The sequence below is a fragment of the Myodes glareolus genome, chromosome 20 (assembly GCF_982192425.1).
Source record: "Myodes glareolus chromosome 20, mMyoGla1.1, whole genome shotgun sequence".
NCBI classification, from domain to species: domain Eukaryota; kingdom Metazoa; phylum Chordata; class Mammalia; order Rodentia; family Cricetidae; genus Myodes; species Myodes glareolus.
In genome coordinates this window covers 17,894,886-17,966,974 of record NC_142045.1, presented here as the reverse complement: position 1 = coordinate 17,966,974, position 72,089 = coordinate 17,894,886, and the positions used below count along the sequence as shown (strand labels likewise).

The 72,089-nt window shown below is 44.1% G+C and overlaps 1 protein-coding gene and 1 long non-coding RNA gene across 4 annotated transcripts; both read right to left on the bottom strand.

Moving 5' to 3' along the window:
• Positions 1–10,744: 10,744 nt before the first annotated feature.
• Positions 10,745–23,147, bottom strand: LOC146890089 (uncharacterized). Its single transcript, XR_014999368.2, has 3 exons — positions 22,919–23,147; positions 14,189–14,274; positions 10,745–11,085 (listed from the first exon to the last, which is right to left on the bottom strand). It is a non-coding gene; the product is annotated as an uncharacterized LOC146890089 (long non-coding RNA).
• A 17,885-nt stretch (positions 23,148–41,032) lies between these two features.
• Positions 41,033–71,510, bottom strand: Sptssb (serine palmitoyltransferase small subunit B). Of its 3 annotated transcripts, none has more exons than XM_048424847.3 (3): positions 69,806–71,442; positions 55,823–55,920; positions 41,033–41,751 (listed from the first exon to the last, which is right to left on the bottom strand). In XM_048424847.3, the coding sequence occupies exon 3, from the start codon at positions 41,720–41,722 to the stop codon at positions 41,492–41,494; it is 231 nt and encodes a 76-aa protein (XP_048280804.1). In that variant the 5' UTR covers positions 41,723–41,751; positions 55,823–55,920; positions 69,806–71,442; the 3' UTR covers positions 41,033–41,491. The 3 variants fall into 3 exon arrangements, 2 of the variants coding, with proteins under 2 accessions (XP_048280804.1, XP_048280805.1); XR_015735752.1 differs by lacking the exon at positions 41,033–41,751 and adding an exon at positions 45,895–46,296 and having other exon boundaries at positions 69,806–71,510; XM_048424848.3 differs by lacking the exon at positions 55,823–55,920 and having other exon boundaries at positions 69,806–71,444.
• Between the last annotated feature and the right edge of the window lie 579 nt (positions 71,511–72,089).

Sequence of the window (72,089 nt, the reverse complement as noted above, 5' to 3'; positions counted from 1 at the left end):
AGGCCTGGTTTGGACCAAGCTTTTTATGGATCTCAAAGAGAGCTGCAGAGTTCCTTCATTTTCTAGGTCTTCAAAAAGTCTCCCACTGGAGCAGGAGGGATTTGCTGGGCAGTCAGGCTTCTGCAGCCATTTCCTGGGACCCAGTGAGCTGAATTCATGTGGCTGCAAGCTCTGCCAGAATCAGAGTATTTCTTCTTCCCTTCTAGTTTGGGAAGAATTGGGGGAAATGAACGGAAGTTGGAAATTGTGTTCTGCTGACAATAAAGAATTGCCTCGAGTAGGAGCACAGCAAACCATCTGAAGTTAACTGTCTCCATCCTGGTTCTCCTGCATTTACCTTAGGGGCTCCGACTCAGAAGAGACAAATAAAAGAAAAACTAAAGGCCAGATATAAATAAACCCTGCACACAGGCAATCCAGGCCAGAGTTTGCTGTAGCAAGCGACTTCTAGCTTTTCCTTTATTCTGAGTTCCTTTATTGGCAAGGTTCGACTGTGTGACTAATGAAGTTTCACCCTTTGTGGACACTAATTGACACTTGAGGAGAAGGTTCACATAGCCCTTAAGTATCTGCGTGGAAACGATCCCCTGACCGAGCCAGCTATGAGAGGGCTGATTCTATTACAGATGAAAAGGGACCCTGGAGATTGTTTATGCCGTGGCCTCGTTTCACACGTGAGGAAACTGAGCCCGGGAGAAAGTGCTCCTTTCCGGGAAACAAGTGGGTTCCATGGTGTTCATTTATTCATCTGGTGGTTGTCTGTCTGGTCCTTCAGCCGGGAGCCAGATGTTGTTCTGAGTGCTGGAAATGCACGCGTCTGCTGCTGTCACGGATGTTACCTAAGTACACACGTGTAGGTGGCACTGGGTAGTAGAAAGACAACAGATGGACCACTGTTTCATCAGATAAATGAAGGAAAGACTAGGGAAGGCAATCAGCTGGGAGGGAAGGGGGTTTATGGAAAGGAAACAACTATGTAAGATGTGGGTGAAGGCCGTCTCAAGCAGGACGACTGTCAGAGCCGTGGTCAGGAAGGCAGAAGGCAGGCAGGTCTCACATGTAGCGAAAGAGTGTTATTTAGTTGACCTGATTATTCTCATAGTAGCGGAGACAGAAGAAACCCATCTTTAAATTTGCCAATTAATTATAGACCTCCCATAATTCCAACTTTTTTTGTAACCAGGGTTTCCTTTATCTACCTAGAATATCCTTTATACCTCTTTTTTATTATCTTAATGGTATTTTGAGACAGGTTCTTACAGTGCAGCTCAAAGCCATGGCAACCCTGCTGCGTTATCTTCCCCAGTACAGGGATTAGAGTGTGCAGCACCATGCCCGGCTCAGAGACTATCTTAAATGCCAACTCTGATCAAGGCATTTACTACTTTATTAAATTGGCTTCACGCCTGTATTTTTCCTAGTCTCAAGGTCATTTATTTCTCTGATGAATATTTTCTTTTTTGCCTGCTCAACCTTCTGTAGATTTTCGTGGTTGGAGACTTTCCTGGTTAGAATATGTTCTACCTCATTTTTTAGGTTCCCCTCCTTTGTTTTGTGTTCCTTAGAGAATATTCTGATTTATTTCTCTTCTCCTCCTCCCTGCAAGCATACTGGGGAGCTCACCTGACCTCAGGGTGACAGGAAGAACAGACACTCAACTGTCTCCGACTGCTTCCTAGCTCCATGGTGATGCTCCCCAGTCCAGCAGCCTTTGGGCCATTCTCCCTCTGGGTCACATTCGGCCTGTTCTCTGGGTTCACCTGATCTGGAGATACCTCCTAGAGACTCAGCCTCTCTCCATTTCCTGTGTTGTCATTGTTCTTTCTTCCTGAGTCTGGGAGTTTCTGATACCTTCATCTTCAGGTTCTTCAGGATGACCTCACCAACGCTATATGACTTTTATTTGTTTGTTTTCCCCGGAAAAACACTAGCTCTTCATATATTTCATGACGCAGGCCAGACCTGCTACATCCCTTCTGTGCCTCCCAATAATCAGGCACAGTGGTAGGTAGCGAGGCCCTCTGACTACCCACCTCTCTGTGCTGTCCACTTCCAGTTTCCTGTGGTCATGCCTTAGTCACACCAAAGTCATAGGCCTGCAGCCAGTTTGATATTAACTGCCATCTTAGCTACCAGGTGACCTGATATCCATTGCAGATCCGAAAGATAAATAAAGTGGTTAAGATGGTTAGCAGAGCCTGTCTTGCTGGTCACTGATGTCCAGCTGTGTCTTAGTGATGTTTGATATATTAATAGTCTTTGTGTGTGTGTGTGTGTGTGTGTGTGTGTGTGTGTGTGTGTGTGTGCACGTGCATGTCACAGTTCACATGTGGAAGTCAGAGGAGGAGTCAGTTCTCTCTTGCTACTTTCTCAGGAATTAAACTCAGGTCAGAAGTTCTGGAATGTCTTTCCATGCTGAACTCTCTCATCTGACAATATTAAACCGTTTAAAAAAAATACTTCATTCTTTTTATTTGTGTGTGTGTGAGCGTTTGAGTGTGTGTGTATTTGCATTAACACAGGGACCACATTTATGGGTGTCTGAGGAGACCAGAGAGAGTGTTCGATTCCTTGCTACTGGAGTTACAGGCAGGTTTAAGCTATCTGATGTGGGTGCTGGGAGCCGAACTTGGTCCTCCGGAAGAGCAGCCAGTTCTACTAACTTTGGAGCTCTCTCACCCGCCTGTATTAACATTTGGGGGAGAGCCCAGCTACGCTCTAGTTAGCTTAGCATCCCTTCCTGCTGCCACTGGGTGTGGGATCTGCTTGTCCTGTCGTCCAACCTTCCGTCTGGAGGCTAGTATTAAATTGTGCTTGGTTCAGTTTCGGATCTGTCTCTCCCCTTGGCCTGTTGACACCCTCTGTCTTTGGCACCCAGTTCTTATATAGAAGGTTTTTATGAAATATCATCCTAAGTTATGACATTTTCCCACATGGGACAACAGCTTCTTGCCTTTTGAAGCCTGCCGTATCTGCTGCCAACCCCTGAGATCTTACTGACCCGGGGAGGTTTGGTGGTAATCGATCGCACATTTCATCCGAAAATTCTCTTTCCTTTCTCCTCTTCTTTTTCCTTGAGCTTCACCTTCAGGGTGGTTTTCAGATAAGTCTGTAAATTCTGTTGCTCTTTCCATTTCCCCTGACCATCAGCAAACCTCTGTGGTTCCTCTGTGGAAGCTCTCCGGTGCAGGGATGCTGTGTGAGGAAAGCTGGGCCGGGAAAGGCTGCACCGCCTCTATGGCTTTTAGAAAGGTGCCACATTTCAAGAACCTTCTTCATGGCAGGCAAACCAGAGTGTAGGTCACACTGCTGCTGTGTCTGGGTGTCACAAGGAGTGAGGAATCCGGTGGTCAGTCTCGCTCCCGGTGTCTCCAGAGGCTGCAGTCAGGCAGCGGCCAAAGTCGCCCTTGTTCTGGAAGTTTCGTTGTTTGTGTTTGCCTCTTTGACTAAGCACCCTTGAGCAGCTCACAACACACGCAACTGGGAAAGCTGCAGGGAAATTGCGTTTGCTATAAAAAAGGTAGTTGAAATATTTTCCACTCCAACCTTATCGCTTTGGTGTGAAATAATTTTTTTCTTTTTAAAAAATTATTTATTTTTATTTTATGTGCGATGGTGTTTTGCCTGCATGTAAGTCTGTGTGAGGATGTCAGATCCCCTAGAACTGGAGTTATAGACAGCTGTGAGCTGCCATGTGGGTGCTGGGAATTGAACCAGGGTCCTCTGGAAGAGCAGCCAGTGCCCTAAACTGTTGAGCCCTCTTTAACCGCTGAGCGCTCCCTCCAACTAGTGTGAAGTTTTAAAAAGGCACTGTGGGCTAGGGAGGTAGCTCCATTGGCAGAATGCTTGCCTCACATGCATGAAGCCCTAGTTTCAATCCGTCATGCTATGTAAAAGTGAGTACTGTGGTACATGTGTGTGATCCCAGCACTGGGGAGGAAGAGGAAAGGAGATGAGAAATTTAAGAGCATCATTGACTACATAGGGAGTTTGTAGACCAGCACGGGATACATGACAAAACAAACATCAAAAACAAAACAAAACAAAGCTAATCTGTTTTTTTTTCTTCTTCTTCTTCAAGAGAGAGATGTCTTTGGGGGAGGAGTCTAGAAAGTGGATACAGTCAAAGGTCACTGACTCCTCCAAGGGAAAACAGTAACCAGACCTTGGTTTTGAGAGTAAATATTAACACTTTACCCAGGGCTTTCCCTTCAACATTGTATCATGCTATGCCATGTGAGTGATGTAATATTGGGACCTGAGGAATATTTAGACAGAGGGATGGGCATCTTTGCTAGCAGGAGCTCCCCATCTTCCTCCCTGGGTAGCACAGGGTAGGGAAGATGACAATCTAATCTCGGTCATGACTGAGCAAACTAAGGACAAGAAAATTTGTCTCACTTAAATAGAATGTTGAGCCAATTTCCATAAACATTTGGACCAAGTGATGGGCTCCAGTGTTGCTGTCCTGGAAGCCCTGTTGATCCTGTGTTCAGATGTTACGGCTCCTTTTAGGGAGGTGAAGGCTGAGGAGGGTCCTCCTGGAGGTGGAGGAGCTGTTGTAACTGGATGAGGGCAAATGGTCCCTCCCACGTGTGTCTTTGGCTAAGAAACTCTGAAGGCTTTAGCTAATGAATAGGAAGGGAGCCGCCAATTGCTGGGAGGGAACGGGGAGGTGGAGAGTGCCGGGTTTGTAGACCTGATCTGGTCGGAAGCACTTCCAAGACCTGCTTGCTCCACTGTGTTCAGAAAGTGGGTGCGGCGTGTCCGGATGTGGATTGGGCTTCAGAACAACAGCAGAGCCCTAATCAAAGCAGGCAAATGTCTCACGGGTAGGAACAATAACAGCAGAGTCCTTATGAAAGCAGGCAAATGTCTCATGGATAGGACCCCATGGACAGGACATGAGCATCCTTTCCAAGAGAGTCAGGAGAAAACTCTGGCTAACATGGCCACTATGATGACAGGGTCATTAGTCACAGGTTAATTAGAGTCAGCTGACGTGCGAGCAGAGGCGAGCCTGCCTTTCATATTATGATGGAGAAAAAAATCTTCCTAACTTTAAACAAGTATCACACTTCTTTATGCTAACCTAGAAACTTAAAATTCTAGTAATGAGGTGAATGAAGCTCAAGGCGGGATGGGATAATGTCTTGAGATTTTTGCATGTAGTGTGTGTGTGTGTGTGTGTGTGCACGCACGCGTGTGTGCCAGAGGTTGACATGGGTCTTCCTCAGTTACTCTCCCCCTCATGTTTGAGGCAGGGGTCTCTTATTCACTGGCTACTCTGGCGGATCAGTGAGATGCCGGAATTCTCCTGTCTTTGTCTCCCCAGGGCTAGGATTATACATAGGCTGATCTACACTTTACACTTCATCCAAGTCCAAGCCTTTGTAATTGTTCTCCTCAGCCTGTATTTTGAGATTCCCCCCGCAGACGTTTGCTTTTCTTCTGTATTTCCTCCCTTCTGTCCATTCAAGCAGATAAAGTCATTTGCTTGTTTGTTTGTTTGTCTTACGTGAAGCCATTTGGTTGGCAGAAATGGGCTGCACGTCTTCCTGGCTTTGGGAGCATTGACGATGGGACGTGGGCCAGAAAGCACACCAATAACATGTTAGCCAGAAACCCGAAGAGAAAAGACTCTTTTGCAATCAGAGACAGTGCCCAGAGCCAGAAGGAGGGGACATAAGAACAGAGCTCCAAGTCTCAGGACAGAGAGAAAACACTCCCTGACTCTTTCAACACCCAGGCTTTGAGCGCCGTGAACAAAGAGACAAAAATCCTCCCTTCATGGAGGGTTTAGCGACAAGCAACATGAAACTGTCGCATTCAGACACCATTTTAAATACCATGTGTATTTCTTCACACCAGCCCCTTGAATTATATGCTCTATTTCTAGCTCTCAACTGAAGAAAGTAAGTCATAAGCAGGCCACAGAGTTTTCTGATCTCACAAGTAGAGCTAGAATTCAGACCAAACAGACTGCCTCCGTGTCTCCTAACTGCTGTGCTATGCTGTACTACATTTCTAGGTAGGGCTTTCGCAAAGTGGCAGACACCAGATTGAAAGGATGCTGGGCTAGGTGGACAGAAACAGCCACATCGCTTACATGAGCAGGGGACAGTCCCTCAAGTTCTAGGGACCTCTACCTCAGCTGATGGGTGTCTTGGAAGCTACCTAGCCATGACACCTTCCTCTGCCTGAGATTATAACACCACAGACTCGATGAAAGGGCAAAGCCCTTGTTTTTGTTTTTGTTTTTGTTTTTTATTTGTCCAGTAGCACGGACTCTGTAAATAGAAATTAAGTTAAAATGAAGGAATAGAGACCACAAGCCAGGGCGATGGCTTAATTAGTAATACGCTTGCAGGCTCATGCATGAGGATCAAACCCAGATCCCCAGTACTCTTAGACACAGCCAACCTTGATAATATTCTCTATCTGTGTCTTCATTCCTTTTTGATTGCTGAGACGAAGCACCATGACCAAGGCAGCTTACAAAAGAATTTATTGGAGACTTCCAGCTCCTGAGGGTGAATCCATGACCATGCTGGCAGAGTACAATAGCAGGCAGGCAGGCGTGGTGCTGGGGCAGTGGCTGAGAGCATCCACCCTTATCCACAAGCAGGAGGCCGAGCAAGAGGGGAACACGGGTAATGGCGCAGGCTTTTGAAACCTCAAAGCCCTCCCCTCGTGACGTGATTCCTCCAACAAGGTCACAGTGCCCAATCCTCCCCTCACAGATCTACCTATTAGGGACCAGGTATTCAAATATCGGAGCCTCTGGGGCCGTTCTCATCCACACCACCGCAGTATGTAATTCCAGGGCTAGAGAGATGGACACTGATGGATCCCTAGGGCTTGTGGGCCAACCCATCTTGCCAAATTGGCAAGCTCCAGGTTCAGAGATACCTTATCTTGAAAAATTATATGGAGAGTAAGTGAGTCATCTAGCTTGGTTTCTGTTGCTGCGGTAACACATTCTGACCACAAGCGACTTGGGGAGGAATGACTGTCTTTGACTTACAGGTTACGGTGGGTGCATCGTCAAGGGAAATCAAGGCAGGAACTGAAGGAAGGTCGCTTACTGGCTCACTATCCCTGGTTCCCTCAGATAGCTTTCTTATACAAGCCAGGCCTATTTGCCCAGGGGTGGCGCCACCCACAGTGGGCGGGGTTCTCCCACATCAGTCATTAACCAAGCAGACTCTTGACAGACTTGCCACAGGCCCATCTGATGGATACAATTGAGGGCTGAGGCGCCCTCTTCCCAGGTACGTCTAGGTTTGCGTCAAGTGAACAAAAACACCGAGGAAGACACATGAATGTGTACACACACACACATACACACACACACAAGACTGTAACGTAAGAATATTAAAAATCATACAGAGATGAACTATTTGATACAGCTGAGCTGTGGACTGAGCTCTAGCTGGATACTCAGGGAAGTGTGGCTAAAAAGAACTCTATGTGGCTGGTGGTCAAGGTGAAAGCCCCAGTTGTCACCTTACATTTCTGCCCCTAGTTTTAGAGTACTGTAAAAGAAGAACCTCAGAGGTTAAGGCTATTAAGCATGGAGCCTTGGACAGATCAAAATGCTCTTTCATTTTTGTAGAGAAGCAAGCTGCTGTAACTCTGTGTAAATATGAATAGATGCATGGTTGCAATGCATCATTTTAGAAATTAACAAATGGTATGAAAATATAATTACTCTCTGATTAATGCAAACATACCAGAAAACTCTGTCCCCTCACTTAAACATAGTGGTATCTACAATAGAGTGTAAATTCTGTAAAGCGAAATTTGAACTGCTGGAAGACTTTTCAGATCTCTCAGTTATGATCGAGAGACTTGCTACTTAGTGGTTGCAAACGCAGACACAAGAGGGTGTTGTGATGCACACGGCAAACCTCAGTGTCGAGGTGGAGTCAGGAGGACTGCTTTAAGCCGAGACTGAGCTACAGAGAGATACTCTGTCCCGCGAACACTAAACTATATGTCCACTGCAAGATGTTGCTACTAATCAATGGCTTTTAAAGTCAACTTTGCTCTTTTGAGCTTTTTTTTATTAAAAAATTTCATACAAGCTGTGAATATATATTTGTATGTCCGTCCTTCTCTTCCCTCAGAGACCTTTGTTCCTCTTGGAAATTTCGTACTGCTTCCCTCAGACATAACCATACTTTATTCTGTGTGGCGAGGTAAAATCTAGGAACTACAAACGAGAGAAAATATGTGGACTTTGTCCTTGTGTGTGTGTGTGTGTGTGTGTGTGTGTGTGTGTGATGACTTTGTGTGCATGTAGGCCAGAGGACAGCTTTTGCTGCCATTTTGTAGGCATTGTCTACTTTTACTTGAGAAAGGCTCTCTCGCTAGCCTGGACCTGGGTTTACCAGTCAGCACATGCCAGGGAACGCACCTATGTCTGCCTCCCAGGGACCGGGATTGCAAGGGAACACCACCCTTCCTGTGCTTTCACATGGGTTCTGAGGAAAAAAAAACAAAACGCACGTCCTTGTGCATATAAGACAAGTATTTTCTGACTGAGCTATCTCCAAAGAGTGGCATTTGTCGTTCTGAGACATCATAAAACCATTTTTTCCCTTAAGATATGAGTATGGAGTCTGTGAATCAGTTTTGGTATTTCATCCAGGCTCTATAAATTTTTTGATTAAGTTGGATTACCACAGATAATACATTCTGGATTAGCTTGCTTAGCTCTTATATAAGGGGCTCTCTGTGGGCTGTGATGAAATAGTACAGCCGCCTCTTTCCTTGGGGTTTGAGGAGCATCTCTGAGCCTGCTGGTCTAGGAAAGCATCCTGCTGTTCTGACTCTCCCATCCGAGGGGAATCCAATTGCTTTCTTCCCTCTAGAATTAAGGGCGGACTCGTGATTTGCTCTGGAAACAAGCAGGGCGAGTTTGTGGTCGACACTCAGGTGCTGTCTGATGCCTTCTCTAGTAGAGAAAGAAGCCCTGGTAATGAGGCTCTCGTCTGCTCTGAGCGCTGGTGCTGCTCAGGGGACCAGCACCCTTCAGCCTAAATTCCTGGCTCAGCTCTTCTCACAGGTGCGGGAGAGCTGTTTTGTTCCCAGGCAGAAACCCGTACCCACTGGCTTGCCAGGTGGTATACGCTCTTCACTGTGGCTGTAACAAATCTCCACAGACACAGCAGCTTAAAACAATACGAATTTATCTTATGGTCAAAATCTCAAGGGGGATTCTTGGAGCTTAAAGTCAGGAGCTAAAGCACTGGCTTTCCCTGGGGTCCCTGGGGAGGGACTTCATATTCTGTCTTCTGGTCCCTCTGTCATCTTTAAAGCAAAGCACTTCACTCTCTGACCTTCTGCTCTCTCTTCACCTTTGTGTTCTCTGTGTCCCTCTTACTGAGCTCTCGGTAAGATCATATTGTACATCCCTGGATAATCTAGAATTATCCCGTATTTCAACATCCATGATTTATGGGAAGATTAGGTACCTTATTCCCAGGGATTAGAAACTGAAGAGTGAGTTAGTAAACTACAGATTCCTTTGACTCTCAGCACATTCAAAACTATTATCTCGGGTAGTTCGCCTTGTTACAACAGGATACCTTGAAATGGACGATCTATACACAATCTATACACAACAGAAATGTATTGCTGACAATTTTGGAGGCCGGAGATTTAAGATCGTTATGCCAACAGGTTTGGTATCTTTCTACTGTGACCTTATGTGGTAGAAGAGGCCACCAGGAACCTTTTAATTGTCTCTATTAATCATGGATTTCACCCTTGTCAGCAGACCCCTTATGTAATCATGTTCATGGGCCCTGACCTCTTAACCAACACTTTAATGATTAGACTTCAATGCGTGGATTTTGGAGGGAGAAATATTCAGAACACTATGGCCAGGACTGTTTGAAAGACTTTCCTTGAAGAGAGTACCAGTCAGTGTCCAGGAATGCTCAGTAGTTTCTGGCCACCATAGAGCAACAAACACACACTTGGCTATCTTGGTTCCCCTTGAAAATTTGTGGCTGTCAATAGTGGCCCACACCAGCAATCCCAGTACCCAGAAGGTTGAGGCGGGATTGCTGAGAATTAAAGGCCAGCCTGAGCTATTGAGCAAGACCCTGTTTCAAAACTCAGCGATAGGACCGGAGAGATGGCTCAGGGTTCAAGAGCCTCCACTGCTCCGGCAAAGGACCCAAGTTTGGTTTCCAGCTCTGGATTGGGTGGCTTTTAACCACCTCTAACTCCAGCCCCAGAGGATGGACGGGACGTACCTCTTCTGACCTCTGTGGGAAACTGCCCTCTTGTGCATTTTACTTCTACACAGACAGACAGACTTAAAAACATAAATGAAGCTTTTAAAAACTTCATCAAAACAAAACAAAACAAATATCCCTGCCCAAAGGGACCCAAACAAAAACAAAATCCCAAACAGGATTGGGCAAAGCGCTTCCTGCTACATTTTCTGTGTGGGTTAACAGTTACCCTTCTCAAGGGGGAGGCTGGCATTGACTTGTACTGTCTAAGGGGCTCCTTCCTAGGCTTGCTGAGTTCTCCTGGTTAACGTCCCCCACATGTGAGATGAACACAAACATCAAGCCGTGATGCAGTTTGAAAACCACAGTTCTCGTGAACTGCGCAGCAGCAGAGTAGGGCCACCGAAGTGGTCATGCTTCTTGCAGCAGTGACAAGACACCTGACAAGCAGCAGAAGAAAGGAAGGAAGGAAGGGAGGGAGGGAGGGAGGGAGGGAGGGAGGGAGGGAGGAAGAAGGGAGGGAGGGAGGGAGGAAGGAAGGAAAGAAGGAAGGAAGGGCTTCTTTAGGTTGGAAGTTCGAGGACGCAGTCCATCACGGTGGGGCAGGCATGTCAGCAGGAGCATGAGTGGCTGGCCACATTGTATTCACAGTCAGGGAGCACAGAGGAATGCTGAGTGGGACCCAGCTTGCTTTCTGCTTTTTACTCCATCTGGGATTCCAGTGCATGAAATGGTACTGGTCACATTTAGGGTGTGCGCTCCAACCTCAGTTCAAGCCACGAAGAAACTCCCAGAGAGACACCAGAGGATTGCCTCCTGAGTGATGCTAAACCTGCCAAGGTGACAACAAGAGTTATCTATCCCATTTATGATATTTTAGAAATATTCTTTAGTTTTTATTATGTCTATATGTGTTTGGGGCGCGTATGTGTTTGGGGCGCGTGCACACAGTGAAGAGCCAGTCGAGAACAGAAGAGAGGATTGGGTCCCCTAGAGCTGGAATTACAGGTGACTGTGAGCTGCCTAAGATGGATGCGAGAAGAACAGCAAGCGATCATTACTGCTGAGTCATCTCTCTGGCTCCGCATCCGAAAGATGTGACATCACCTAGAATATATTTTTATGCTAGGTATATGTCATCTGTTTTGAGCTCATTGGATTCTAGCACATGGTATCTTCCAAATAGAATGTTACTTCCCAAATTGGAAATAATTATCATTTTATACACACAGAAGTTGTTTGTTTAGTTCTGATAGACACCCAAATCCGCAAGTATCCCGGATGTGTGGTGTGTTCTCGCTGGAGCATCTGGTGCGTGGGGACCTCATGTGTGAGTTCAGCCTGCACAACTATCCCTTCTAGAGAGGTCCCTGCTCCTCCTGACTCCCGTCAGGGTTCCCAGAGGGCACTGAGCAGATTGCAATTGTCAAACAAAATGTAGGTAATAGTCATCGCTTTAAAAATGCTTTATTAGTTATTTGCGTCTAATGCCTTTAAAAATACTGAGATATTTTATTAGCATATATACATTCTACAGAGTAATAGGTTTCGTTATGACTTTTCATATGTGTGAATAATGTAGTTTGAGCGTATTCACCCACTGTTCTCTTCTTCCTTCTCCCCCACCCCAGCCCTGATGTCCTTCCTCTTCATGGCCACTGCCGAAGTACCTTCCTGTTTTGCTGGTCTCTCTCCATTTCAGGTCATTTTCATAGCTGCTGCCTTTGTGTCTTAATCTGTACACGGGTGTGTTTCTGAGGCATTGTGAATCCTTCACAGTTAAGTAGATTCAATTGCTCATTTGCTGAAAGGGAAACTCAGATTTTTTTTTTCTTGTACAAACACATCATAAGAGCTTTGTCCTGTTCTTCACCCCCATCCAGCATGTCAGAAGACAACAGAGCCGAATATGATGCTCTGTAGCTGTTACTGCCTGATTCCATCCTAAGTATCGTTTCTGTTTTATTTCTCTTTGAATTAACCTGAATTTGTATTCTCACAGTAAATGATCTCAAATGCTTTTTGGAAGTACCATGGGATAAACTACAAATACAATTGGCAACATTTAGCTTATCTCTGATTCATGTAGAAGAAAGACCCAGTTGGTGCCTTTCACCGTGGTGAACCTGAGAACCTCAGGATAAGAAAACTAAGGTACAATAGCCTTAGAAGAAGCAGTATGTATGTGGTTGCCGTGGCAGAAGGCACTGGTTTGAGTGTGGCGATCATGACTGTGGGGAGTTGCAGTGACACAGACCTCGGGAACACTGTTCTACAGAGCCAGGCTTTCTTTACCAAATTATGTATTGATGTAGAAAGAGACTGCTCATTCATTTCCCAGCCATCCAGACCCAAATAATCACACAGAAACTATTTTAATTACAACGCTGCTTGGCCAATGACTCGGGCGTATTCCTATAGCTCTTACATCTTGAATACACCCATTTCTATTAATCTGTGCATCACCGCAAGGCTATGGCCTACTGGTAAAGTTCCGGCATCTGCCTCCTTAGGCAGTTACATGGCTTCTCTCTGACTCCATCTACTCTCTCTCAATAAATCTCTGTTTAGATTTCCCACCTGGCTTTATTCTGCCCCTCCACAGGCAGAAACAACTTCTTTATTAACCAATGGTAATAAAGTATATTCACAGCATACAGAGGGAAACCCCACATCCTATTGACTTTGCCCTGGATTTGCCAAAAGGCCAAAAGCTAGAGAGAAATGAGAAAGGGGGAGGCAAGAGAAGAGAAAACAAGAATCCAATGCTTGGCAGCAGCACGGAGCACTATGTGTTGAGGTTTTACTTTGGGGCAATGAGAAAGTAACAAGTTCAGCTTGTTGAGCTGAAAAGAGCATGTGAAGCAAGCCATCCTTGCCAGAGGAAAGCACACAATGCAAGGGTGTATAAAGAAATGAGTGTGCCTGAACTCAGCCCTGACGGAAACCGGCAGTGCCTGCTTCTGTTTATTCCCATCTCAATGGCATATGCTTTAGTGATGAAACATTATTTAACCCTTAGGTGGGAAAAAAAAAAGATTGGAAAGAAACTCCAAACAGAAGCTTGCGCTTTCAATGAATGTCAGCTTTAGAATGAAAAATGTCTTCATTTCAAGCTTTCTTAAAAATTCTTTTGTTTGCTAAGGTTGGTAGGAATATACAGGATTTTAGAAATTAGGACAGGGACACGGGGTGAAAGGCGCTGTGATCTGCACAGGGGACATTGCTTGGTTTGTGGTGAAAGCTTTTAGACTTGATAGGGACAGTCAGACAGAAAGGAACTCAGACACTCTGGCCCTTAGATTGAGGGCAGAGAACATTGTGTGCCTAGGTCCGCGTCTGCTCCTTCTACCGCAGATATGAGTACTGCGCTCAGCTCATCCGGCAATTCACATTATCCTTCCTTCTTCAACACTCTGACAGTCACAAACCAACTATGGACATCTAGTGATGAGGTGTCACAAAAGAGATCCTTATTTCTGGTATTTCTTGACAAATCTGTTGGCATTCCACCACAGCAAGTCGTAGCAGGAACTAAATAGAAGCTTCTCGTTCTTGACAAAGCTAATTTAGTGCTGACCCTGCCCTCAACTCGTGGTCCTATTTTCTTCAGACAGATGCGGGGTGACAAAGTGTATTATAGTCTTCAAAGACATTGGAAGATTTCTTATTCCCGTTTTATGTATGTCAACAATCTAGCAAAGAGAGTGGAAGATGCTGTGTTGTGAGCAGGGGCGTTGGCTCAGAGCTTAGGAGCGCTTGCTCTTGCAGAGGACTTGCTGCAATTCCCAGCTCATGATGGCTTGCAAATATCTGTAACTCCAGTTCCAGGGGATCCAAAGCCTTCAGATCTTGACCAGCGCCAGGACTGATCTCAGGCACACACCAGACATACATGCAGTCAAAACATCCATACATGTAAGATAATAAAATACCTTTTAGAGCAGATGCTTCCTCATCCAGGAACAATGGAGGAAGGTGTATTTCTCCATGGGAGCCAAGAGTATTTAGATCTTTATACCTATATCAAACATATTGGTACAGAATTCACCTGCCTGTTTTATTTATTTATTCCTTGCAGGCTTTGGACTTTAGAGCTCTACTTTATGTAGATGGAGACTGCTTGTTCGTTCCTGGCCACCCAGACCCGAAATAATCACACAGACTCTATTAACTAAAACACTGCTTGGCCTATTAGCTTAGGCATATTCCTAGCTAACTCTTATATCTTAAAGTAACCCATTTCTATTACTTTATATTTTACCATGAGGTTCGTGGTTTACATTACCAGCACGTGGGTGTCTTTCTCCTCCAATGACTTACAATGGCTTCCCATTGCCTCTACCTACTTTCTCCTCCTCTATCTGCTTGGAACTCCCACCTTGCCTTACTCTGTGCTGCAATAGACCCAAAGCAGCTTCTTTATTAACCAATGCTATCCACAACATACAGAGGGCAATCCCACATCGAGTCTATCTTTTACTTAAGACCTCATCTTTAGACAAAGATCACCCCTGAGGCTGAGATAATTTGTACCCTAAAATACAGTCCCCTCAGTGAAGATTCCTATTGTTAGAAGGTGCCCAGAGCCAGGCTATGCCAACATTTCTCAACTTCCCTCATTTCTGGTCAGATAACCCAATGAGATGCTGGCAGAACATATAGATGACTCGAGGAATTTTTAATGTCTAATTGTTTTGACCCTTAGTTGTTCTACCTGTATTCAGTCCTTGAAGTCAACAAGCTACCCGGAAGTGCAAAAGTCTTTTGGTGCCACCAAGAGTCAGCCACAAGGGCGAGAGTCAACTTGTATAATTCACCCAACAGAAACACATTAAAAGACTGGACCCTATGTGTGGTTGGGAGCCTAAACCAGTTGCTGAAAATGACTAGGTTTGTGTGTGAGAGAAAGAAAACATTTATTGTATTAATATAAGCCACGGCTGCTCAGCTTTTCTGTCGCTTGAGGCTAAAAGCAACTCTGAGACATTTCCCGTCCCGAAATGCCACTCACAGGAGAGCAATGATTCCCTCTATTTCTGGATTCACATCTGCCGAATTATGCCATGAATCTAATTCAGTTCGTGTTGGGCAACATTTGCAAGCATTTTTGCTAACATTGCACTGGGAATCCCACAAAGATGAATAAGACACATTTTAGAAATCTTTAAGTTTCTGACTGGGCGATGGTGGTACACTCTTTTAATCTTAGCACTTAGGAGACCGTGGCAGTCTGATCTCTTTGTGTTAGAGGCCAGCCTGGTCTACAGAGCTAGTTTCAGAACAAGCTAAGGCCACACACAAAAACCCTGCCTTGAAAAATGAAACAAAAATAACACTGAAAAATCTTTAAGCTCTTGTTATTGATGGGAGGATTAGCTATGTGTGGGGATAATCGCAATACAAAGTAGAATAAAGGTAACATCACACAAGAAGTGAGGTTACTCGGGGAGCTTTGTATGGGCATGAAGTTAGAGTAAACACTCTTGTGCCTAACTCCTGGCTGGAGTCCACAAAAGGGTTTCCTTATGAGAACGCCAACTTGAGATGAGGTTTGAAGGTTTACCTTCTAAGAAGAGGGTCTGGTGGGAAGAAAGACACAGGGCCAGAAATGAGTAGAACACTTTGGAAAGCATAGATTCTTTGGCTCCCTGTTTCCATGCTCCAAACCTCTTCCTTCAGTGAGCCAAGCCCATCCCAGTCCCAAGCAGCCTCCTACCAGTACCTTCAGGGCAGTGTGGCTCTCCCCCTCACAGTCAGTTGGCCAGGCACCCTGAAAGTATTGTTTCCTTAGAGAGGATGCGTCTGAGCATCCAGTTCAAGCCTGTTTTGCCTGCGATTGTCTTGCTCCTACTAGATTCATTGTCTTTATAAAGCCTGCGTTTGTGTTACATTCAGTAACTGTGAAAACCTACTAAATATTTCTCATACTCTAGGCAATGGATTGGCATGAGGAGCTGTCTGGGCGAGTAAAAAAAAAAATGTGAAGTTGCCAAAGATCAAATGTAATACAATTTATGCTTTTTGAGATTTTATTTTATTTTTTAAAGTATATGTGTGCTTATGTGTGGATTTGTGTACAGGAGTGGTACAGTGCCTATGGAGGCCAGGAAGTGTCCGTTCCCTTGGAGTTAGGGTTACATGTGGTTGTGAGTGGTCTGACCTGCCATCTGGAAACTGAACCCCACTCTCTTGCAAGAGCAGTATGTGTGTTAAACACCCCAAAGTCACCTCTCCAGCCCCTAAATAAGAATTACAATAGAAGCGGTCAAGTCGCCTGCTCGTAAAGGACAGAAAATCATCAAGTACGGTTGTTTCCTATTGTGTCGAGTCCTCGAAAGGACATAAGCACTGCTGTGCAGAGACCAGGAGGACGAGCAGGAGAGAAGGGAGACACTTCCAATAGTGCCTCCCTTGGGAGGTGTTGTGAAGACCACATACGTGGAGAGCTATGTGAGGTGAGTGACATATGTTTGACACTCAAAATTGCTGAACTTCAAGATTTAGAATTAGGAGAACCTGTAGTTTCCACATAAGCTTTTACCTTAAATAGGAAAAGACACAAATAAAAAGTGTATGGCTGGAGAGACGGGTTAGAGGTTAAGAGCACTTACTGCTCTTGCAGAGGACTCAGGTTCAGTTCCCAGCAGTCACACTGCAGCTCACAATTGCCTGATGCTCAGGTTCCAGCGGCCCTCATGCCTTCTTTTGACCTCCCAAGGCAAACCATTCATATATATAAAATAAATTTTAAAAAATATAAAAGTATGGCTTGATTGTGTGTATGTGCATGCGTGCGTGCGTGTGTGCGTGCATGTGTGTATGTGTGTGTGTGTGTGTGTGTGTGTGTGTGTGTGTGTGTGTGTGATCAAGCCTGGGATCTACACTTCCAAGGTTAATGCTCTACCACATCCCCTAATGCGTTTTGACAAATGACACACTTCCATGCAACTGGCACCCAGTTCAACAACAGAGCATCACTAAGACCCTTAAAGACTTCATGTTTTCTCCTCACCATTTTCCACAAAAATTTTGCTCATTTGTGGAACTAGAGAGTGAAACCAAGAGTGTACTGTGGGCCTCTTTGTACTTGAGATTTTTTTTTCTTTTTGAAAAAACCAATATACTTAAGGGAGCATTTTTGTAAAGGTGTGCAGGTTCAAAGAAACAGTTTGGGAAGTGTTCTAAATATTTAGATTTTATCTATTAAACTCAGAACAGAGTCAGGAGAGATGACTCGGTGGGTTAAGATGCCTGCCACCAAGCCTAACCACCTGACTTCACTCTCTGATGCCCATGTAGTGGGAGGAGAGAGCAGACCCCCATGGCGTGATGTGCTGATTAGTTTTTGATCAACTCAGCACAAGTTAATGTCATCAGGGAAATGAAGACCTCAGTTGAGAAAATGCCATCATTGGATTGGTCTGTAGGCAAGTCTGTGGGGACATCTTCTTGATCTGTTTAAAAGGATCCAGCCCTTGGTGGGTGGTGTTAGTCCTTGGTGTGTAGACTTGGATGGCATAAGAAATCAGGCTAAGGGGCTAGGAAGATGGCTCAGTGGTTAAAAGCACTGGTTGTTCTTAACCAGAGGACCCAGGTTCAGCTCCCAGCATCCCTATGATGGCTCACAACCATCCATACCTGTAGTTCCTGGGAATCCAATGCCCTCTTCTGATCTCCATGTAGTGCACACATGTGATGCACCAACACACATTCAGACAAAGCCTCCATACTCATGAAATAAAATTAGACCTTTAAAAGAAAAAATTAAAAAGAAAGCAGTCTGAGCAATCCATGGAGAGCAAGCCAGTAAGCAACATTCCTCCACAGTCTTTACTGCTTATACAACAGTGGGAAAAGAAAAGCCTACGGTTTCCTCAGTTTCAGGGATATCCTGAGACTTCTGAGCTGTTGACATCCTGAGTCTTCACAGCTTGGGTTCTAAAGAGCTTCTCTCCAGGGTTTGTGTTTCATCTCGGGGGAAATTGCTACCCAAGGCTGGGAAATGAGAACCTCTAGTGAGCAGTTAGCAAGAATCAGTCAGACAGAGAGATGTTAGAGTGGAGTCCGGTGTCTCCACTTTAGTTGTGTCACCTGGGTATGAGTCATCTAATTCTCTGATCAATAGCTAATCAATATTTGCAAATGTCTTAGACCAGCACACAGTCAGCTCTCCAGAAGCACTTATTAAGTACAGTGGATATCATGATAGGATTTTCAACGGGAAAATGGTATTTGGTGGAGAGACTGGAGTGAGGGCAGGGCTGGTGGCTAGTCTGGCAGCAAGGTGCTCCCTGAGCCAAGCCAGGTGCTGCCTTGACAGCAGCTGTACGGCCCTCAGAAACACCTGTGACAAACGGACACCTTTGGAGACGACACAGGCCTGAATGGCCTCTTTGGAATTATTCCCTGCCATTAGGAAACTTTTATCTTTAAAACTGTGGGCGAATCAGTCATAGCTGTATCAGGCCAGCAGGAGAAAGCCTTTTTGTCCTATGTCCCTCAAAGGACACAACCTTACGTTCTCACCATGTTGCCAAACCATGAGGTGGGTCTGTTGAGTTCTGCAGGAGTTTCCTGCATTGAGTTGTCTCTGTAGAGCTGGTCTTCACTGGATTGGTACTAGTGAGCAGCGGGTGCCAGTTGTGGGGAGCAGTGGAGGGGGTGAAGGGATGTGCGAGGAAGACAGAGGAGAGCACCACTTGGGGGAGTCAAAAGAGTTTAGGAAAGGAATATTCCCGAGGGAGGAAAAATTAGTGGCAGTGTAGAACCTACAAACTAACTCTGGAGACCCTGCGCCTGAAAGGGCAACGGGAGGAAGGGCTTCCAGAGCCCGGACTGGACCAGGACCCAGGCTATGATTTTTATACCAGGATCAGCCGAGCAATGGCTTGCTGGTGAGGAGGGAGCTATGAGGCTGCATACCAACCTTTCCTTTACTCCACCCCTCTTCTCCTTCCTACTATCTCACTGACTCATGGGCAAGAGCAATCTCAATTCCAGGAGACCTAGAAACCATTGATACAGGTCATTAATGCCCCATGCCCAAGGCAGAGATATAGAGGAGGCTTGGACCTAAGGGACACAACAGGTTATGTTATGAAAAGTCACATGGTGGTGAACGGTTGCAATCCCAAGACTTCAGAGATCAAGGCCAGACTGGGCTGCATAGCAAGGTCTTTTTTCAAAAAGTAAAACAAAACAAAATTAGAAACAGAAACAGTAGGTTTCTGCACCAGCTAATATCATGACTGTCTTTTGTTTGAAAACCTGTTGTGTGAGAATGTGATGTTTCCATGGTTCCATAGCTCCTAAGATTAGAGTCTAGTATCAAGTTTCCACAAGCCAAAGCCAAAGTGTCATATTCAACACTTGAGCAATCTACTGATTTTCTTTCTCTCCTTCCTCCCTTTTCCTTCCTTCCTTCCTTCCTTCCTTCCTTCCTTCCTTCCTTCCTTCCTTCCTTCCTTCCTTCCTTCTTTCCTTCCTTCCTTCCTTCTTTCCTTCCTTCCGCTTTATCTCTCTGTCTTTCTTTTTGTAGTCCTGGGGATTGAACCTAGGACTCGAGCCCCAGAAGACTGCTCTACAACTGAGTCACACATACAGCCCCACCTCCACGATCTTTTTATTTACACAAGCTTCTTCATATTTTACTTTATTAGGTGTTTTATTTGCGTAAAGAGTCATGTTATGGAGTGTAAGTCCCATTCAGTCCTTTCTTCCTTTGTCTCCCAACACTTCCTTCCTCAGGGCCTGGCTGTGAAATCATCTGGCAGCCTAGCTTGAGTGGAGGACTCGGCACTCTACAGTGACATGAGCCTTCCAGCCTGCGCTCCTCTCTGCATCTGCAGACTTAGAATGTAGAGATGTCCACAGCTCCATCCCCTTATAGAGGAGTAAATCCAAGGCTCTCAGAAGTCAAATGATTCATGGGGTCTGTTTCACCTGGGCATTCGTTGACAATAGGGTCATTTAGTTTATGATTTTTCTTTAACTTCCTTTTCCTTGTACTTTTTCTTTCACTCTGAACCTCTACTTTTATAAAAGTTTGCATCATTTTATGATACACCGGTTTGAGCACCTGTAGACATGTATAATATTTCCTCATTCCTTCAATGGAATACAACCCTAAAGCCAAAGTAAGTTATGGGCCATAAAGTATCAGAATAAAAACTTAAACTGCTGGTCCTAATGAAATACAGTTAAATGTTAGTGAAATAAATTATCGAACATTTCGTTTAGTGATAAAACATTTTATTTTCCACTTGTTGATTTGATCATTTTAAGTTGGATCATAACAAACCCTCTTTAAAAGAGTATCATTTTTTCTTTAATGATCTGCTCTTTTGTATATGCTTTATTGCATAAGGTCAACTAATGTAGTATGACATCATATGACTAAATCATACTGAAAAACCCCCAAGCCCCCAAAACAATAAAAAACCCCACCTTGTTTCCATATACTTTTATAATTATGGTAATATTCTAGTAATGAATTTTTACAGGATGATGAGTGTAAGGTGGATACACACCGCACGTCCACAGTTTTCTGGACGGTACTATTGTATCATCATATCTGAATTACCATATAGTATAATGACTCATGTCTCTCAGTCATTTCCTGTTCCCAGCTACTGTTAAACTTTTGTTTGAATAGTACAGGATACATGAATTTGTCCTTCCGGTGACTTTGCTGCCTACTTGCTGTCCGAAGCCTGCCCCAATCTTTTCTTCTCCCCCTGTTTGAGTTAGAGTGTATTATCACATGCTGGCAACATCGTGCTTCCATTTCTAAATTTCTCAGCTCATTCAACAAATTAAGACACCACACATTTAGTCCATGAAAATGCTTTTCAATCCTATTGCTGCAAATTGTGATGTTTAGCATCACTGCTGGCTAAAATAAAACACTGAAACACAGTAGCACACCCGAAGAGCTGTCTGTCATTTGGATTAGTAAATAGCTCAAGCAGATTTAGTTAGGGCTCATTAACATGCGGACACTAAATACCATTCCTCCAAACATTTCAATGAATTACTAGCAACACTGAAAAAATGCAGACACCAGAATGAACAACTATTGGGACTGGAGAGATGGCTCAGAGGTTAAAAGCCCTAACTGTTCTTCTGGAGGACCCGGGTTCAAAAACCAGCACCCACATGGTAGTTCAGAACTGTCTATAACTCCACAATCTGATACCCTCACATAGACATACATGCAGACAAAATGCAAATGCACATGAAATTTAGATAAAAATAAATTTTAAAAGAATTAGTGGCTATTTGCCAATTTTAGGTGGTTGTACAGATTGACTAAGAACATGTCTTCTATTTCTTTAAAAATATTAGTCACGCTTAAATTGTTTATTAAAATAAATAGTTAAAATTCATTTATTAAAATACTTAAAATAACTTCTCAGTGCTCTCAGGCTCTTCATGACATCAGCCCCCTCATCCACATCCATACCCACCAGACATCCATACCCATGGGGCATCCATACCCACTGGACATCCAGACCCGTTGGACATCCATACCCACCAGACATCCATACCCACCAGACATTTCTGTCCACCAGACAAAACTCTGGGTTCTAGCATTTCCAAATATGAAGATCTGAGAGCACTGTTCCTGCTCAGGATTGGGAGCAGGGAGGAGTGGCCGCTGCCGCCAAGCATGGGCTACTGTGCTCTGTACATGCTTTTAATCTCCTTAAGCCCAAGTCGGGAAAAGAGTTTTCCTTTGTCAGACAGGATTACACTAAATTATTCCTGTGTTTATCCAGGCCCTGTCATATTGATGCCAACCTTCCAGACTAGTCTTTCCCTTGTGTGTATGAGGCCCCTTTTCCTGTTGGGAGATGTGCTCCCGGAAAATGTGAGGTGCTCACAATGACGATTGAATATCCTTCTTCTCAGTCAGCAGACTACAGAGTTCCTTCTGGTAGATTGAGCCTCTGTGCAAGTCACTGCCCACTGTCCAAACCTGGGAGTGAACACAGGCTCACTACAGACTGTCACTTCTCAGTCTAGTCCTGGTACCCCTCAAGGACATCTCAGCCCTCGCTATTCCTTGTACCCACAGATGGATCTCACTCATAAGGCCACACACAATGCAGCTACTTGGCCACTCTTGTTGACACCTTTTCAGGGTTGCTGGGACCCTTTCCTAAGGATAGAAAGCCATCAGTCCCTTGCTTCTCTCCAAAGTGATAATGGTCCAGCTTTTGTCTCTCAAATAATTCAAGTCTCGGAAGTTACCTTTAAATTCTACTCTGCCTGTTTTAAGTCTCTAGAAAGGAACAACAACAGCAGCAACAAAAAACCTGTTCTACTGTAAAACAGAGAGCTATCCTTTGAGTTTTGGCAAGGCTGGTCCAAACTCGTGCCTGTAAGAAGCCCTTCCTGGATAGTTTTGTATCATGCTCTTTTGAAATAATGTGTGATAGACTGGCTCTCCTCCATTCTGTATCCCCAGTGAAGCCCCATCTTTGGGAAATTATCTTCCCTTTTTAGAGCTTTCTAGAAACCTGGAGAGAGAGTGTGCCAGTCAGCAAATTCCACTAATGTTCCCATACCTAGCTTAGATCTCTGCGCTTCTCCATTGGGTCGCCATCCTGAAACAGGTCAGAGAGTCTATAAATGGGATGTGTTTTGTCAGAACTCACCAAGGCAAAGTATCTTCTCCCTCAGGTTCTCCTTGCTTTTGATGTCGTGTGACAGGAAACTTTTGCTCTCACCCTCTCTTGTCCTGAAATAGCCCTCCTTCCCTAAATGAGAAGCTCCAGGACACAGGTGTAGCTCAGTGGTAGCGCATAGGCTACTCAGGCCCTAGGCCCTGTTTCTAGGCCACTGTTTATCTTAGAACACTTCTACCTGACTTGATAATGAGCTGTCTGTTTCTTGTGTTATCTTGTGCAGTAAATAAATGCAGGGTAGGGCCCGCTGTGTAGCCGGAACCACATAAATCTTAGTTATGCTCTGGCAGGCGGCCTGGTGGAGGAAGGAGGATTCAAGTTGAGGGTGATGAGGTAGTGTGGCTGGGTGGGTGGAGACAAGCTGAGAGTAGACACAGGAGGTGTTTTCCGTGGCTGTGATGAGAATCTGGAGCCCAGAGAAGGAAGTGACTGTGTCCCAGGACACACAGGACAGGTTGGTCACTCCGCTTTCTGGTTCTTTTTTTGTTTGATGTCTCTGTAGTTTTGGAGCTTGTCCTGGAACTCCCTCTGTAGGCCAGGCTGGCCTCGAACTCAGATATCTGCTTGTTTCTGCCTCCCAAGTGCTGAAATTAAAGGTGTACGGCACCACCACCCACCTCCTTTTTTTTTCACTCTCTGGTTTTTATCTTTTCCATCAGACATGTTACTTGTCTGTCTATTAAAATGTGTTTGTCACAAATTGCATTGGTACATCCCAACTTGGTTAAAATGAATAATATAAGCCTCTGTACTATAGTATACTATACTAATATGTGTCCATATGTATCATGTGAAAGATATCTTTGGATATAAAAGCAGAAAGGAAGCAAGAGGAAGTCATCCATCCCCAAGGTGCCTATGACAGCTTCTCAAACTGCGTGTCAGGACTTCATTGGGAGTCATGTAACTGGATGTGGGGTTCATGAAAAATTTGGCAAGAGTAACGTATAACAGCCAAAATTTATTTCAGAATCAAACTCATATTGAGCCTCAGGTGTTTTAGGTATGCAGCCCAAGGTGCATCTTCTGACCTCACCGAGGCCTTGGTTCTGAGTCAGCAGTGGGGAGAGTTTGCAGTGCGCATGCTGGCTCCCTCACAGCTCCACCGAGAGCCCTGCCTGAAATACCCCGGCTCAGACTTGGGACGACCACATCGTGAACTGCACAGCTTCTCACTTTCTCCACACACAGAGTTTCTACTCTTACTGAAACATAACGGTCTAATAATGAAGACAAAGTCTTTTAATGACTTTATGGTCTGTCTTTAGTGTATGAGTATCAAATTGATATATTTTTGGATTCTATTGTGGTAGAATGCTTACTTTCAAAAACTGCTTTTTCAGAAACTAACTTGAATTTCATTAAAAAAAAAAAAAACCCGTCAAACGAATTTTAGTTTGGGATTAGGATAGAATTTTCAGTGATTTCTGAAGTGGCCCCAAACATTCTTTGGTCATTTTGTGCTACATTTTTATGTGGAATGGCACTGTTGGCATTAAAAGTTGCAGAGTCAAGATACCCATCAATGCTGAAAAGTGTTGGACATGCTGTATGCCCTGCAGCAGTGAATGCTGAACCAGCATTTAATTCTTTGTATAAAATAAATAATATCTATCTCACTGGCATGCAAACTTGTTTTCCCCTTTAATAAAAGACTGTATAAACACTCAAGAATTGTTTTAAAAGACCTTTCTTTATGATTTATGGTCAGTAGATATTTGGTTTGCAGCCCTATTTTATATTTGAGGTAGAGCAGAGATTAATTGGCCGCAGGTGGAAAAGGTTCAAGAACCCAAGCCCTTGCTGTGAGAGGCACAGCATCCCTCATTCTCGCAGCCCTAATGGCTCCATATATCTACTTAACTCAATTATTGTGTCATGATCATGTACTCACATTGCGAGTGAAAAGCCCCATGGAGCTCAGCAGGAGCGGGCTGGGTGTGTGCTACCGCCTCAGGCCTGTAAGCAGAAGTGTGATGTTTTAATATTATCAATGACCTGCGATGAAATGGTCGAAGATATCGTTACGCAGAACATAAATAATCCAGTACGAGTGTGATGCCAACAATGCAGGGCTGCAGTGTCTAGGGGAGCGTTAAGAGCACCCGACCAACAACAGCTGGCACCAGGCTTTTCATTTGGCAGCTCAAGGTTATGAGGGAAGCTTCATTCCCAGTGCAGAGTAACTCCAATTAAAATTTTAAGTAAACATTATACACACACACACACACACACACACACGGCTTATAGTCGGTTTCCGTATGGCTTTCAAACATCCTTAGTGTTAGTTTTTCCTTCCCCTGTTTCTTCACTTTCAAAAGAAAAAAAACATTATTTTAAAATACAAAGCATAGAATCTCAAATGAATCTCCAATTAGTAGGCTTTCAGGCAAAATATTAGTGTCAAAAAAGCAAAGATCAAGTTGTTGGTACATATTGGGGTATGGTGAAATATTTCTAGGTTGTTCATATTGAGTGCATATTTATCTCTGATATATATGCCATTTCTGCTCTCCTCCAGTTTTAGATGAGTATGTGACCTCAGAAGGCAAAGAGTAGATAAACGCTTGGGCCTGATTCCACAGCCTGTTACCTACTGAAAATGCAATACCTGTCTTTCCCTCCACTCCCATTCTCCCACTCCCACTCTTTCAGAAATGAGTGGTGTCTTCCTTTCCTCTGACAATATATGCATTTTCCTTATTTCCTACTCTTATAAAAGGAACTAGATCAACTATAAAGACCAGATCAGCAGTAAAAACCAGGTTTACTGGCATATCTTGAGAACCACAGTGGCACCATAAGGATAAATTGCCCACTGATCTGCATCTTACGCAAGGCCACGGCTTCTTACAAAGTACCATATTTATGACCAGTGGGAAATTACCGTTCCCTGTTCTACCCAGCAATCCCCCATACAACTTCCTCTTCCATACACATTTACAACTGTATGATATGTGTGTGTCTCAGTAGGGGTGGACTATTGTTGTGAAGAGCCACCATGACCATGGCACCTCTTAGAAAGAAAACATTTAATTGAGGTGACTTGCTTACAGTTTCAGGGATTCAGTCCATTATCGTGATGGGGAGTGGGGCAGTGTGCAAGCAGATGTGGTGGTGGACCCGAGAGTGCTACATCTTGCAGACGACAGGAAGTCGACTGACTGTCACACTGAGGGAAGCTTGAGAAAAAGTGACCTCTACACATACACAGGCACAGTGACACACTTCCTCCAACGAGGTCACATCTAATAGTGCCACTCCTTTTGGGGCTATTTTCTTTCAAACCACCACAGTGTGGTACCCCAGCAATCTCAGTGTAGCTTCAACTTCCATACACACTTATATCTGTCTGTCTGTCTGTCTGTCTGTCTGTCTGTCTATCTATTGTCTATTTCTTTCTATATATCTGTCTGTATGTAGATATATAGTTAAAGATAGAAATAGATAGGTAGGTAGGTAGATAGAGATGGACAGGTATGTGTAGGTGCCCATAAAGTCAAAAAGAGGGTATCTGAGACCCAGTGAACTGACTGGCCTGGGTGCTGGGAACAAAACTTGGGTGTAGATGGAGGCTGCTATCTAGTTTCCAAACTGATCCAGACCTGAATAAGCACACAGAAACTGTATTAATTGCAACACTGCTTGGCCAATAGCTTAGACATATTCCTGGCTAACTTTTATCTTAAATTAACCCATCTCTATTAATCTGTATAGCCATGAGGCTGTGGCCTTCTGGCATATCCTTCTCCTTCAGCAGCTACATGGCATCTCTCTGACTCTGCTTACTCTCTCTCTAGAACTCTGGTCAAACTTCCCGCCTGACTTTACTCTGCTAAGCCATTGGCCAAAACAGCTTCTTTATTAACCAATGATAATAAAACATATTCACAGCATACAGAGGGGAATCCCACATCATCTCCCATTTTATGTCTAAATAAAAAAGAAGGTTTTAACCTTCACATAGTAAAATTGCATATACAAAAGTTATCAAGCAAGAATTATAGTTACAATATTAAGTCCATTTATATTGGTAAATTAAGGAAAATATTCTTTCATCTATTCTATCTTTGTGAATCTAAAGTTTTACATTTATTTTTTATCATAACTATGGAAAACCTTTAACTATTTGTCTTCAAATCTTCAAAAACTCCAGAAGGATATATTATTACCTAAGTAAACAGGAAGTGCATTGTAAGCAACTTCCAAAACTTTAGAATTGACAGAGACATCTCACTGCCTGGACAGTCACCCAAAGTTCTTCTGTACCACTGGGGCATCCAGTCTTCAGCCTACAGGCCCATAGTATCTGGAAGACTTTTTCATGAAGCAGGAAATTTGAAAGGCTGTTTCACCTATCTTGTCAGTCACTTTATTCTGTATCTGCAGAATGTCTGGCAGTTTCTTCTGTGAAACAGGAACCTTTAAGAACCATTCCATCTTTTGCAGTGTTTGCAGTCACTTTTCTGTGGGTTCTGCATGTCCAGTTCATACAGCATACCATAAAGCAGTCCATGCAAGAACAGTTTCTTGCTCAAATGGCTAGCCTTGTCACACTGAAGGCAAATTCCATAACGAGTTTCTTCAATGCCCATAAACCTCTCTGAAGTAATTGGTGCTGCCAGAAGCAGATGTGTCTCACTGTCAAGAAAAGACTAAGTTCGTAAAACATTTTAAATACCATATTCTGTAAGTCTTTGAAGAATTTGAAGAATCCCTATCCATCTGAAATATAACTCTGCATATCTAGAAAACCTAACATGACTACAAGTTTGATTATTATAAATGACTATTAATCTGTATTTCTTAATTACGCATTATATTTTTAAATGAGCTGTCTAAACATATTACCTTAAACAAGAACAGAAATATATATAACAAACTTGACCCTAAATTTGTATCAATAGACCAAGAACCATACCATTGCAAAGTATTCATTTCTATATCATATCTCTCCCCCATCTTTCTTCTAAAGAAAGAGATTGACTGTGACCCTTTAACCATTTATAATCAACCCTGTTTAAGTGAAAATAAACATTTAAATAAACAATCATTTTAGGGATTTGGGCGTTATTTTCTCCAAACTGTTTCCTGCTGTTTGGTGGGTGAAGTATTTTTAGGGTTCACAGAGACTTTTCAGGGGGTCTTGTTCCATCAAGCCATATTTGCTTGGAAGGAATCCACAGGTTCTCATCCTCTGTGGAAACAAAAGCAGAACCTCTTTTCCAAAGTAACATATCCTTAAAAGTAAAAAATCCCAAATTTTGAAGTCAAGATACCTTTAAAATATGTATATTGGTTTAACTTGGCAGCCCCCAGAATCAAGTGTCTCTCTGCAGTCAAAAAATACAAAAAACCACATTAATACACATATTATAGACTCTGTATATTTTCCATCTTTGTGTCTTATTTTTTCTTTACTCCTTTAACCTATGACTGTCTATACTCTTTTGTATTTCTTTTACTGTTTCTTTAAAGACTTTATTTTTTAAAACTATTCACTTCTTTTTATAACTGTCTATACTCCTTTTCCTCTCTCTCCCAAGCCTAGGTACATTTATCCAACACTGTTGTCCATTCAGAGCTCTTTTTCATCTGAATCTGTCTTTATTATGTACCTGTAATTATTTTCTTAAAATGCTAAGTGGTGTGGCTAGGACTAAGGCTGCTTTGCCTTTTGGCTCTGCCCAGTCCAACATGGCAGAAGGGCATTCATTGCCAGTTCTGTGGGCCATGCTCATCACTCAGCTCCAGGGTTGCAGTGGCTCTATGTTGTCATTAGACCACTTGTAGCACTCTGCCCACAAACCCTATTTAAGGACGCCATAGCTGGACCTCCTGAAAGAGTCAGAGCAGTTCTTGCTGCCAGCATGAACCAGTAAGCTGGATCTTAAAGAAACCATCCAAAGAGGCCGTCTCTTAAAGGAGCCATGCCTCTGCTCGTCTATCTGAAAAAAAGTGGCTACCAAGAAGCTGTGCTTAACTCTGTTCTTTGGTGTATAGATTTCTTTCCCAAGTTCTCTTAGTTTTTATGTGGATGTAGTTGCCCCCATGTTGGCATGCCATTTGTAGACAGAGGCTGCTCTCTCATTTCCCAACTGCTCCGGACCCAAATAATCACACAGAAACTATATTAATTACAATACTGCTTGGCTAATAGTTTAGGCATATTCCTGGCTAACTCTAATATCTTAAATTAACCCATGTCTACTAATCTGTATCACCACGGGGCTGTGGCTTACTGGGTAAGGTTCTGGCATGTCCTTCTCCTTCAGCAGCTACATGTCACCTCTCTGACTCCGCCTACTCTCTCTCTAGATCTCTGTTCAGATTTCCTGCTTGCCTGGCTATACTCTGTTAAGTCATTGGCCAAAACAGCTTCTTTATTACCAATGGCAATAAAGCATACTTACAGAATACAGAGGGGAATTCCACATCACTTGGGTCCTCTGCAAGAGTACTATGTACTCTTAACCACTGAGCCATCAGCTCCTCAGCTCCTCTCTTTCTCCTTTTGTTCCAGGTCTGCCTAATAGCTATCAGTGTAGTGATCCTGCTGCTGCCCGCCCCCAGGAAAAGCTCCTCCCCATTCAAGTTCTCCTGTCTGCTCAGACTCCTTGGCTTGGTTTCATTTCTCTTGTCATTATCAGAACTTCTGCGTGTTCAGCATCACCTTTAACATTTTTTAAAAAATAATATTCATGGTTTGGGAGATTTAATTTTCATCCCCCAAGTAAAGAGAAGAGTTTGAGGTGGGGACTCTTATATCAGTGAGAAAAAGGGTAGACCGGAATCCACCAGTACGGACAAGAAGCCTGTTTAAAACTTAGTACAGGACTGCTCCCAAGAATATGTGATACGTTGGGCCAGCGAGATGACTTAGTGGGCAAAGGCACTGATTACACAAGTCTGACAACCTGAGTGTGATCCCCAAAAGCCACATAAAGATGGAAGGAGAGAAAGGACTCTAAGGAGTTCTCCTCTGACCTCCTTGCCCTCTGGACACTCGCATGCCCCCAAACCATTATGCATATTCAATTTAAAAGGTGTCATACTTGAGTTCAATCACTACTGAGAGCAGAGAATGCACCCCAGAAACCCCAGAGACCCCTGAGTTGCTGCTTCAGGCCCTAGTCACCAGGGGCACAACCATGAGCAGTGAGGTCCAGATCCAGGCTTTGAAGCTGCCCACCCCTCCCCAGCCCCTTGCTGTTGCTGTCCTCAGCTTCCATGTCACCAAGCCTGGCTCCCACTCCGAGGCAGCAGCAAGGCCGCCGGCTACCCCGGCAGCCTCACAGATGCAGTAACCCAGCCCCACCCCACTGCAGAGACAAGAAGGTCATAGCAAAGAAGAAGTGGGGAACAATACAATGGTTCAATGTAAGGGATGCCACAGAGTCAGCTTCATCAACAGCAATGGCAAGGAAGACAGATTCGTACATCAGGACGTATCTTGGGGGTGTAGTGGTTAGAAAGACCAAGATGGGGTTTGATGTCAAAGGAGAAGAGGGTGCGGAGGCAGCAGACGCTACAGGCTCTGGTGGAGTTCCAGTAACAGTAACATACACGGCAGACCGCAACGATCGCTACCAAAGCAGTAGGGGGTCCTCCAAGCAATTGCCAGTAAATCACTAGAGTGGTAAGAGTGGAGGAAAGAAGGAGGTATCAGAGAGTGTGTCTGAAGGCAGTCCTAGCAACGGAGCTGGCCCACCGCAGACGAAGAAACCCTTACTATGGAGACCCTAAGGGCATTAACCATAGTATTTAACCCACCTATGCAAGGGATGAAGGGTGCTGACAACCAGGGTGCAGAAGAGTAAGGCAGGCCAGAGAGACAACGTATACAGGGTTACAGTCAATGACTCAGCAGGGGATCCTCCTCCAAGAGAGGACTGCAATGAAGAGAACAAGGAAAGTCAAAAAAAAAAAAATGAGACCCCCATGTCAGCATCTTCCTCAACACATCTGTATTGCCCCAACTTCAATTACCAGTGCAGATGCTCAGAGAACCCAAAGCCATAAGATGGCAAAGAGACAAATGCAGCTGATCCACCAGTTGAGAACAAACTATCACTGAGTCAATGCCGACTCATCCATCTCTACCACCATCCTGTCTGGTCATCCAACAAGACGACATACGGAGTTCCAGTCATAAGAAATGAGCAAAGATTGAAGCTGAAGACCTTGTCTTTTGCCTACTGACCTGATACAGTAGAACTAGCTGCACTGTCTACACAGCATGGGGATTTTTATGATTTTGTTATTTTTACCTAAAGATGCCTCTTTGGGTAATGACAAACTTTGTCATAAAGTTAAAAAAAAACTTGAAACATTTTTAAATTGTGTCAAATTGAGATTCAAGAACTTCATTTTGAATTTGAGATAAACATTTACAACTTGATATTTTCAAAAATGCCAACAAACCACAAGCACCTATTAATCAAGTATTAAATCTAAAAAAAAAGGGGGTGTCATATGTTATGTGGTGGTTTGAGTAAGAATGGCCTTCATAGGCTCTAAGTTGAATATATTTGAGTAGTAGGCCCCCAGTTGGCAGGGCATTTGGGAAGGATTGCTGGAGGTGTGTCACTGGGGATGATGGGCTTTGAGGTTTCAGAAGCACAAGTCATTTTCAGTTAGCTCCTTCTGCCTCGGGGTGGTTTCTCGGGGTAATGGGAGCTCTCAGCCTCGTGCCTTCTTGCTGCCACGCTCCCTGCCCGTGATAGCTATGGACTCGCCCTCCGAAAACGTAAGCCCCAAATAAACACTTTTCTTTAGAAATTGACTTGGTCATGGTATCTTATCGTAGCAATAGAAAAGGAACTAATATGTTATAAAAATATACAATAGTCTGGTTATGGGGTTATATGCCAGAGCTTTAGAGGCTGCCCCAGTTACAGAGGAGCTGTAGTAACCAAGGTTACACAGTGTGAGATCCTGTCTCATATCCACCACCTTCAAAAACCTCCAAACAAACAAACAAAGAGTAGACCCTTATAAGAAAACAGAACAGATCAAAGTGGGGCAAATGCTTTTTAGTGAACAGAGTGCAATAAAGCAGTGGCGACTGGCAAGACACTAATTATGTTTCGTGAGTTTTGATTTTTTTCCTTCCTGATCTCTTAGGTTCTTTGCAGATTCTCTAACCACTCCACTGTCCTGGTGAGGAGTTGTTTAGGTCCTGCTCCTGCATAAATTCCTTCTGAACTGAAGCATCCTGAGAGAGGGAGCTTACATCCTGTTTTAGTTAGGGTTCCTGTTGCTCTGATGAAACACTGTGGCCAAAGCAACTTAGGGAGGAGGCAAGAGCTGATTTCGCTTTCACTTCATCATCTTAATCATCAGAGGGTGTGGGTACAGGAACTCAAGCAGGGTAGGAGCCTGGAGGCAGGAGGTGGTGCTGTCGGTGCCCATGGAGGGCTGCTGCTTATTGGCTTGCTCCTCGGGGCTTGGTTAGCCTGCTTATAGCATCCAGGACCACCAGCTCAGGGGTTGGGCCCTCTCACATCCATCACGGATTAAGAAAATGCCCCAAAGGCTTGCCTACAGTCCGATCTTATGGAGAGGCATTTTCTCAACCGAGGCTCTCTCTTCAGATGGCTGTAGCTTGCGTCAAGTTGACGTAAAACTAGCCAACACACTTTCTTTAGTTTGAGAGCATTGAGCATTTTCACAGGTGAGTTAGAAGGGTCATCTGATACGAGGTATGTCCTCTTCAAAACCAGCTCTAACAAAGGTCCTGTCTCTCCCAGTTCAGTTGTAGCATTCTGTGAGCAGAGCTCTTCCCCAGCAGCTTAGAGTTTAGAAAGGAAGCATTCCCACTCAGTGCAGTGGAGAGAGGCCAGATGCTAATCCAGTCCGCTAGACCTGTGCTACTGTGAAGACATCAACAAGAAGAATTTTTAGTCTTTTTTCTACTCTTCTGTGACATCCAAATCACCTCTAGTAAGTACTTAACAAAGGGTTTTTTCCCCCTAGGGCATTTACCATTCTTACTACCTTTTAGAGATGCGAGTTTCTCAATAGTCAGTTCAGCCGTATCCAACACATAGTAGTCACAAACAGCTTCTTATTATGAAAGCCTAACATGAATAAAGAAGAATTTGATTTCTTTGAAAAGCACTGTGGTGGCACCTGATCCTCGAATGCTCTTGTAGTATTTTCTTTGGAATCCATGCACGGACTTTTCTGGGTGCTCTCGTGTCCCTTGTCTTTGCAGCCCTACTTAGGAAACAGGACATTGTTAATGCTTTAATCTTTAGTTCCCTCTTCTCGATTTCTTGGCACTTGCTGTTTGAGGCTTTAGGACTTGATCCACAGAGTCTATTGATACCGAAGCCCCAGGTGAATGCATGGGAGCCATGTTCTTAATAGCCAAGCACATTCTTTTTAAAACTTTGACAACACATGCAAACACGCGCACACACACACACACACACACACACACATACACACACACACACACACACACACATCTTGAGCCTATCTATCCCCATTCTGCCCATGTAATCCACCAGCACACCCCTTTCTCACCTTCATTCTCTCTCTCTCTCTCTCTCTCTCTCTCTCTCTTTCTCTCTCTCCCACACACTGAATCCAGCTGGTGCTGCCTATTGGAATGCTGGCCGATCTTGTCTTGATTACGAGCAGGTAGCCACAACTACAGTGCGCTCACTACTGCAACGGCCATGGTGGTCTGAAGACAACATTTCACAACATTCTTCCCCACCCTCCAGCTCTCACAGGAAGGGGTTGATAAAAAAAAAAAGGCCTCTGCAGGTGTACCACTCAGGAGTTCCTTATTCTCAGCACTTAGGCCAGTTATAAGCCTCTGCGTTAAGTTACTCACTGCGGAGACGCACTCGGGGAGCAACAAGATTGGCTCACTCCAGATACCACTCCCAGCTGCCGTCCGTTTTCTCTCCCCTGACTACTCTATTAGGACTGGAATCTTGTGTATTTATCTGTTGTCATCTGTGACCATTCCTCATCCCCTTCCCCAGAACAGTAGGGTCATGAGATGCTCTAGCACTTCTGGGAAAGGCCAGTGTCCTGCCGACAACTAGGAAAACTGACTGCAGAAAACTACAAGTTAAGAATCACTGTAATTTAAAATAATATAGATTTTTTAAACTGGAAGAGTATCTGAAATGAGATACTCCCCAAACAGACCCCTTTTTGTGCCTGAGGGTGCTGAGTTGTTGAGCCTCTAGAAGACAGAGTGAGGTGGGGGAAACTTACTAGAAGCCTCTGGGGAGTGGAGGCATCAGCTATCTGCTTATTCAGATTTATTGGAGTTTTTTGGGAATGTGAATTATTTTAACAAAAGGCATTGAGGCATTATTACGAACAAGGAAGTAAGACATTCAGTTATGGCTTCTGTTAGGGAGAAATCCATGTGGTCAAGGGAGCTCTTGGGGAGATGCGATCAGAGAGCTACAGTCTGCTTAGGTTTAATAAGTTCGTGGGAAGTTACTGTTTTGGGCCGAGCTCCCTTTGAAGATACCCTGCAGACCGACCAAACCAGTATGGAATTTCTTCTGCTAGGTGCCATTAATCAATAGGAACTTTAAAACGGGCCACTTTAGGTAAGAGTGAAAAACCAAACCCATAATTCACAGCGACCTATTGGAATGGGTCCAGCTTGCCTGACCTGGCCGAGCAGAGACGTCTTTTCTGTGTTGCCCTTTAAGGAAAATTACCTTCAGACAGTCACGCTGCTTTCTGTCTTAGTTCTGCTTTTCTTTTCTTCAGTCCTTTTCTGCTCATAAAGCTGACTCCCTCTTTTCAATTCAGGGTTACAGAGTGAGGAGGTGCACCATTCTGGATTCCCTAACAAATAGCAGTTAGAACTCTCAGCTGAATCTCTTGGGATGTTTGTCTTTTGAAACTCACTAGACCTTTCCATTTTGGACGCAGAGATGAAAAAGAATGGGTTCCTTTTCCTTTTCTTCATTCTTCTTTTTTTGCGTTTCCCCACCTCCTCCTCTTGCCTGCTCCTCTTCCTACCTTCCCCATTCCTCTCCGGCCCCAGGCCCTTTACTCAGAGTTTAAACAATTCAAGTATGAATGCATGGGATCTATGAGCTCTTTCCAACGGTTACATTCCTAACCATCAGGATCTCGGGCTCTGGGAAATCTACCTGCCTCAGCTGCGGTTGGGAGTTCCAGACTGAGTGCGCGCCTGCGCACATGCGCGCTTGGGAGGTGGGCGGGCCAGGTGGTGGGGAACATAAGTCTGGTCCTATTTCTTTTTAGTCTACGCTGATGCTCCTTCAGACTCCTGGGACAAAGTATCACCTCGGTCAGCACTTTTCACTAGCAAGACGCAGAAAAGTAGTGTTGAAACAAGCAATTTGAATTTTGAATTCCCATCAAAGGAATTAGAAGGGTGACTGTCGTCAACGGGAGACATCTGGATTGCATCCAAAGGCTCGCAAGAAAGCTCTGGAAATAAGTTCTGTCATTGCAACAAGGTGAGAGGCTGCTTTCTGTTTTCTTGTTATTTCTGAGCAATGATTAGATATAGAGAGTGGGCGGCCCTGCTTGCCTGTGAGCTGTCCCACAGATGAGGCTTCTGCTCTCTGCCCAATAAAGCAGGAAGCAGTCTAAGGGAGGCCCAGTCCTGAAATTCTATCTCCCTGCCTGTTAAACTCTCCACAGAGTGCTAACATAATTAAAAATATTCTTCTTACATTCTCTTGCTCGTGTGCACATACACCCACCTGTGCAGCGGCTAGGGCCAATCTGTGGGGGCTGGTTGTCTTCTGCGCTGTCGTCCGCAGGACGAACCGCTAGTCGCCGGGCCTGGTGGCCAAGTGCCATTACCTATTGAACTGTCTTATGGGCTCTAGGGCCAGAATTCTTTAAGTCCAGGAGAGACCATGCTATTGATATGTTAGTCAGTTTAATAATGCAAAGTGTCTAGATAAGGATTCCATTTCATGCTGGGAAATCGGCATTTCCTCTTCTGACCAGACAAAGTTTAAAAACTAAAAAAGTAGGGAAGAAAAGTCCGATTTCCCCCTCCCCCTTCAGTCGTTAGAACAGATTGTATCCTCTTTTCATAGCCAGGTTTAGAAAGTAACATCCCAGAACGAAGAAGAACTTGCCTTTGGATTGGCTAGAAGTTTTACATTTCGTTTGTGTCTTAGAATATTTTATAATTAAAGACAAAAACCATAGAGTTTTATTTACATTTTGTAATAAGGGTCTTGCTTTGCATCCTCAGTTGTCCTCAGACCCTCAACCTTTCTTCTTCCTTCTCTTTAAATTTTTTTAAAATTATTCTATGTGTATGGAGCTTTTCCCTGCATGAATGTCTATCATATATACCTGCTGAGCTGTCTCCAGTCAGGGCTGGGGTCACAGGCCTGTGTGAGCTATCTGTGTGTCTATAAATATACATGTGTGTATATCACACACACACACACACACACACACACACACAGTCACACGGTGGATTAGTCAGGATTTTAATTGTCATGAGGAGACACCATGACCATGACAACATTTATAAGAAAAACATTTAGTTGGGGTGGCTGGCTTACAGTTTCAGAGGTCCAGTCCATTGTCATCATGATGGGGAGCATGGCGGTATGCAGGCAGATGTGGTGCTGGAGCTGAGAGTCCTACATCTTGCAGGCAACAGGAGGTCAACTGACTGTCACCCTGAGGGAAGCTTGAACAAAAGAGACCTCAAAGCTCGTCCCTACAATGACACACTTTCTCCCACAAGTCCACACCTCCTAATAGTGCTGTTCCTCTGGGGACCCTTTTCTGACAAACCACCACAGGGGTAATGTTTAATGGCGTCATCGCAACAGCAATTGCCTCAAGTTTCTAGCTTCATCTGGGCACCATCCCAGACCATCCGCTGTTCTGACTCAGCCACCGCCCCCACCCAGCTCCTCTGTGCAAAGGTTGTGTGCTGTGCCTGCTCCGACCCACCAGCCCCCACTTCTCTGACCACTGTCATCTGCTAAGTCTGTCCTCACTGTCCTCCTGGGTGTCTGGCTCCGCATCTCAGTCACAATAGCTGCGCTGGCTGCCTTCACCTTGTGCTCTGGCCATCTCCAACTTTTTGCTGCTTCCTCCTCTGAACCCTGATGGTTTTTCACGAGCTCCGATCAAAATTGGTGATATTGGTTAAAGCCTTGTTCAGTATTTTGACTGTTTCTTAGTTGTTCTCTTGCCAATCATCAAATTTATTTGTGCATAAATTCGGATGTTTTTATGAGAGGAAAAAATTCCTGGAAAGAAGCTGTGTGCACAGAGGCTAATGGGCCGACGACAACATTAACGACTGTGGGGAGCTTGGAATGTTGCCATTTCTGAGCCCGGTTGATGTGTATCTAGAGTGATATTCAGCCTACCAAACAGCCATTTTTTGGCCATCTCTAAGTCAGACCTAACATCCGGATAAACAGATTAAAACCCTCACAATGTATTAGGTGCAAACCATATTCTCCGCCAGTTAAAGGACTAAGAATCTTTTCAGGTAACGTCTGAGGCTCATCTGCCTGACTGAACCCACTCTTCTGATGGCCTCACCAGTGTCTTTTCTAATTGCTTTGATTTATGACGTTCTTTGTTCTAGTATTACAAAGCCACTTCCTCTTTGGAAGACAAGGAAGTGGGGTGACCTAAATTTGTGCTTTTTCAGGCCTTAGTCACTCAGACCTGGCTGCAGGATCAGCCATCTTTGATTCCCTTTCTGCTGAGAGCTGTGGCATTGTGTGTGTGTGTCTCATTGGTTTATTTCTTCCTTATCTAATTCAAAAGCTGGCAAACAGTAGGCTAAGATTTTTTTCAAATTTTCAAAGATAACAGGATTTTCTGACGAACACCGGAATGCGTGTCACCTCGTCTGTTGTAATTTTTTAAAATTAGTTATTTATTTTGCCTCTCAACTCCTTTTATCTATGCATCGATGCCTGGTTAACTTTTAATGAATCTGTCATGTGAATGGTGGTTACTCTTAGACCCATAATTGGAAGCTGTTCATGCGGAGGGGCCCGATACACAGGCTGAGCTTCCTTGTACAGAGTTTGGGGAGCTGAATCATGCTCTCGGTAGTGGGCACCTGCTAATCCCTGTACCAACCACCTGGCATTCACAAACAAGCTGACTCTGTTCTCTAGGAGAACACAAGTTACAGGACCCCAATTAGTTGGTGATAAAAAAAGGTGCAAGTAAAAAAAAAATATGTTAGTTATTTTTTTTACATGTAATGTAGACTAATCAACGATGTTATATTAAAAGTGGTTTCTTGGCATTTTTCATATCATAGGTTTGTTGTTATTGTTGTTGTTATATAAGTAGGTAGAACAGGTTTGGGTATTAATTTATAGCCTTGGTCAATACTGAGGAAAGAACACATTATGGGTCTTGGTTCCATGAAAGACAAACACTAGCCCTCTGGAATCTTAAACCTCTGGAATCTTGTTTTAAATTCTAAGCATACCATTGAAATCTCTGAATAGAGAAAGCAAAGGGAAAGCACACAGTGTTTCCAGTCCCAGCTGACGGCAAAGTAAAAAACAAACAAATAAACAAAAAGCCAATGACATCTTGAAATTTTCAGGCAAATGGATGGATCTAGAAAACATCATATTGAGTGATGTAACTCAGACACAGAAAGACAACTATAATATTTACTATAGTTAATATATACTCAATCATAAGTGGATTTTAAATATAAAGCAAAGAAAACTAGCCTACAAATCACAATCCCAGAGAACCTAGATATCAATGAGGACCCTCAGAGAGACATACATGGATGTAATCTACATGGGAAGTAGAAAAGCACAAGATCTCCTGAGTAAATTGGGAGCATGGGGACCCCGGGAGAGGGCTGAAGGGAATGAGAAGGAAGAGGAGGGGAATGTAGAGAGAAAAATGTAGAGTTCAATAAAATCAATTCAAAAAAAGAAGCTGTGCCAAGCTTGGAGCAGCAGCAGGCAGGCAGATGCGGCTTTCTTCCCCTCCATATTCTGTAGCTTTAAAACAAACAAACAAACAAAAAATCTGTATGAGTATGCTTTTTGTATTCTGTATTGACTACCTGTGATTGTTCAGAGACAATGGTTGCTTTGATGTGATATCCCAGGCTGGCATTCTGTAATAATTCTTTATTAACTTCTCCTCTGTCTATTGGCGTTTACTTTAACTCTTATTTTTAGAAGATAGCTTTGAAGGTCAAAGCGGTATCCTTGTGACTGAACTCTACAAGTACTCAGCAGGAAGCCACCTACAGAAGGGTGCTGAATCACTGCGAACTGGGAATGCATTCAAGCTCATCCTTCAACCGTTAACTAAAAGTAAAAGCGATCTCTCTCCAAGCCGGCAAGAGGGCTGGGCGAACAGGTCCTCCTAGGACAACAGCAAAGACTGGCTAGGACTCCAGACATGGCTGTCTGTTCGTCCCCTTGCTTTTGCCATGTGATGGACATTTGATCTCTAACTTGTCAGTGATGCCCATAGTTCACGTCATTCTCCCGTGGCCTTCCTTATGGTCCTCACCTTGCTATGCTGCTGGTAGCCAACGGCCTTCGAACAAGACATTTGAGTTTTCTGAGCTCCAGGCTCCTTTCCTGCAACTGGGAGACCTGGCTACCGACTTCAGCATGCAGCCTGTAAAGTGCGTGCCAAACATTGAGGGCCAATCTTCATTGTCAACCCAATTTGATTTAGAATCACCATGGAAACATGCCTGGTGTGTCAGTGAGGATGTTTCTGGAAAGGTTGAACCAAATTTGAAAGCTCCACCTCGAAATGGGCAACACCATTTCTCGGACTAAGGTCTTGGATTGAATGAAAAGGAGAGAACAGACTGTGCACCTGCGCTCATTGCTCTCTGTCTTCTGACAGTGGCCGCCGTGCGACCCGCTGCCTTATGTTCCTGCTGCCATGCCTTCTTCACTGCCATGTGCTGTGCCCCCAACAGGGAGCCTGGAGACCCTTCCTCCTGAAACTGCTCCTCCTGGAGTTCTATCACGGCAATAGGGAAAGTAACCAGCCGGTTGGCCGAGGATAACTTTATTCTACCATTGAGATCAGTATCCGGGTAAGGTCAGTAGAGGTTATTTGGGGAGTGCACTATAGTGTACGGTGAAGAAAGGGAAAACGAGACCAAACTGTGCGTTTATTTATCAAAGTAAACTTAACTTTACTTTGGAAAAATCAACAAGCGTATATTCATATCTGGTCGCTCTTCAAAATGTATGCTTTGTTTATTTTTAAACAGACGTGCAAGTTGATTTTGCATGCCAAATATCTTTCTCCTTAGCTCTCCTTGGAATATTTCCCCTCGAAAACAAAGGTGCCAGTGTTGTCCAAAACCTGGTTATTTTTTTTTTTTTTACCCTCCAGAAGCACTATAGTTGATATTTATCGGGAGGAAAGAAAAGCTGCAAGGCTCGGTCTTTGACTTTCATGTTTGATTCAGCACTATAATTAAAATCTTACATTTGTTTTGAAGATAAACATTTTGGGAGAAATTTAATAAATCTTGCTTCTGCTGTGCAATGGAGCCACTATATCAAAGCGTTTAAGTGGAGCTGTCGACTTCCTGCTGGTAGACTATTACTTCCAGCCTATTTATTAGCTTCTTCCTGTAGCCCAGGACATGCAATTTTCCTTCCACTTAGTGAAGGCACAGGAAAACAACCCTTTCTCTCCTCTCGCCTCCAGCATCATGCAAGACAGGGCATGGTCAAAAGTCACAATATCTGAATTGGCTTTGATTACATATATATGTATATATATATGTATATATACATATATATGTGTGTATATGTATATATATAAGTATATATATATATATACTTAAGCTGTTCTCTAGTACAATATTTACTTGTTTAGTTAATAATCATAGTTCATTTAAAGCTATGATAAAGTCAGATTTCAGAGGCATTTGAAACAATGCCTGAACCATACCTAAAAGAAAATAATGGTCTCTGGCCTATTTTTTTGCATTTGAAGTAAAAGAATTTTAGGCAAAACCAATATAAAGAAAATTTTTAAAAGAAGAAAAAATAATTTGGGGTATTGGCTATTTACCAGAAAATAAGACTTTAAAGGTTTGGGTTTTTTTAAATTCACATCTTTAATAGACTGTAAACAAGAGCAGGTACTTTTGACAGTTGCCTATGAAGAATACTTTCTGTAACGCATCCCTTAGTATAGAATAATATGAAGAGAGTGTTTTAAATACGACTCTGTCGGGTTTCTTACAAGCCTATTTCCCGGGAAAGTTGTATTTGAAAGCATCCTGATCTCCAACAGAAATCTAACGCCACGGAGTTGAGTCGAGCGCATGTGGGGTACGGGGTGAAGTCATTGCGTTTCCTATCATCGGACACACACCATGCTGCATGGACCAAAGCGACTGGGAGGACACCTGGCTCAGACTCCAGGCAGGACGCGGGTGCATAGAGAGGGCGCTGGTCAGGTCAGAGGTGAAAGATGCCGCAGTCCCCTAGGTCGACAAGCTGTAAGCCACGCGAACCCGTCATGCCCTTTCTCAGGATTCCAGAGAGATCAGTTAGAAATTGAACTGTGATATCCGCATATTTTGGAGAAAAATTCCCAGGCCAGGCGGATGTGGATGGGAATGAAGACATAGGCGGTGTAGACGACCATGGCAACAATGGTGAGTAAGATGGTGTTGAACATAGACTGTTCCCAGGGCTCCAGGACGGCGCAGCAGCTGATGATTTGGTATTGATAGTAGAGCCAGGCTAAATACTCCTTCACGCTCTTGAAATCCATGATTCCTCCTCAAACTGTGGGAAGTCTTCCTGTTAGAGAAAATAACACCACAGGGAAATAAAATAAAATAAAATAAAATAAAATAAGAAACAGAGCACCCCATCTTCTGGTAACACACAGCAAACGCCTACTGTTAGTATTCCCATAACCTGACATTTTGGTTATTCTCACGCAAAGGGTGTCCCCGTCACTAGTCCTAATATAAACCTTGAGTGTTATCCTAGAATCGGCTTCCTTGGGCTTTAAAAATATTGTAAGCACAGATTCTCTTCAACTTATAATGGAGATGCATTCCCCAAAAGCACAGTGTAAATTCAAATATTGTAAAGGAAAAAAGAAAAACAGCTAAACCACACTTGGTATTCTTAGCCTATTGAACACCAGAGCTTAGCCACGCAGTACATGATAGAGTACCATTTATCCACCTTTGTGGTCACAAGGCGACCTGGAAGCTGTGACTCATTGCTGCAGCCCAACATTGCCGGAGCATTGCTTGATATAGTAAAGGCCGGGAAAGGATCAAAATTCAAACCAGGAAGTATGGTGGTTTCTACTGCTCATGTCCCACAGTAAACACTGAACTATCACACTGAGACTTCAGTCAGTTGGAGGCTGTAGACACATTACTGCATGCTTTAGTGGCAGGCTAGAGAGCACACTCAGTCTGTCCCCTGATGGAGCATCAGAAGCCCTCAAATGGACTGATCAAGATTTCTGTCTTCACAGTTGTATACAGTTTTGATGGAATATATCTTAGCTTTGGTCACAAATATATGTTGAGTGTCCTGAGTACTTTGAGTGGATCACTGGAGACGTGGGGAGTTTGGGGAGCCTCCAGAACGAATGAGAAGCCCAGCTCAGTCTCTTAGCCCTTCCGTTCTTTCCACCATGTAAGGAAATAGTCTTCAAGCTCCACACCATTTTGGATGCAGGGATAGACCTTTAAAAACCACCTATCTGATAGTACCTGTGATTTTTTTTATTATTATTATTTATGCTAGCTAGTCTTCAGTACTTCATTATAACAGCCTGAATGAACCAAGGAATATTGGTGCCAAAATCCAACATCCATTCATGATAAAAAGTCCTGGAGAGACGAGGGATACACAGGATATATCTCAACATAATAAAGGCAATCTACAGGAAGCCTGCAGTTAACATCACCCTGTATATTGTATTTCCGCTAAAATCAAGAACAAAACATAATGTCTACTCTTTCCCTTCCTGTTCAACGTGGTACTTGAACTCTTAGCTACAGCAATAAGACAGGTGGAGGAGATAAAGAAGATACAGATAGGAAAGGAAGAAGTCAAAGCAGCTTTCTTTGCAGATGATATGATTGTATACATAAAAGACCTTAATGGCAACCAGAAAATGGCTACTGCTTACAAACACACTCAGGGAAGTAGCAGGATATAAAATGAATATAAAGATCAGTAGCCTTCATCCATACAAGTGACAAATACACCAAGAAAGAACTCAAGGAAACAGAATGATTCGTAGTAACCTCAACAACCACAAAAGCAAACCCACAACTCATACTGTGTGTGTGAGAGAGAGAGAATAAATTTCACATGCGCGTGACAAACTTGTGCCACGACAACCTTGAGACACTGAAAAGTAAACTGAGGATGAGACAAAGGTTCCCCTGCTCGTGGATTGGCAGGGCTAACACTGTGAAATGTGATCTGCTGTCCTACCAAAAGCGATCGACAGACTCAATATTTCCCACATCAAAACCCTAACACTGTTCTCCCCGGAAACTGAAAGCAGTAACCATCAGTTTCATATGGAAATACAAAAGGCCTAGAATACACAAAACAATCCTGAACGACAACCACCACCACCAGACTGCTGGAGGTACCAATAGCCCAGATAGCGAAGTATAATTTCAGATTATACTACAGAGCCGCAATAACAAGAGCAGCATGGTACTGACCTGGAAAACGTGGAAATAAAATAAAAGCGCAATTCTCAAAGAACTATTACCAAAGAAAAAAGAACCTTAATCCCATGCAGAGAGGAGCATTCCTGATGAGTTCGCCTTGTTTTCACAGGTGGCGCTAGCTGGCCTGTGAGCTTGCAGGCGATGCTCCTGTTTCCATTGCCCATATCGCCATAGAAGTGTTGCGATTACAGATGCCCACAATTGCATCTGGCTTTCCAGGCGGACTCCGGGGATCAACCTGAGATCACCAGGCTTGTATAGCAAGCCCTTTACCCACTCATCAGCCCCTAACTGAACCTTTTAAGACTGTACACTGGAGATTAGGTTTGACGTGGCATTTAGAAGGGACAGAAGCCTCCAAACCACAGTACCATGATGACTTCAATGGGCAAGATTTCCCACGAACCGAAACAGTAAAAGTGATCAGCGCCAGCACTTTTGGGGTCTGGCAGTCCTGCTAACAACCCAATTTTATAAACTTTTATTCAAAACCCTCCACAGTGGCTTCTCTGTAACTACTTAGGGTTTGAGCTTGGACCGGGTGGAGGAGCCTGGGGTCTGTTTATCAAGTATTTAGAGGCAGGTGGTGCTGGAGGAAGGGCAAGTCTTTACGGCATAGACAGACACGTCTCTTCTCCTTGAGGAGTGTAGACTAGTTGGAAAGATGGCTCTTAAACACTTAGTACAAATTAATACGTAATTATCAACTATGTTACGTGCCCTGAAGGGCAAGTATAGTGTTCAAGGAGCTTTTGTAAACCTGATCCAGTCTGAACACAGTCTGAGGAAAAGATAAAATGACAGGGATGTTTGAAACCCAAATAGATAGAAAGGGAAATGATGAAGGGGGAACAAGGAGGCAGGGGAGGCAGAGGAGAGGGGAAATGTGAGAGGGGGATGGGGGACGGGAGCTTGGGAGGAGGTCAAGCAAGGTTCCAGTAAAGAGAATAGTGTAAAACCAAAGAGGCAAAAGCAACGCCTTATGCCAACATGAGGCCAGGAGTGGGAGAATGGAGTTGATTAGGATAATTACTCTCTGTCCCTTCCTTCTTTCCTTCCTTCCTTCCTTCCTTCCTTCCTTCCTTCCTTCCTTCCTTCCTTCCTTCCTTCCTTCCTTCCTTCCTTCCTTCTTATCAGGGTTTCTCTCTGAATCCTCTGCCTCCCAAGTGCCAGGATTAAAGGCACGCACCGCCACTGCCTGACTATTTTTCTTTAACCTATGATTCTGAGGGTCCCCAGGGCTACTGACAGGAGGAAGGTGTAGGTCAGGGAGGTGGGCTAAATTCATAAGGTCCAGCACATCCTAAAGCCCAGGTGAAGTGGATTTGCATATCACTCATTTTGGGAGCGCTATCCCTCTGCTCTTCCCACGGGTACTGCTTCTTCAGAATCAACCCTGTATTGAGGATTCATAAATGTTTGCAATACTATTTTCAGTTTTATTAATGAGATAATATTGCACTCAGGAATATCATTGACCTTTCTTCTCACTAGTCTCACTATTGTGTTGTTGTTTTAACGCACCGATTAATCTCCTGGCTGATATTTTCTACTTAAAGCTTAACGTCTTACTTGGGCAGCCCTAACAGACAAGGATGGCAGCCTTTTGAAAAACCCTGAGCCAGAGGCCCCCAGCTAAGCCGTGGAAACTGTGGGATAATAGGTACCCAACACTTAAAGCTGCTGATGTCAACCAACCGGATAAAAAGTATATGAACATGTGTTACATCAAAGACAGGCACTTTGGTCACAAACGTCACAATGCTTTAGAAATGGGTATTTTCAATATACTTTTGTACTAAAAACAAAACTTTAGGATTATTGGCTCTTTCTACCTCTCATTTCTCAGTCCTCCAAATTGCCAGTTTTGACCTGTGAAAAGCACTTTTATAGATTTATTTATTTTCGTGTGTGTGGAGGCCAGATGAAGGTGTCCAAGTTCCTGAAGTCAGAGTTATAGGCAGTTGTGAGTTGCTTGATATGGGTGCTGAGGATGGAACCTGGGTCCTCGGAGAGAGCAGCAGATGCTCTTAACCACCGAATCACCTCTCCAGCCCTGGGGGAATGTGCTTTTATTAATCTGTCTCATTTTAATCTCATGAGGTCTAGCAGTTAGTTCAAGAAGGCATGATTGGCTCTTTGATTCTTCTTTTCATTTATTGAGTAGAGAATTTAAAGATGGCTCCCCATTTCCTATTATGAAAAGGGGAGGAGAGAGAGCGAGTTATTATTAGAAAGCCATCTGCTACGATTTATTGTAGAATACGCACTACTTTTAGGTTCTTGACTTACTTAGGTAATTTATTTCTCCTTGGGAGTCCGTTTTGTATTTCCTATGAGACAATATTTACAATTAGAAGAAAAGCAACCCACCACCCCTGTAGACAATGGGATAAATCACACAGGTGGGAGAGTTCATCAGTTCAGTGAACAAATTCATTTTGAATACAGTTACGTAGCTTCTGAGTAGCAATGGCCTCAGAAGGGCACTCTCTGTCCCAAGAGACATTGCAGGCCAGAAGGAGAAGCTCTTCTGGACGGTGTAACAGTCACGCAGTGCAGAGGGTCTGGGAAGGAACACTAGATGGAGGCTGGAAAAGTCCCAAGGAGGAAGCTGGAACAGATGCTGAATTTTGGAAAAACCATGACAGAAAGACAGAGAAATTAGCTATCTGTAGTCACATAGAATTATATGATAGTCCCCCACCGTGTGTGTGTGTGTGGTGTGTGTGTGTGTGTGTGTGTGTGTGTGTGTGTGTTGTGATAGCCAGAGGCTGATTGATGCTGGGTGTCTTCCTCAAGCTGCTCTTCACATTAGTTTTTGAGATAGGCTCTCTCACTGAACCTGGAACTCATGATTTGGCCAGGCTGACTGGGCTGTGCGCTCCAGGGATCTGCTTGCCTCTGCTTCCCCAGCCTGGGGGGTGTAGGTGTGTGTGTCCGTGCCCAGCTTTATGTGGACGCAAGGCATCTGAACCCCGGTCCTTACGCTTGCATGGTGCGTGTTTCACTGGCTGTGCCATCTCTCCGGCCCCTCCAGTAAATGTCTTCAGTCCTTAAATGCTTACAATAATGTACAAATTTAATATAGTTGCCTCTTTAAATACCTAACGCCATGACCTGGAGATGATGAACAAAGGAACTGTGATGTTTGCTTTGCTCGAGGCTGCTATAAATCTCCTTGTTTCTAGTTAGATACTTTTTAAATGATGATGATTCCTGAGTGGAAAAGGAAGAGGTTTTTGTTTTTATTTTTTTTTAAAGAAATTTCCCTAAACTTGACTTTTAAAATCCACTTATATGCATCCACGGTGTATTCCCAAGTGGAATTATATGGGTGGACGGCGGCCTGTCTTCCTAGGTACCCGAGGCCACTCTACCACTGTGTGATGCTGCCTGCAGCAAACTGAACATCAGGGCAGTGTCAGGAGGCTGAGGGCTCTGGGAAGTGGCTAGGTCATGAAGTCGGAGCTCAGGGAATTGTGCCCTTATAAGACATACCCCAGAGACTTCCTTGTCCCCTCTGCTGTATGAAGACACAGTAAGCTGACAGCCCTGTGAACCTGGGTATGGTTCTCATGATTCTGTGCCTTGAGACCTGGGAGGGAGGTTAATTCCCGGTCCACAGTAATATTACAGTGGTTTGAGCCAAGATACACTCTCAAGTGGAGAGAAGAACAGAGGTTTTTAAGCACCCGTATTTCTATGATTATGCTTCTCTAGTGGCCCTGGTGAAATGTAAGACAGTTGAGGTCCCCTGTAAGTAGGAAGCTTGCAATGAAGGTCAGGATCGCTTCCCGGAGGAATGGAAGGAAGCTCACAGGAAGAGCAGTCTCTGAACCACTGTTTTCAGTACATGATGAAGTCTCATTTGTGAGGATCACTTCAATAGCACATGCCACCCTGCCTGCTGTCCTGCAGGGATAAGGGAGCCGCTACGAGGTTATCTGGTCTCAATACCACTCCATTTCTCAGCCCCCATTCCTCTCCACACATAAGAAATCTCCCTGACAGTTCAGATTCTTGCCTGACAGCTGAAGGTTTTAATGTACTCTTCTTACAAGTCTCCCTTGCAATTGGTAAAATCTAAGGTTCTTATCTGTGACGTATAGCTTAGAATGGTGGGAAGCCTCAACATGGAGCTTGGCCGGGTTAAGGAGCAGGTTTATTTGAGATTTAGGAACCAGGGGAAACACTACATCCTAACCTGAATCCAGTGAATGAAAAGGGTCACAAGGACAGTGGAAAAATATCCGTGACTTAGAAGTCTCCAAAGAGGCTATTGCATAATTGAATGGATGGTGAGTTGTTATTTTCTGTTCTTCAGTGCTACGGCTTTTCAACCAACAGGTGAAGATTTCACCCTAGATTCATGGGCAGTGGAAACGGAAGAAAAGGTTCTTCTCCCAAACTAAGGGGGAAGCCTAACAGCTGTGACCCCCGTCAGTCCGGGATGGCTTACGTAGCTAGAACGTAAATAAGTGAGTACGTGCAGGGATTATAAAAATGCATGTGCTAGCATGAGCTGAGCCAGGAGGAGGATGCGTGAGAGGAGCGCACAGGAGGGACTCGGCCTGCCAAGGATTTCGGCATTGTTGTCTGTACCATAGGAGTGGTAGCGAGTTAGGCAACGGCAACGAAAGGCAGTTCCCAGGTGCTTTGGGCCTGTGACCTTTGCGAAACTAAACATAGAAATGAACAACAAAGAAAGGCCCTTTTTAATAAGAGACTTCCTTTTCTGAAACCTCACTGCTCTTTTGGTTAAGAGCCTCAATTCTCTCCTGAACCTAAGATTCAAGGACCAAAGGGGCATGAATGGATTCTGGCTAACTCCTTCCTGACTCATTTTTGGAAAGCTGTAGCGGTCATTCAGTGTGTGTGTGTGGGGGGGGGGGGGGAGTGCTCAAGTGTGTTCCAGTGCACACATGCTTCTTATTCAGAACCTGAGATCTGAGGCCTGACCAAATGTCTTGCCTGTGGCAGAGGAAAAGATGCTGTCTGTAAGCCTACTGCGCCTTTCTTCAGCAACTTTCTTTAAAGGGTCCCTGACATGACTTCTTCAAACACAGGCCTTCCTTGAAGTAATTCAGTTGTTAAGTGAGTTAGGAGTGCAATGATCTCCTTCCAAAGGGTGTAACAGGAAAGGAGAGGTGGGGAGAGACTGAATTCACAGTAAATAAGATACAGATCAAGGCCATCACCTACAAGAGCCAAACGCTGATGGTGGGTGTCTCTGACACAATGCCCAGACAATGGTACTTAATCTCTGCAGTCATCTCAACAGTTCATAAATCAAACAATTAAAACATTAGGCAAACTCTGCTGTGTGTGGCTTGCTGCAAGAGAAGCAACTAGTTTTCCTTAAACCTCTTAAAACTGTCAAAAAAAAAACCCAAGTGTACAAAATGGTTACAACCAAGAGCTTACAGAGACATGAAGATTAATTGTGATGTTGACACCCCATAATAGTAGGGATAAAAATTGTATAAAAGTGAGCTAAGTATGAATAAAGTGAATATTTTTCTTAATGATATGCCAAGATTGTTTCATTAATTATAATGAACATGTCATAGCTATGTAAGATTTTAGCAGGATAAACAGGACATAAGGTTCATGGGACCTCATACCGCCTTCTTGATTTATATGCGAATCAAAAAACTTGTTATAAAAAGTACAAAGTCCATTAAAAAAAATTTCCAAGGAAAATAATGACCAATGAACTGCTCGAAAATCTAGTATTTCTTCTGTGTGTACGAATGTTCTGCCTACATGCCTGTTTGTGCTCCACATGTGTGCTGGGGCCCAAGGCAGTCAGACGAGGCCATCAGATCTCCTGAGACTGGAGTTGCAGACAGTTGTCAGCCTCGTGTGGGTGCTGGAAATTGAATCCATGTCCTCTGGAAGAGCAGCGAGTGTTGTAGACCACTGAGCCATCTCTCCAGTTCCCAGTTAACCTTCTGGTTGCTATTGCTTCCTTTGTGAGGCACCCTTGCTCCACCACCCAGGCTGTCCTCAAAGCTGTAATGCTCCTGCCTGAGTTCTGGGTTATCGGTGAGTGACAGCATGCCTAGACAGCCGGGTAACCTCTGTGTGCTGTGCTGTGGTTGTGCTTATACTGTTCTTCCTGTCAGGGAAACTTCTCAAAGTAATTCTTGTGTCATAGCTTAAATACTACTACCCTAAAAAGTGAAGTAACCGAAAATGAGGACATAGAGACAATGCCATCCTATGAAGTGCTGGAATTGCTTAAACAATAGAGAAAATGGACAGACCGCAGTGTGGTCCAGGTCAGCCACAGACACTTGTGACTGCATAAACTATCCTAAGGTAAGCTTGGGACCAACCTCCTGGCTCCATGAATGCTAAACAAATGAGCCATGCCTTCAGTCCCACTAAATAGGTTTCCTAACAAAAAAACAAAACAAAACATGACAAGCAAGCAAACAACAATAACAACAAACCCTACTTAACTCCCGGGCTAACTTAAGCTGTTTCTTTGTAATTATTAATTTTTAGAATTTTACCTGAGATTAGGACTCGTGTAACCCAGGCTGGCCTTAAACTCATTTATGTCGCCAAAGATGACCTTGAACTCTTGATTCTCCCAAGTTGGAGTGCAGGTGTGTACAATCACAGTTAGTTTATGTTGTACTGAGGATAGGAGCCAGGGCTCTCTTCCAACAGCGCCCCTCTGCCTATTTTCCATTTATGATGTCTCTGTACGGTCAGCAGGACAGTCACTGGTCATCCATGGAAATTTGAACTCTTGGTTCCCAGTCGCCACGTAGGACAGGTGACTGCCATATTGCACAGCACGGATGTAGAGAATACTGAACAGCCAGGGTGTGGAACATTCTGTCATTGCAGGAGAGCCCCACAGACAGTGCGACAGTGCTGTGGAGGCTCCAGATACTTTGCTTAGACGAGCAAGATTCCTTACCAACTTGACTTTCTATTTCTCATGCTGTTTCTCATGTGAACTTTGAAAGCTTAAAGATTCTCTGCTTGAAACCCTCCAGTGAAGGGCTCTTCCTTTGCAGAGGAATGAAAAACTCATTCCAGCTCCTCACGGTTTGATCGCCCTGCTTCTCTGGCGTCATCTCTGAATTCTCACGCTAAGAGATTGACTTCAAAGAATTAATATTTCAAGCTGCGTTCTTTTGCTTCCTATTCTCTTATGCCTCATCTCTGCCAGATAAAGTCCGCTTTCCTTTCGTGACCTAGTTCGTACACCTTCCTCGTACTGAACAGGCTCATAAGAACCTTCTATTCCAAGGAGCACACATTGCTTTCTTCTGTGTGGTACCCAGTGCACGAACATTGAGCACTTACCCTATCACCCACACGCAACCCATTTCCTCAGTAGATTGAAGGGATTTTTGTTTTTGATTTTGTTTTGTAAAACCAAGGTGAATGTGGCATTCATCTCATCACCCCCAGGACCTGACTGGGAAGACAACAGGCTGGATGACTGACAAACTATGTGGTTATTGAGACCAGAGACATTCTTGGACGTGCTTCCCAAGTTAATCTGAGTATCATTATTTCCCCAGCAAGATGGAGAGCCCCAAAGAGGCTCTTAGGAATTCACACGATCTGCTTGAGGCAATGGCTTTAGACAAATTGTTTTCTGCAAATGTGGTCCCATCTGTCTTTTTGAAGAATAGAAAGGAGCGAGCAATTTAAACACACACGCATGCATGTGCTCGTGCGCACACACACACACACACACACACACACACTAAACAAGCAAATGAAAATCACAAACGCATTTGTAGTTTCTCCTGATGTTAATAGCTTGCAGGCGCCACGAGCAGTAAGGAACATCAGCAAAGCGGATTTAAATTTCACAAAAATCCCTCTTCCAAGTGCTTGTGCTAGGTGACTGGAAATTTAAGGTGGATCGGAAAGTGGTTCTGATGAGGAAAATACCCCAGGAACACCTGGAGAGCCGGATTTCACAGCGGCGCGGCGCTCTTCCCTTCCTTCTTCCCTTCCCCATGCTTTCCCTTCACTTCTTTCTTTCTTCCTTCCTTCCTTCCTTCCCTTCCTTCCTTCCTTCCTTTCTTTCCATTTTCCTTTTCGGTCCCCTTCTTTCCTGTCTGTCTGTCTGTCTTAATTTGCATCCTTGGGTATGTCCCCAAAGCCCTTTGTGTCATGCGTGGTTTATGTAGAAAAAGTAATGATTGACAGCTTCTTTTCAGCCTGACTTAGTCGATGGAGCGCGTGTAAGAGAGCAGCAGTGCGTGCTGTTAGCTGTGCTTCTACCACCTCAAACTGTATGATTTTGCCAAGTTATAAACTGAGAAAGTCTTGGAGCATTCTGATTACACTACTTAGTGTAGTGGCTTGTGTAAGACAGGAGGAAGCTCTAGGTCTTATTCTTTGTGCTAATTGAATCGCCTGGTGCCGTCATAACCAATCAACCAATGCATCAATGTGGCCATTGAGTCAAACTTCCCATAGAAAGGCATTACCATTTCGGAACACATTCAGATATGCCCTGGGCAGGGTCATGTTCCTTGCGTAGGGTGAGCAAAACATAATTTCACATGCTTGTTCTTGTCACAGGGGCCAAATCCCAAGCGGCTTCCTCCCCTGAGCACAGTTCAATGCTCAGAGATGCAGAATGTAATTTCTTATCTTTCTCTCCTGTGTGTGTGCACGTACACGCGTGTGTTCCAAGGTCAAGTCAGTGTGAGTATCTTGTTCTATTGTTTTTAGACAAGGTTTCTTACTGAACCTGGAGCTCGCCATCTTGCCTGGATTGGCCGGTCAACAAGCTCTTGGGATCCACCTGTCTCTGCCCTACCTCCCCCCTAAACATGAGCTACAGTGCCTAGCCTTTTCTGTGGATTCTAGGGACTGGAACTTCATCCCTCCCTCTTACACAGCACGTTCTTCACCCACTGAGCCATCTCTTGGCTCTGCCACATGTAATTTCTTAAGTCCTCAGTGACATGGGTTGGGAGAAGTCTTTATAATTAATGGCATGGCCTCATACCATATCTGTGCGAATATAAAGCATGACTAGTTTATTGGTTTCTGTTGCTTTCATGCACTACAGAAGGTTCCAACCTTGCTTAATCTTTTCCTGGGAACTTTCTTTCCTGACTGCAATTCTTGCCAAGTTTCCATCAGCGATTCCTTTCCCAAGCTGACAGCAGGGTGAATATTAGAAATCAGACTATAAACCCAGGCGTTTAGTGGAGGCTAAGAAGGGACCCAGGAGTTTGGGATGAACGAAAGGCAAGAGAGAAACATAAACGAACACAGCAGTTAATGATGTTCTTTATGCATTCATGATGAGAGAGGAAGAAGCAAGCATGGTAAGTGAGCACAGGCTTTGTTTCAGGCAACTGGGTTACTTACTCTGTTACATTGTGTAACCTTGCACTTAGCAGTGAGCTACCGAAAGTCAGCAACAAAGAGGCCAAGTGTTGGGTACAGAGTGTTTTGTGGCTCTACCTACTCCACTATGTCTAATTTTTATTAATAGGAACACAAGTGGAAGACCACAAGGCATGCTCCAAATAACTGATTTTGAAGTAGTTCTTTGTTTCGGTTTGGTTTAGAGGGAGCTCAGTTCAGCCTCCAGATGACTTTACGAGTACAGGGCTCACGACCGAGAGAAAAAGATTGGACTTCAGCTTTAGTGAAAGCACTGACTCTAATTTAGGGCATACAAAATTCAGAGATTTGTTTAGATTCAATGTTGTGTGACTATCGAAAGATGCTATTTATTTCAAAACCATAAATGGGGTAACGTATATTAATATGGAAATGGATAGGAGAGGATTTATAATGATGAGGGGGATGACATGCTATGCTTTCTTTCTGATGTCTCATCATTTGCCGACCTAGGGACAGGGCAGTGTCCCTGTGCACTTTTTAAAGCCCCGCAATGGCGAGACGAGCTTCTAAGCCCACGCTCAGTTGTGTGTTTCTTGGGGTCTGCTATTTGTTATTGCTTCATTAAAAATCCACCCCTGTTGCTCTACAATAACAGAAAGAAGGGTATGTAGCTTCCAACTGGCTTCTCACTTCTGTGCTATTATTGCCAAAAGCTGCCAAGTTAATTTTAGCAGTAAAACATGAACATACGAGACTAAGGGTCTTTCACGTCACTAGAAGTGTCTCCAAAAAGTCATTAAAAGTACAGCTATGTGTACAACAGCATGATTGGTAACAGTCATGTGGAAGCCATCCAGATGCCTGTCATACATACAGCCTGCCCCCGGTGCCCCCACTGTGTGTGTGTGTGTGTGTGTAGAGTGTATATTTGTGGGTGCGGGGGAAGGCAGGTGGCAGGTGGCATGTCCCTACCAACGCCTTCATTGCACACTTTTGCCTCCAGCACTACCAGTAGACACGTTTCTTTGACAGAAGCCACCACACCTATGGTGATTTGTTAGAGCTGTCCTAGAAACAAAGACAAATACCCTTGAAGACAGAGGGATCTCGTGACAATTACCTCCTCCAAGCAGAGGCAGCCTCTCTCAGTGCCAGTGTGGTGGCCTACAACTGGACTGGGGGCTTCGATTATCTTTACAGAGCTGAATAGATCGAGGCCTAACAGCTCACGTGACCGCGGGTGGAGTCGGGAGAGGCGAGATGCTGGGGTGATTACACGGGTGAGTTCTGGGTCCTGTGTAGGGTTGAACTGCAGCCCGGGGTGAGTCACTCTGAGTAACTTACACCCGCCTTCCCTCAGTTGTCTCAGCTGGGGAACAGGAATGGGGACAGAACTCCATGCCCACATCTGCTGGGAAGAGATTAGAAACCATGGCGTGCTTAGTGCAACACTCGGGAAAGTATTGCATTAGCGGATATAATAGCTACTAATATACTAGTATATTCGGTATATTATGTGATTCCCGTGAGGCTACCACACTAGAGACAAACGGTCCCAGCAAGCTCAATCCTAACTGCCCTCTGGAGCACATCACTGCACATGCCGAGGACCAGGTGAAGACCAACATGTGTGTCAGCTCAGTTCACGAGATGAAGAAGCCCAGGCTCCAGGGTTTGTGTCTTGCTTATTTGGGAGTCAAACTAGCCCCGATCCTGGGATCCGACCTGGGATCTTGTGACAGTGAAGTGTGAGAGCGCCTGTCACTGCAGGGTAGGACACATGTTCTTGTCACATTAATTAATGCTATCAGAATGTCCAAGATGGATGTTTTCGTCTGGAGAGACCAGAACTCCTTACCGATAAATTTAAAGTATCTGTAAGTTTCTTAAAGTACATGGAAATAAAGAAACTGCTGCCCTCCAGCCTGGAACTATAAACCCCCTGAAACACTGCTGCAAACAGGAAAGGACCGGGGCTTCCAGATGTCCCCAGGACACAGGGATAGATACCTTTCATTTGCACTGTTTCCCATGGGTGAATGGGTGCTTTTATAATTATTTAAATAGGAACCAGCCGGCCAGGTTTCCTTTCAGTCTGTTCCTTTTTCTTAATAATTATAATAAGAATTTTAAAACAAAATAAAATAAATATCCTTCTGTGAACACTGACCATTCTCACATACACTGCGAGTGTTTTTATTTTGAAAGACAATGTCTTCATTTTTTCCATAGTTGTTATATTAATGTATCCCACTTGGTAAACTAAATGTTTACTGAAAAATGTTCCTCTCATACTGAAAGCCTTCCAGGACACACTGCTGCATCATATAAATTAAAGATGAAGGATACCGAAACAGAAGTTGTCCTCCACCAGAGACCCATAAATAAGGCAGGAGTTACTGCTCCGCTATCGTGTTTTTGGCATGTATCCACCACTGGCGTTTTCTAGGCCAGGGGTTTGTAACCTAGAGTCAACGGTTGGGGGAGGGGGCGTCTATGTAACCTTTGCAACTTATGCAAATTGCACAGTTGGAACATTTTTCTGTCTATACCTCAAAGGTCCTGCTAAGTCTTTAAGCCAAGAGTCACTGTCGTGAGATGAAGTAAAGCTAACGCCAGTGTCATTCTTGGTCTCACCTCCAATGTCAATCCGATATTCCGGAAGCATGCCATAAATCATTGCTGGTTGCTTGACAGAGGACTAGGGTTTTATTTTAGTAAAGATGTAATGTTACCATGAGAAGGATCACATTTCTAAAAGATTTCTGGAAGCCCACGATGGACGCAGAGGAGCTCACCTGAGCAGGGGTCCAGGCTGGAGTGCCGGTGCGTTTCTTTTCTGCGTGATCTGGTGCAGGTGGCTTCTCTTCTCTGGCCTTTATCTCTTCATCTGTGACTAAAGAGTTCAGCGCAATTAAGTCAAAGATGCCTTCAGACTTTACAACGATCGTATCCCCTGAGAAATGTCACCCAACCATTCAGGCTGTCTTCCATAAGTCTAGGATATATTGTGCAAAAACAAGGGATGTGCTAACATCATTTGAAAATTTATTTGGGGGGAAAATCAGAGTTTAAGAAAATCAGAGTTTAAGAATACGGCAGTGGCTGATGACTTTGCAGCTGTGACCTGGGCACTAGGTTTAAGGATATAGGATCCTTCTCCCAATTTCCACGGAAACAGTCTGCTCTTACTCTGTCTCAAGGAATGAATTTCTGGACCACTTTTGAGCGGGGGAAGGAAGTTTCTTGATTTTGAACAGTGTGTTAATATCATATGGGGAGTGGGGAGAGAAAGAAGAAATTGGGTTAATCTTGGAGTTTAAAAATCTGACCTTGGGTAGACTGTTGTGATAAATAATTCAGTATTCCTATATATCTGCAAAATACGATGCCGTAGTTGAGTAAAAGGGGCTGTAGCTCTTTCCCTTGGCTAAGGTTTCTGTTGCTGTGAAGAGACATCATGACCCCAACAACTCTTTCAAACCACCATAGTCTTCTTCTAGTGCTTAGAAAAGGCCATGCCAGCCGGCTGAGTGCATACTCAAGGGCTGGAAAAATCTCTGGAGGGAGAGGAGTTAGCCGTCTAAGAAGGACTGATAGTTGAACTGACGCTATAAGCGGTCACAGAGAAGGTTTAGAACTGCTTTACTGTTTTCAGAGGTGAATCTCAGAAAAACAGTTGTTAGGAGGAGCTGAGTAAAGGGGAAGGGGTGGGGTTGGAGGGATGGTTCCTGACAGAGAGTTTGCCTAGCACGCAAAGTATGCACAAATAAATAAATAAATAAATAAAGAATGGTTTTCCAGGTGAGATGCTGAGGACTCCGCTGGGAACATGGTTCTAGCAGAGACTTCCCAGGGCCTCCTCCAGACTGCCAGGAACAGGGAGGCAGGATTTAGGATGAGATTAGCAGGTGTGGTAGCACACGCCTATAATTGGAGGTGAAGGGAGGAGAAGTTCAAGGCCATTCAAGGCTGAAGAGAGCCCGCCTGTGAGCTCAGCTGTTTCAAAGAACCGTGGGAAACAATGAATAGAGACAGAGTTACTAAGAACTCACCAATTCCAAGATCCACTCTCAACAACAGAAAAAAAAAATCGTTGATATTTTACTTTGTACGTCCTGAACTTATTCTTTGACATTCTAGAGGTTGTTAAACCTCTCCGTGCATAAGTTACATGAATAACATGTGTGATTCGTGGTCTCTGTATGTTGTAGAGATTCATCCTCACAACATAGTAAAGTGTATCTCTTTATATCTGATGTAAGGGCAAATTTATCTCAGTTATTATATAACTGTTTCTCACACTTTCTAAACGTTTTCCCCTTACCTGAGAGATTTCTGTTTACCCTTTCGAACACTTCAGAGACAAACTAGGTAGGTGGGTCAGGGGACAGCGAGCCAGGTAGGTGGGTATAGACGGTTCTGGGAACTGGGGTTTGGCCAGCAAGAAGGCAATGGGTGCGGCGGTGCCCTTCACTCTGTATCCACCCTTGTCTATATTTTCTTCTCAGTGGAGGAAACCATGAAAGCTTTGCTTTTTGCTTTCTGTTTTCCTTTTGTTCTCCTTTATAATCAGATTTTCCTGTCAGCCAGCCAAATCCAGAATGAGGTCAACCTGCTTGTTCTCTCTCTCTCTCTCTCTCTCTCTCTCTCTCTCTCTCTAGACTTTTAGACAATAATTTATTATTTATTATGACGAAGGTTAGCTGGGTGTGCTTCCACAAGCCTTGACATGCCTTTAACCCTGACACTCTCCTGGCTGCTGGATCTCTGTGAGTTTGAGGCTAGCCTGGTCTACATGTGAGTTTTAAGCCAGGTAGAGTTAATGGTGAGACGCTGTCTCAATTTTTTTTTTAATTAAATAAACTAAAAGTATGTGAAGACTCCGTATCCCCATGGCGGGGACTTGGAGACATGAACTATTTGTGGTTTTATCTTCCATCACTGCAACAGAGTTACCCTGAAAGCAACAAACTTATTTTTCAGTTGTTGAGTGAAGAAAAGGAGAAGTCGTTTCCTATTCTTAGTGGACGAAATGAAGAATCCCATTCTTTCACGCATCCTGACAAAGTGAGTATCCATTGCCCACCTCTGGAAAAGGCAGCTGCACTTGACCCACGCTCCACGCTGGCTTCACAGCACGCTGTGTTCTTACTCCCTTCCGTTACTAATTTTTCCTTTCCCCCTTAAAACACAAACCTGTATTCTACAACATCAGCTGCCCAAATCTTTCCAGGAACTCACTCCAAGCAGAATGGATTCTTAAGTAATTATGCAACAGGAAGAAATTAGACTCCAGCTGATCAAAGCTGATGTGTCAGAGTGATGGATCAACACGGCGAGTGCTCTTATCGCTTAAAAGGTTGTCATGTTTATGAAGAGAGATGTTAAAAGCGTGTTGCACAACCTGGTTGTGAGATAAACCACTTACAGCTTTGGAAGGAAAACCCGCGGTTTAACACACGCTATTCACACGGCAACTGAAAAATCACTTTCTGCAGCATTTAGTTTAGTGGTTCCTAGTGATTACTAAATTTGGAATTTGAGACATGTTTGTGAGAAGTTGAATTTTTATATATTATACCAGTAGATTACACATCTTTCTCTCTCTCTCTCTCTCTCTCTCTCTCTCTCTCTATATATATATATATATATGTCTTTATACACATATATATACATATATATATGTCTTTATACACACACGCTCATAAATAACATATCCTTAGGATATAGGAGTCAATCTAAAAGTAACAGAATTAATTTATTTTATGAGGTTTAAGAAGAAGATTAGTTATATGTGCTTCTTCATATTTATCATTGCTAAGTACTAAGAAGAATTTTTATTTCTAGATTTTATGCTCATTATGTTTGCCAACAGCATGTTTCATGTAGTTTTATTGTTGTGGTTTGAGACAGGGGTTCCCTGTGTAACAGCCCTGGCTGTCCTAGAACCCTGTAGACCAGGCTGGCCTCGAACTCACAGAGATCCACCTGCCTCTGCCTCCCAAGTGCTGGAATTAAAGGTGCATGCCACCACTGCCAGACTCATGGGAAAGTTTTAAGATGGGACTAATGTCACAGAGAACACATGTGAGCATTTCAGGAAAATGTCATTTATCATTTAACTGAGCTAAAGACATGCAAATCTCCATGATGTGACAGCTTTTCCCTCAGTTGCATATTATTTAAAACAGCTCAGGTAATCAGATCATCATAACTATCTCAGTGTCCTAAATACCGTAGTTCAGCTTTGAAGAAGGCAAATAGTGTCCGGTTAACAGAGTTCGTAGCTTTAAGAGAAACATTGTGGCATTGTGGCTTTGCGAATGAATAGTCCTTGCTTCTTAAACTTCGGTTTCTTTTTGGTGGCACAGTCTTGGCTATGAAGCCCCAGCTGGTCTCAGATCCACCATCCTGTTTGTCTTTCTGCTGAAATCACAGAAAGATTTCTTGGCTAACAATTTTTGATGGCTGTTAAACCTGCACCAGTTGTGAAAGAATAAAATGCTGAAATGTAACAGTGAGAATATCAGAGTAGCCAAGAAATAGAGGCATATTTAATTACCACATTAAATATATAGTGTCTACTCTGATTTTTCTTCCTTTTAAACCGACTTGTGATTGGTGTGGTGTGTTCTGCTTGTTTTTTGGTCAATTTGACACAAACCTGGATATATCTGGGAAGAAGGAGTTCTGACCGAGAAAATGCCTCCATCAGATTGGTCTGTAGGCAAGTCTGTGGGGACACTTTTTTGATTGGCAATTTTTGGGGGAGAGGCCACCTCACTGCTGGCTGTGATGTAAGAAAGATGATGGGCAGATGATGTAAGAAAGAAGGCTGAGCCATAGGAGAAAGCCAGTAAGCAGCACCTCTCCACGGCCTCTGTCGAAGTTCTTGCCTCTAGGTTCCTGTACTGGCTTTCTTCAGTGGACTGTGACCTAGGACATGTGAGCCAAATTAATCCTTTCTTCCCCAAGTTGATTTTGGTCATGGCATTTTATTACAGAAATGGAAACTCTAACTAAGGCATACTATGTACTTAATTTTGAACCCTGAGTTTTTCAATTCATTTTACCCAAAGGGTTTTTTTTTCATTTGTTACTACATAGATTTGAAAAATTACTTCTTTACTGATTACATAAAACTAAATTTTAAGTGAATACAATTATGTTCAATTCATATCACAAATATTTCCTGAGTGATTTGTACGAACCTAACACTGGTTTGGGTGCTGTGCATTCTACGGGAGGGTGGCAGAGGATGCATACATGATTTATGAAAGAAATTCATAGTATTAAATTCGGCCATTAACTTTCATGGTGCCACGGTTTGAACCTAGGGCTTTGTGCACGCCGTTCCACCTCTGAACTACCCCTTCCACCCCCAGTGTGTTATTCTTGCTCCCTTGTGTCCGAAACTCAAGTTGCTCATTTAGTTGCCGACAATCAACTAAAGTAGGCAGGAATTTGTTATGCTTGGATAAATAGCGTGCCAGTTTTAAATCTATTACACATAAAAACCTTTTAAAAAAATCCCTCTCCAGAGAAGTATACAGCAATCACATCTTAATGACATCAGAAAGTTTAGCCAAACAAAGCCCTGTTGACTAGAATAGCTTCCTTCCTTCTAATGTGGCCTGGATGTGTGCGCCAGGCACAATCGTGCTCGTGGTCATGTTTAAAACTTTTTACATTTATTTAGTGTGTGTGTGACGGCTCACATGGGGAGGCCAGAGAACAACTTGCATGAATCTGTTCTCTCCGTCCCCCACATGCAGTTCCCCGGGATCGTGTTCAGGTGGTCAGGCTTGGTGGCAAGTGTCCTGACTTGCTGAGCCGCCTCGCTGGCCCACGCTGCTTTCTGCCTCAGCTGATGCCTGTCAGTTCTGAGCTCCCAGGGCCACAGAGGCTCTAGTCCAGTAATTAAAACATTTCTACGTAAGATTTAAGATTCTCTGTGGATCTGCCAGTTGGAGAAAAGCCCCAGGGTATCCTATTCCGTGTAATTATTAGTCTTATTAAAGGTAATTATTAAGGTTTCTAGATTTCCATTGATTGGTCCAGTTAGCTCTGTCTTCGGTTAATTTAGAACGTCATAGATAGTGTGAGGTGGCGCTGTGCTAATCCTGACCACTGGTCTGGCACACCCCAGAAAGATAATTAGGTTTGCAAAAGATGCCAAAAGGACAGGCACGGCTCAGTTTCGAGCAGGATTGTTTCGTGTCTCTTTTCTACATCACTGACACTGGGCGTGATATCCTGCAAGGCACGCTGAGTGTGTATCAGGACGAGTACTTGACTGGTCTGTGAGGTAGACAGCAACAGAGGGGTGACAATCCTGGGAAAATTGCTTTGTGTATGTCATCTTGAGCCTTTTCCTTTTTTTTTTTTCTTGTCATTTCCATTTTATTCTTCAATATGTGACTTATATTTCATTCCAAATTTTCTTTTTTGAATCTTTTCACTGACCTTGACGACAGCATGATGGCTCCCGCCAGGCCTTACTGAGAGCCTTTGATCTTACCGTGGAGGTGCAAGAGCAGGGCCGTCACACTGGAATGGCAGACTGTCAGCCTGAAAGCTGTCTTGGTAATAGCAGTAGATATTTATTGAGCAATTTATAGCTCAGAATTTTGCTAAGTACTTTCTAGGTAGGACCTTATAGGGCTCACCTAGCAACACTGTAAGGGTAGCAGTATTTCTGCACTCACTTTTTAAATATGGAAGTGGCAGTGTGAGAGAATTTTAAAATTGACCCTAGGTTTTATAAAGCAAGCAAGCAAACAGAAATCCAAAACCAAAGCAAAAATGCAGAGCACATACTCTGAACTACCCTAACACACTGACTTGCTTTGCAAAGAACTTAATCACAGTCCAGCAAATCATCCATTTGTTGGTCCGTCCATCCATCCATCCATCCATCCACCCACCCATCCATCCATCCATCCATCCATCCATCCATCCATCCATCCATCCATCCATCCATCCGTCCATACATCCATCCATCCACCCGTCCATCCGTCTGTCCGTCCATCTATCCATCCATCCATCCATCCATCCATCCATCCATCCATCCATCCATCCATCCACCCATCCATCCATCCTAGCTGTTTCAGTCAACAAAAGGTATCAAGGTCATAAGAGGGGTACACAGTTCATTAAGACTGACAAGGTTACTTTCTCCAAGCCGCTTTCCTGAGAGGAGGGACAGGTTTCTCCCCACAGTGTGGTAAATGTTCTGACAGGGAAGTACTGGGTAAACCAGGGCCTAGAATGGGGTGAAGAAAGGCCGCTAAAAGAAAGGCCGCCAGAACTGGGTTGGTAGGGCAGCACATTCTTGAACGTCTTATCCTGGGCTCTTCATCCATTTTGTAGCAAGTGGTGTATTGGATTGGGGATATAGTTCAGTTGGCAGGGTGCTTGCTTGGCATGAATGGAGTCCTGTTTAGTTCGTAGTACCATACACACAAAGCAGTCTAGAAAGAAAGAGATTTGAGTAAGGTCTTCTTTGCCATGTCTTTTCCTCCATGAGTGGCATATGGTAGCTGTTTAATTAAAACATGATAAATAAATGAATGAGATTTCTAAGGTCCCATTATAACAGATTTTCTTTAAAAAAAAACTGTCTCTAGTTGTATTCACCATTCTTACACACTTTGCATTTGAGACTAAAATAAATGTCCCTTCTGACTTACAAAATTCCATCCCTGCTCCTCTTAAGCTGCTCCTAGAAGAAGCATTGCTACACCTACTCTGTATGATTAGAGCAGGGCTTCCTGGGGACAGTTGGAACCAGGCAGAAATTCTGGAACAGCAGCATGGTGACTTTTCCCTCAGCCTCCACAGCTGACCCGTGGGACTCCAGGTTCTGTTCCCTTTCTGTAGTTCCTCCATTGATCCAGGTTGGGCTCTCGAGGTTTCCTTCCCCTCAGACTCCCTTCTCCTTTCCAAAAGGTGCTGCCTTTGGGGAACCTGATCTGCGCTATTTGTGGAAAACCCCTGAGAACACTATGCGCAATCCCGGACTGCTGCTGAAAGGGCCAAGAAGAAACTGAGAGCCCAGCCTAGAGTGAGAAGGTCATTATTAGATGCTGTTCCAGGGAGGAAGAGGAGCTTTCTTTAAGGAGGAGACCCCAGGTGGGTTAGCCACACTCTCCTGGATGTCCCTGTACCTATGAATACATGGATGCACAAGTCGGACTCAGTGGATCCTAAGGGGGGGGGGGGGCAGGTGTGGATCTGGAAGGACTTAGGAGGAAGAATGGGGGACTGAATATTATTAAAACAGATTGCATGCATGCAAGAAATTCTCAAAGATTTAACAAAAAAGATGCTTCCTTGTTAATAAGAGTTCAACTGTAATTCTTCAAGCGGGTGTTGGGGTATTTCTTCCTTGTGCCTACTTGCTATGTGCTGGGACTAAATTTCCCTTTAGGAAACAATGGGTTATTTAGTCAGAAAACTAATGCTGGTGGGGGAGGCAAGGGTAAAAGGGAAAGCAAACCTCTGTAAGGGGAAGAGGAGCTCATTTGATGTTGGAAATCCCTGTGGCTTCCTCCAGGGTCACAGGGCCAGATTTGTGCATGCTTTTTGTAGTACAGTCTTACTTTTTAGCCTGAGCCTGCAGTTTAAAATTGTACCCCGTTCCCTCTTTATTTTCCCCAGAGCTCTTACCTCCTTTTAAATTACACACTCACTATTATTTTTGTTACTAATGTCTGAGATGTCCACAAGAATACAAGCACCTCAAAGGGTCAAGACGCTTTATCTATATGTTTATTACTTAGACAAGGCCTGAAAGTGTCCTGGAGAGGTATAGATGGGCAACAAATACCTGCCAAATATATTCATTCTTCAATCCTGAATGAAAATGATATTATAGAGTAAGGATTAAGTAATGATTAAGTCACGGTGGTGCACATCTATGATCTTAGCCCTTGGTAGTCTTAGCAGGACTATATGAGTTCAAGGCTAGCCTGAGCTACATAAAAATACATGCTGCCTCATGAAATGGTGTGAAAAGTTCTTCTGTATATGTGTTGCTTTTATTGGTTAATAAAGAAGCTGCTTTTGGTCAAGGGCTTAACAGAATATAGCCAGACTGGAAGAGATATACAGAGAGAGAGAGAGAGAGAGAGAGAGAGAGAAGACGGAGTCAGGGGGAGCCATGTAGCTACCAGCAAGAGAGAGACGCCTCCATAGAGCCAGCCAAAACTTTGCCTGTAGGCATGACCTCGTGGTGATTAATGAAGATGGGTTAGTTTAGGTTCTAAGAACAAGCTAGAAATATGCTCAAGCTATTGACCAAACAGTATTGCAAATAATATAGTTTCTGTGTCTTTACTGCAGGACAGGGTGGGACAGAAGCCTCCTCCAACAATGAACCTTTCTCTTTCTCCCACAGCCTTCCACCAAAACACGAAGAAAAGTCATGCTCAACTTCTCATGCATATGCTAGATGTATAGACAAACGATTAGACATTAAAATCATTCTTTACCACAGCCGGGAAGATTGTCCAGTTTGTAAAAGAGCAATCAGGAGAACCTGAGTTAGATCCCCAGAATCCATACAAAAAAAAAAAAAAAAAAAAAAAAAAGAGGCGTGATGGTACATGCTCGGAATCAGTGCTGGAAGGATGGAGACAGGAAGATTCCCCAGTGTTTGCTGGCCAGCGAGCCTGGCATGGCCCAGCCAGGCTAACCTATTTAGCAAGTGCCAAGTAAATGAAAGATGCTGCCTGACAGAAAAGAGGGCCTGCACCCGAGGAATGACATCCAGAGTTGTCTCCTGACCTAAATGTGTGTGTGGACCTGTAGACGCATGCAGACACACACGCAACTTCTTTCATGTAATTAGACAAAACATGACACTAGCCATGGTAGTTCAAGACCGGATGGAATCTATTTCCATTGGCTTGCCACACTCCTAAAAACAGATGCATGGAGGGGCTGGCCTGTGTAGGTGAGAAGGAGAATCCCTAAGGTTTCCCGACGCAGGAAGACTTTCATCCACACAGCTTAAGGTACGGTTTGATTCAGCGTGCACCTAACTGTCCTCACAACACATTCGGCGACTTTCTCCCCTCCAGGATTCTAAGACACACTAACTTTGTACTTGTTCCGGACACAAAGTTGCCCTCCCATTCCGTGGTTCTTAGCACAGGCTGAAGAAGCTGTGGGAACTCAAAACACAAGAGACAAATAGAGGCATGTATTAATTATTTAGGAGCCGCTGCGCTCGGGATCGTTATAATTACCGATGATGCTTTCCAGAAAGGACATATCAGTGTGCTTCGGGGACTACTGGCTGCTTCCCCAGCTCTTCCATGGCTCCGGCCTTCAGAGCCAATCGAGGGTAAATAAAAGTGCTTTGATCCGAGTGGAAATCCACATTTTACAGAGGGTCATGTACCTTCCCCTCTAACCCAGTGTGGGACATAGCAGATTCAACAATTAACCTTAGTACTGTTAAAGATTAGATTTACCTAAAAGCAAGACGAATAACCAGCCTCAACAGGTCCAGGGTTACTATAATGATGGGTGAGTCCGAGCGGGTGCTGCATTGCAAGTAAATCCCCTGTGACAAGAAGCTAATGGCATCTGATTTATTACCAAATAGAAGACAAGCCAGGGCAGGTATGCAAACTTATGCAAACCATACAGCTGTGTAACTGCGGGGCCACCCTTAATTAGTCCATCTATTTCTAAATGGCCATTGGGCAAAAAAGTCTCATATTGGTTCTAGATTCATTTGTTCTTTCAATGCTTCACATTTTTTTTTTTCTGGTCCCGGGGATTGAACCAGAGTTGTGTACACACTAGGCAAGTGCTCTAAGATTGAGCCACACCTATAGTCCTTAAAAAAAAAAAAAGATTTATTTATTTTTATCTGATGTGTGTAAGAGTTTCACCTGTATGTATGTATGTATTGCATCACATGCATGCGTGATGCCTACAGAGGCCAAAGAGGGTCTCTGATTCCCTAGAACTGGAGATATAGACAGTTCTGACTCCGTGGGTTGAGTGCTGGGACCCGAACCTGGGTCCTCTGGAAGAGCAACCGGTGCTCTTGAGAGCTGAGCCACCTTTTCAGCTGCTGCCTTTTGTATCTTTTTGGTTTTTTTTCCTTTCAGCCAGGGTTTCTCTGAATCTCCCTGGCTGTCCTGGAATCACAGATCCCCCTGCCTCTCTCTCCCAAATGCTGGAATCATAGCTGTATGCCACCACCGCTCGGCTTGCCCTGCGTGTTCTAAGACAGCGTCTTGCTAAATTTTTCTGGTTAATCTCAAAGTTGCAATTTGAATTTTCAACACCTTCCCATGTTCTAGGATTATAGGTAATTGCCACCACACCTGCCTACATTAGCTGGGTTTTTAATAATATGCCTTGTTGGGATGTCATTCACTTACCATACAATTAACCTAGTTTAAGTATACAGTCCAGGGCTTTTCAGCCGTGGAACATCCACAGCCACACACCATCCCACGGTCTAAAATCTGTCATCTCCCCACGACACGCTGTCCCCTTTAGCTGTCAACTCCTCCATTCCTCCCCAGCTCATCTTCCACACCGGCCCTCAGCAACGACTGTTCTCATTTCTGTCTCTGTAGATTCGCTGGTTTATGACGTGTTGCGTAAAGGGAATAGCACAATGCGAGTTCTCTCACTGAGCGTTTGTAAGTTTTTCAAGGTTCAGCCGTGCTGAAGCGTGTTGAATAGTATCCACTATGCTGTTCCATGCATTGTACTGGCCCGTTCACCTCTCAATGGATGCTAGGATTGTTTCCAGGGGTTTTCGTGTGTTTTGGGGTTTGCCTGTTACGTGTACTACTGGGGTGAGGATTTGGGCACTGGTTCCTTTGTGGAGGTAATCTTTCAGTTCCGCAGGATATCTGTCTAAGAGGGGAACTGCGTTATTTGGTAACTTTAGGTGTAACTTTTTGAGGAATTAACAAATTGCTTTCCACTACATCATTTTACACCCCATTGGCAATATGGGAGAGTTGTAGCTCTTCCTTCCCATCCTCCTTGTGGGGCGAGGAATCAAACCTAGGATCTTGAGCAAGCTAGGCAAGCACTTCGCCACTGAGTTGTGTTCCCAGCCCCAGCTATTCCACATAATCTCCGTCACCTCCAAATTCTTTTTATGAGCATGAACTGGGCTGATCTGTCATTATGGATCATTTCATTTGTAACTATTACGGTTGGTGTGAAGTGATATTGCATTATGATTTTGATTTTTGTTTTCTGACAAATAAATATAAGCACCTTTTTTATGCACATCTTCTTTGGAGAAATTCTATTTGGTCTATTCAAACCTTTACCCACTTCCAAATGGGCTGTTTGTCTTTTTGTTATTGAGTTCTTCATCTTCGGTCGTGTGTGTGTGTGTGTGTGTGTGTGTGTGTGTGCATGTGCGCATGTAGTTGTGTGTGCGCGTGCACACAAGCATGTACGCATACAGTTTTGTGTGTGTGTGTGTGCACACAAGCATATATGCATACAGTTTTGTGTGTGTGTGTGTGTGTGTGTGTGAATGCGCACATGTAGTTACAGGAAGAAAGACTGACTTCTCAGTTGGTCCTCCTTGAAATAAATTTTCTGTAACATAAAGTCAGGAGAGATGGGAGGGTGGTGGCCTTTTTCTCCTTTGAATCGGCTGGAGCTTTGGGCTGGCTGGATGCTAGGCTGGGAGGGAACTCTGTAAAGTACCCAGCGCAAAGCACCATCCAGCCAGAGTGGATCACCACCAGCTGAAGGAGGCTGGGGAGATGAAGTGTGCTCAAACACCATACACCCATGTTGTCTTTACCACAATATTACGGCATAAACGCTTTGTTATTTGCTGTAATCCCTCAGGATAATATTTCGAGATAATTCTCACCACTTACTGTTTTGTAACAGGTGAGTTCACAGACAGAATTCTAGAAGTTGAGTCTTTTTTGGATGACTTGCTCATGTGTGTGTGATCTATGTGCACAGGTGTGTGTCCGTACTTGGGGTTGCGTGGGGAAGTCAGAAGTCAGTGTTTGGTGTCTCCTCCTATGGCTCCACAGGTTACTTTTTGAGACAGGGTCTTCTCATTGAACCAGAAACTTGCCCATTTGGCTAGAATGGCTATCTGGAGAAGATTCGAGGATTCTCACTCTGCCTCCCAGCTCTAGGCTTACAGATACATTCTACTGTGCCTCTTGATGTGGGTTCTGGGATTTGAACTTGGGTCCTCATACTTGAATGTACTTAACTCTTTGAGCCATCTTTCCAGCTCCAGCTGCTATTTGGATAATCTGAAATGAAGACTGTTAATTGGTGGTCAGAGTTTACACTGACTTTATTGGCCAAAATTGGCCATAGATGTGTAAAAGATAACTTTTAATTTTAAAATCAGCAAACTTATAAACAGTAGGTTAAGAAAACCAATGGGGGTTGGAGTCTGGTTGGTTTTCTACTTGATGCACAGTCTGTGCATTTGCCTTAACTAACCATTTTTCATTTATTGCAGTAAAATTGTTGTTTAGAGAGATTTGAAAAATGAGGTTGTGTATCCCACACAAAAGTTCATTGTTGGTCTAAGTGATCAATATACATAGTCATCACAACTATTAAAATCATGAAAATGGTTGATGATGGTGGAGCATGCCTTTAATCTCAGAACTCCAAAGGCAGGCTGATCTCTATGAGTTCGAGGCAAGTCTGGTTCACAGTGAGAGAGAGATTCAGGATAGTCAAGGCTACTCAGAGAAACCCTGTCTTGCAGAAACAAAGACAAACAAACATAAACCAATACAAAAAACCAAAAACACCCCCCCAAAAAAAACTTTTTAAAAAAAAACATGAAAATGATGGCCACATTAAGAAAGAAGCACAGGAATGAATAAGATGTGAAAATCAAGTGATTAAGTTTTTACCAGTTTTTCTGCACACATTTAAAAGTTCTTTAGTAAAAAATGGCAGTGTATTTCTTACTATCTTTTGATTCAGAATAACTACTGCTGCTATAAAGTCTCTTGCAAGAGCAAACATCCCACTTTCCCTGATACATTTATTTGGACTTTGGGAGCTAGCATTTAGGTTTAACAGCTCCTCTATTTCTGTACTGGCACATGGGCTGGGCTGACCTGTGCACTCCCAACCAGTTGAATGCCTTTCCATTTGAAAAAGTCTAGACTGACGCTTGTACCTGAAAACCTCCGCACCTATGCTCCCCTGCTCCCCAAGGATGCTGTGACACACATTGCTCCATGGGTTGAAGACTTTGATTGCTCGTAACAATCACAGAAACATCCTTGAGAAAACACTTTGTGCTTAATAATAAAGAAAAAATACTAAACCAATTCTTTCCTAGCTATGCCTTATCTGCTGGCAGTGGACTGGTGTGCCCTTGCCTAAAGTAACTTATTGGCATTTAAAAAAAAAGAGCAGGAAACTAGGTAAATACTACTAGATAAATAAGGAAGCCAAACACATCCTAAGATATTTCCCTGAATATTAACAAGCCACACAAAGATAGAATAATGAAAATAATGTAAAATAATTTTCTTCCAGCTGGAAAAGTTCCAGTAATAAAGTTTGGCTTATGTTGAGTGAAACGTCTTAGTTTCCGACATAGTGAATGCCAAGAGGACCCATTCAGTTCTTAGAGTTGTAATGTGGTTAGTTAATAAGCAGATAAATTACATCAAAGTTCAGTTCTATTCCTCCCCCCACCCCCCATGAAGACAGAAATTCTGTGTTAAGAAAGCTTCTTCGGATTGGACGTAGGTATTTTGGAAGATGCTTACCTCCTGCCTTTGTGTGAGCTTGGATGCTCTGGCTTCTCCCCAGCTGCTGTTAGCTTGCCACTGCGCCGGGCGCAGGGGAGGCCCCAAGAGTTAGGTGTTCGGGCCCCGCCCTCTGCACTACTGCTAAAACTCCAGTTCTGCCAAACTGATTCCGGTGATTAATAATTGACAAAAGGAAAACACTCTTACGCAAACTTGTGTCCAACCGCAGGGCTTGCAGAGACTCCTTCCAGAAGAGAATGCGGGGTTGCACCACTCCCCTCCCCCTTCGCTCTAAGGTCCCAACTTCCTATGCGCTGACACTCAGTCCTGGGGGATTGGGCTGTCCTCCGAGGAATGCAGCCCAGTGACTTCTACATTTTTAAAATTCGCTTTTCTGTAGCTCCTTCGCACTTCTCCGGAGATTAGCCTCTCAGGAGGGGGCGCTTTCCTCCCCGATACAGGGGGAGGGGGGGTGGAGGGAGCCGGGGCTCGGAGAGCTACCGAGACCGAGGTGGCGCTGTCACCTCCGATTGCTGCAGTAAAACCCGGAGCCTAGGCAGAGATGGGAGATGGGGGATGGGTGTCTCCCTCCCTCTTCGTTTCGGCGGGGAGCTTCGACTCTGCCAAAGGGACGCGTCTTTTGGTGGTGGTGCTGATGATAGGGTGAGGATGGGGGAAGAGTAGGGGGGAGGGGAGGGGGAAGAAGGAGGAGGAGGCAGCGGCGATAGCAGAAAACCAGGAGATGCAAAGGTGAGCACGCTGGGGCTTTAACCAAAGCTCAAAGGATGCCTGTCAGCATTCATCCGTCCGCACACTCGATGAGCGGCAAAGGGGCCTGGGTGTACGCAGAGCAAGGCTGCAGTCTGAAACTCAGCGTCCGGCAGCGAAGTGAGCTCCGGGGTCGCGCCCGGGCATCGGTCCGCCCACCGTTTGTCAAAAAGCAAAGGAAGAAAACGAACCACTTTAGCATCGGCAGCTAATTCTGCTGCCTTGGACCCAGTAAAACAATCCCTCGGCCTCCCAAAACAGTCACCTTCCCCCAGGTGGTTGGAAGGTTACGGTTGGAAAAACTGCTCCCACCCTTCCCTGGGGGAAAGAGGTAGGAGGACCGTGCCTGGGGAACTTGTGTGGGTTCACTCACAAGTGCAGGGAATTATTCAGTCGCAGACGACTGCGGCCCGAGGACAAATTGGGAAAAGGGGGCCGGCAGGCGGCGGGGTGCCGCAGAGACGCACGGAGCGGCTCCGGGGCAGGCGTGCCCTTCGCAGCATCTCCGCTGGAAACCCGCAGCCAGACCACGATCGATCTCTTTCTTCTCCATCCTAGGCAATTCTTACATTTGACTCCGTGACTGCGCGTTAAAAGTTCGGAGGGCCTGGGTATCCTCATCCTAAATATCCGACCGGGATTTTTTCTGTCCAAGATCCAGGGGCGTCCGGGGACGGAAGCCTCTCAATTAATGAACGTTCGGGCTGCATCTGCCATTCAGCTCCAGGAAGGGGAGGCGGCATAGGCTCCACAGTGCTGATTGTGCTGAAGCGCAAATTTGAGCTCCTGGCAGCGTTCTGCTCTTTCTCACAACACACTTTCAGCAGGATGGGAGCTCCGATGCTACGCAGAGGGAGCCTCACGCTATTGGGCGGCGGGTGCCTCCTTGCAGGAAGCAGGGTGTCCCCCGAAGCTGAAGGTGGTTGGGGGCTGGGAAAGGAGCATGTGTAGAACACACGCCCGGGCTTAGTGTTTCTTACAGCTATCTTTCCTCTCAGCTCTTGTGAATAGTTTTTTTTTTTTTTTTATTTCTTAATCACTTTATGTTGGGTCACATTTCTTATCTGGGCTTCTCCTGACACACTTTACAATGTTTGCAGGGCAGACATAACTTAAGGCTATAGAGGGGGAAACACAGGCTCTGAGAAAAGGCAATTTGCAGGATGACCAATGTTCTTACAGCTTTTGGACCTTAATCTATTTCCTAGTCCTCCCACTAGACCGGCAATTCTCAACAAGGGGGTTCCCTTGGGTCGAATGACTCTTTCACGGGGTCACCAATGGCCATCAGAAAACACAGATATGTACATTAAAATTCACAATTACAGTTATGAAGTAACAACAACAATAATTTTATTGTTGACTGTCCCCACACATGAGGGACTGCATTAAGGTCACACAGTCTTAGAAAGCTTGGGAACCACTGCTCTTGATTGGGACACCAACTCCCACGTCACTGTGCTTCTGTGGAAAAGGACACAGATCTTCCTGTCTGTGAAGATCTATGCTTATGAAATGGGTACCTTCTGCAACT

Bases quoted from the DNA above. Each gene is read 5' to 3' on its own strand.
- Sptssb (XM_048424848.3), bottom strand. From the start codon at position 41,722: ATGGATTTCAAGAGCGTGAAGGAGTATTTAGCCTGGCTCTACTATCAA.